This window comes from Vigna unguiculata, chromosome 3 (assembly GCF_004118075.2).
Source record: "Vigna unguiculata cultivar IT97K-499-35 chromosome 3, ASM411807v1, whole genome shotgun sequence".
NCBI classification, from domain to species: Eukaryota; Viridiplantae; Streptophyta; class Magnoliopsida; order Fabales; family Fabaceae; genus Vigna; species Vigna unguiculata.
Window position 1 is genome coordinate 28,777,698 of NC_040281.1, and position 72,089 is coordinate 28,849,786.

Below are 72,089 nucleotides of genomic sequence, written 5' to 3' on the forward strand. Positions count from 1 at the left end.
CCTCACTTTTAATCAAAGTACAGTCTCAATTAAAAGTGAGAATTGTTAGATTGTCCATAGTAATTTTAATCAAAGTACAGTCTCAATTAATTTTACTATGCCTAATCATGTTTATTCCTTTGTTTCTTTACCAAATAGAAAACTTAATTAATCAAAGTAAAGTCTTGACTAGTTTTAGTTAAAGTAATTACCTCTAATCAAATTAAAGTCTCAATTATTGGCAAAAACTTATTTAATCAAATGAAAGTTTCTAAACAAAATCAAAGTAAAGTCTCAATTTAATTTAAAAACCTTTTAACTCATATGATTAGCATGCATGTAGATTTAAAATCATTATTTTCTATTCAATTAAGAAGCAAAGAACATAGATAAACAAAAACCACAACAATTAAGAAATTACAGTGGAATCAACCCTAAAAGCTTAGCCCTCCATGGCTTTGATGGAATACATGATGAAATGAAGGAGAGAAAATAAAAGAAAGAATGAGAGATGTGGTGGAGACGGTATATGCCAAAACCAGAGAGTTCTCAGCTGTCTCAGTTGTAAATTGTAAAAAAATTGTGTTCCCCGCTTCTGCTCCCTTAAGTCTCTTTATATAGGCTTCAACTACTTTGGGTTTTATCTGTCAGTTGCTAAAATCTTTTATTTTTATTTAATTAATTAGCAACTTAATTTCTGTCCAATTTTCAATTCTGCCCCTCTTATTTAAGCATTTTTACAAAATTGACCAGAATTTGACCAGAGTTTGACCAGTTGACCAGAGTTTGACCAGTTGACTGCCTATCAGATGCTGACACATGGCGCAGAGTGCACTTTCTCTCTCCAGAATAGGGTTTCCTGCGTTTAGGGTTTCATGGAGGCTTGTGGGTGACGACGCGACTGACGGCAATGGCGGCTGCTCCGACGGGCGTGGTGGTGGTGCTGCGTCATGGTCCGTGAAGAAAAGATGGTGGCTGAACTGTGGTGGTGCGGTGCACTGGCTTGGTTCAGGTGGTGTGCGGACGCGTTTCTGGCGTGGTGTGGAGACGCAAGGTCTGCGGTGGTGGCGAGAAGATGGTGTTGCACGAATCTGGTCTGTGTTCGGACGTTGTTGCTGGTCTGCGAACAAGGAAGAAGAAGACCGATCTGTGGTGGCGCGGAACAAGCTTCGCGGAGGAGATCTGCAATGGAGGTGGCATGACGGAACTACGAAGTTGTGGCAGGTCTGCGGTGGTGGCTTGAAGGTGGCGCGGTGGCTACGCAGAACTGCTGGAACGGAGGCTCGAAAACGCGGAGAAGATGGTCGCGATTTGATGGAGGAAGACGGTGGCGCCGTTGTGCGAACGAAGATGGTGCATCGTGGTTGCGCTACTGCAGCGAGAACGGTGATGACGGACGTCTCCGCTGCTGCCATGAGATGGTGCGAGCGTGGCGGAGTTGCGGTGCTCATGGTGGTTGACGGAGATGGTGCCGCTGGTGCGTTGCAGGTGAAGGTGGCGCGAAGGAGGAAGATGATGGTGGAGGAAGCGCGAGGTTGCTGCTGTTTCCGGCGAGGAGATGGCGGCGGCGGCTGCCATGGTGGGTGGAAGGGAAATTAGGGTTAGGGTTTCATGTGTGAGATGGAGGAGATGATGACGTGGCAAGATCTGAGTGGTCAATTTGGTGAGTGGAGGATTATGACACGTGGCAGCTTATGGTTGGTTAATTTTAAAAGGTGGGGATTGCCACATGGCATGATCTGGTTGAGTGGAGTTTAAGTGGTAGGAGGGGTGCAACTTAGTGAAAACTGGGGGTGCAGAACAGGTTTTTGTGGTCCACTTGCAGGAGGAGTGTGCAAATAAAATCTGGGGGTGCATTTAGCTCCTGATTTATTCTTTTCCAGAATTTCTTGATTTTGGACTTATTTTGTAACTTTGAATATTTCAAAATCACACTATTAATTGACCAAAAATAAATTCCAGCTGCATTAACAAACGTTAGAATATCCAATAATATTTTATGCAACTAAAATCAATTTTTACGCCACTTTTACCAAACTTACTCAATAAATCCAATAATCACAAATCCTAATTAAATCAATCTTTAAGCACAGAAAATTCAATTAAATCCCCAAATTTAAATATTAAATGAGGGCAAAAATTTGAACTCATCACTCCTCAATGAGCTTGTCAAGAAAGATGTGTCTTTTAATTGGGGTGAAAAACAAAAGTCTGCTTTTCAGCAACTCAGAAAAACTCACTAATTAAACTAAAATGTGATGCATCCGGTGTAGGAATATGTGTCGTGTTGTTGCAAGGAGGACACCCCATTACTTATTTCAGTGAAAAACTTAATGGTGCCTCCCTCAATTATCCTACCTATGACAAGGAATTGTATACCTTAGTTAGGGCCCTTCAAACTTGGGAGCACTACCTTGTGTCCAAAGAGTTTGTCATTCATAATGATTATGAGTCGCTAAAATACTTGAAGGGCCAACACAAGTTGAATAAAAGACATGCTAAGTGGATGAAATTCTTAGAACAATTTCCTTATGTGATAAAGTACAAGAAGGGCAAAAGAAATGTGGTGGTTGATGCCTTGTCTAGAAGGCACACACTGTTTTCAAAATTAGGAGCCCAAATTCTTGGATTTGATCACATTCAATAAATGTATGTTCAAGATTCTGAGTTTTCCTCTATTTATGTTGAGTATATGGAAAGACCTCAAGGAGGTTTCTATGTGAATGAAGGATATTTGTTTAAAGAAGGAAAAATTTGTATTCCCTTATGTTCACAAAGAAAACTCCTTATCCAAGAAACACATGAAAGGGGATTAATGGGTCACTTTGGGGTAGAAAAAACCCTAGGTCTTTTGAAAGAAAAATTCTTTTGGCTCCATATGAGGAAGGATGTCCAAAGGCATTGTAATAGATGTATTTCATGTTTGCAATCCAAGTCTAAGACAATGCCCCATGGATTATACACCCCTTGCCTGGTTCTTCAGCTCCTTGGAAAGATATAAGCATGAATTTTGTCTTAGGACTCCCAAGAACATAAAGGGGTTTTGATTCTATTTTTGTGGTGGTAGATCTATTTAGCAAAATGACATATTTTATACTCTACCACAAAGTGGATGATGCTTGCAACATTGCTAGGCTTTTCTTTAGAGATGTGGTCAAGCTTCATGGTATACCTCGCACCATAGTTTCTGATAGAGACACTAAGTTCCTTAGCCACTTTTGGAAAACACTTTGGTCAGGGCTAGGAACTAAGCTTTATTTCTCTACTTCATGTCACCCACAAACTGATGGACAAACTAAAGTTGTTAATAGGTCTATGTCTACAATGCTAAGGACAATTTTGAAAGGGAATCACAAATCTTGGGATGAATGCCTTCTCCATATTGAGTTTGCCTACAATAGAGTAGTTCATAGGACTACTAAAATCTCTCCATTTGTAGTTGTTTATGGCTTTAATCCTCTCACTCTCATGGACTTGCTACCACTTCCTACATCTTTTGATTTTATTCATAAAGAAGGGGTGGCAAAATATGATTTTGTTAAGAAAATGCATGAAAAGATTAAAAGCCAAATCCAACAACAAACAGAGAGGTATACTAAGTACAACAATAAGTGGAAGAGGGAAATGATTTTTTAAGAAGGGGATTGGGTGTGACTGCACCTTAAAAAGGATAAATTTCGTAAGTAAAGAAAGTCTAAACTTAGTCCTAGAGGCGATGGTCCCTTTAAAGTGTTGAAAAGAGTAAATGATAATGCGTATAGGCTAGAGTTGCCTGAAGGCTATGATATGCATGCCACCTTTAATGTTGTTGACTTAATACCTTTTGTAGGTGGTACAAATGATGAGGCAAAGACTACAAATTTGAGGACAAATCCTTCTCAAGAGGGAGGAGATGATGAGATGCCTTGAGCCAAGGGACCTACAACAAGAGCCATGGCTAGGAGAATACAAGACGAATGGGCCTTAAATGCGCATGCAAGGCCCAAGATGAACTTCACATAGGCTAAGGAATATGTGAAAACCTAGCTTAGTACTCTTTACTTGTAAATACTAGATTAGGATTTTATTTTGGGCTTTGTATTTTGGCCCTAGTAGAATAGGGTTTTCTTTGGGTCAAGTATTGGGCCTTAGAGGAAATTGGGCTTTAGAAGTAATTTTGGACCAAAAAGAGGAATTGGGCCAAATGGGCCGAGAGTAGTGTGTCTACTCTAGAAAAGCCTAGAAGCTTCTCAAACTTGCTCTCCAAGGATGAGAGTTAGATTCCCATGGCAAGACAAGTGTGACTTTCTTAGGTGACAAGTCACACCTCCCACATGCTCCTTTTTTGCTTCAAAATTCAACTTTCTGGACTCCTTTTTCCCTCCATTTTTTGGAGACTCCATGGTCTCATTTTAGTCTATAAATAGAAGGCTTAGGAGATGTATTTTTCAGCTTGAAATTGAGTAATGAATTATTGCCCAAATTTGTGCACAAATCTCTTTTGAGCTCTTACCTTATAGTAAACTCTTCTCTAGTTTACTCTAGTCTTCTTCCTTAGGAGTTGACCTCACCTCTCTTAAGAATCCTTTCACCTACACCAACTAAACACCTTAAGCTTCTTTCCTTCATGCTTCTGCATCCAACACCATCCATGGAGCCTCCATTCTTCATGCAAACTTCAATGGAGACAAGAAGAAGCCATCAATAAGTACTTCAATAGGTCCACAAATATCCAAATAAATGATCTCAGGTGAATCTACTGCTTTGTGAAATGCAGTAGATTTGAAAGACTTCCTTGCTTGTTTACTCATTACACACTCCTCACATATTGCTTTAGGTATTTGGATGTTGGGCAACTCAATCACCATTTTCTTGGAACTAAGCAGCCGCAAACTATTGAAATTCAAGTGCCCATATCTCTGGTGCCATAACCATTTATCATCATCCATTAAAACTACTAAACACCTAGAAGCTATTGATAGATGATAAGTGTTTAGTATTAGTTAAATTACATGTCATTTAGACACTTATCTTGCATTAATTCTATGTAAAAATCATTAGAAATGCCATAATTTTACATAATTACAGAATTAGGTAATGAGAAAATATAAAAAGTGGAATTTAATACCTTTTATGTTGTTTTGCAGGTAAAATGAAGGAAATTATGAAGTTGGTGCCAACCCGCCAAAAGTTACATCTCAAGTAAGAGAGATAAACTAAGAAAGTCAAATTATGAGCATGTGACTAAGTAGCCAAATTTAGCACTTAAACGTCATTTTAGAAAACCTTCACTTCAAGAAAACATCAAGCTCCAAATTTGAAGTTGAGCATCAAAGGGAAACCTTCATGGCAGGGAAACCTCCATTGCTAACCTGCAAAAGAGGGATGCCCAAGCTTGAGAAGAAACCCACTTAGGGAGGAAACCTCCATGGCTAAACTTCAAACTTAGAAGCTAGAGCAGTACTTGAATACCTATAAATACAGGGCATGACCCTTGGATTTTTCATGTTGATTTTGATGCTAGTTCTGTAACATATTCTAGAGAGATAAACACTTAGATCATTTTAGTTCTTAGTAAATATCTTGTAAAAGCTATGGAAGGAAGAAAGCTACTCCATGTTCATCTTGTATACATCATTATGCGTAGTTAATTTCTCTATAGTTGGGATTGAATGTAACTTATAAACTCTTTCTATATTGCACTTGATTATATATGCATTGTGTTCTTATTTTTACATGTTGGTTACTTGATTTGTATTTCATTCCGTGGTGATTTGGCCAATCATCATACCTCATTAGCACTAGATGTAAAGACATCTGGTCTGGTGTTTAGATCCAATTAAGTCTCCTAATCATTGGCATATACTAGACATGGATGTGCGGGTTTACTTGGTTTAAAGAGTATTGTTCTCAAAGTAAGGGTTCCTCCACTGGATTGAGAAATTTTGCATCTGACACCCTTAGGTTCTCTCTCACAGACATGTGGTTAGATCTACAAGTGAAACGTACTTCTAGGAACACTAGAAATAAAGAACATAATATATAGATAATTAAGGGCAATATAGTGAAGTTAAGAGGCCAAGTTCAATCCCAATGTCTTAATCAATATCATCTCTCTCAAATCTATTTTAATCTATCTTTAACAAAACTAAAACAAAATAATGTTATTGTTCCATTGCCAAACTGTAGTTAAATTATAAACCATTGATCTAGTTACCAAATTCTTATGGATACGACCTTGTTGCACTACAATTGACCAATATACTACTTGGAAAAATTACACCCTTAATTGGATGCAAACAATATACTTGTCCTGAAAGTTCTATTCTTAACAAGTGGAACCTTCAACACGAGTCTAGATTTTTAGTCATACAGTTTTAGCCTTGCATCATCTACTTTGAACGAATATCCTCTTTCAACTAGTTGTCCAACACTCAATAAATTATTTTTCATGGAAGGAATGTACAACACATCATGAATTAAAATTGTATTACCTTTGCTTCCTTGAATCACTACATTACCAAGTCTTCAGCCATAACAAAACTGTTATTTGCAAATCTGACATTGATTTCGATATTGGAATCAAGATCAACTATCCACTCCTTATGTCTAGTCATATGATTGGAACACCCCGTATCAACATACCAATTATTATCTTCTGAATCTGGTTCTATTGTTGCCATGAGCATAACATGTTCAGAACTAGAACTCCCTTCTTCCTCTACTATATGCACTTCCTCACTGACTTTCGATCCTTTTATAGACCAACACTCATAAGGAAAGTGACCACACTTTCCACAATTACAACATTGAACCTTTGATTTATCAAATTTTTTCTTTCCTTTGCCCTTCCACACACTCTTTCCTCCTTTCTTTTTATGAATTTCAACACCCTTATCACTATCAGAATTACAATTGTGAGAATCATTCTGCTTACCTCTACCCTTACAATGATTCTTGATTTTATCTTTGCCCTTCCAGTGTTTCTTGCCACCCTCTTTCTTGAAATTCACTTTGGCCTGCAACACACGATCATTCTCTTTTTGTTGATCGCGTTCAAGCAGCCACTGTTCGTGGGCTTTAAGAGTTTCCTGTAACTCTTCAACCTTCATTGTGGAGAGGTCTTTTGACGCTTCAATAGCCGCCACTACGTAATCGAACTTCTCACTCAAAGTCTGCATTACCTTGTCCAACACTATCTGGTTCGACATAGGATCACCCCATGCTTTCATCTAATTCACAATAATTTGCACCCTAGCAAAATAGTAATAGTCAGCTATCTTTTCACCATTCTCCATCTCAAGCAGCCACTGTTCGTGGGCTTTAAGAGTTTTCTGTAACTCTTCAACCTTCATCGTGGAGAGGTCTTTTGACGTTTCAATAGCCGCCACTACGTAATTGAACTTCTCACTCAAAGTCTGCATTACCTTGTCCAACACTATCTGGTTCGACATAGGATCACCCCATGCTTTCATCTGATTCACAATAATTTGCACCCTAGAAAAATAGTAATAGTCGGCTATCTTTTCACCATTCTCCATCTCAAGCAGTTCAAACTGTCATTTCATCGTTTGCAATTTCACCTTTTTAAGTTTGTCATCACCAGAACAAGCTTGAGCCAACACATCCCACACAACCTTTGATGTTTGAGCATAAATAATCTTCTTAAAATGGACATTATCAACACATGATGGAGAAAAAATAATGCTTTATAATCTTTCTATTTATTCTCTTTGAAAGCCCGTTTTTAGTCGCAAGTTTAGGAAGTTGATTGTAGCCCTTCTTGACTATATCAAGAACATCTTGAAAGCCAAATAATGCATGCATTTGAACACTCCATCTGTTCCAATTCTTCCCATCAAGAATCAACATATTTCCAGGAAGAAATCTTGACATGATTTCTTCCTCTGACTACACTTTTTTCCCAAAATCTTTTGGCTCTGAATACCAGTCTGTTGGCACTATGGTCTCAAAGAAGAATAGAGAAAGAAATAAGGTGCGGAGATAAAAATAAATGCACCGAAAATAACCAAATGGAATACTGTGAAATCATAATATCTATTTCCTGTTTACATATATCTTTCATAATATGTAACAAAGAGTTAGTTTCACTTTTACAAAATTACAAGAAAAAATTCGAAACTAAATTATTTATATGTATTTAACAACCACAACATTGTCGCTACCCTCTACTCCGGTAGACAAATTCAGATGCACGCCGACAACTGGCCTCTATTGCAAAGAAAACACAGCTCACACCCTGGAAGCAAATAACACCCTGAAATGACTCACACCGTAAAGGCTGGGAAGAAGATGCGACCACTAAAGCTGGAGAACCAGAGATGAAGATGATACCGTAAAATAAAGTAGAGTTAAAGTAAAAGAAGGTAAAAAGGTCAGTTGTGGTATTTCACGTTTAATGGATGCAGGAAAAAAATGATAGAGTGCGGCCATACCTATAATGCACCTTAAATACATTTTTCGTCCTCATTTTCGTAGTGTTTGTTGCGGATGGTCTTCATTTCTATCAAATGTTTAAAATGGTCCTCATTTTCGTAATTCGTGTTTAATTTAGTCATTTTATGTGACGCCGTTTAAATCAGTAACGAAGTAATGTACAAGTGACACTATTTGTATTACATTGTAATGTTGTAATGGAGTGTATGACGTGTACTATACAGGTGGATTATTAATGTTAACTTTTCAATTTAGGGCAAAAATTTTCCAATTAGGTCGTGCTGCAATTAGGGATTGACGAGTACAAGCGATTTCTTCATTTCTGATTTGCAAAGGAAGCAGCAATTGGACTTGGCGATTTGTTTGTTTGATTTCAATTTTCCAGTTGATCATCATCGACGAGGTAAGTGCTTTGCTCGTGGGTTTACGGTATTCAAGGTTGTGATAAATTTTGCACATTTGAATCAGTTGGGGTTAGGGTTTTCGTAATTCTTGTTTTTGGATTTGTTTGTGGTTGGAATGTTGTGATGTTCTCTCTACAGTTACAAATCCGGGTTAATCCCCATCTCTTGTTGAACCACCAACATTGTTGCCTCCAACGATTACAACCAAAGATAAAAGAAGAAGATTGAGATAGTGACATGGGATTGCAGGAAGAAGAAGATTGCAACAACACAAATTGGAAATGGAGGAAGAAGATTGCAACAACTGACCAACTGCCTAACAATTCATTTTCAAAAACTTAGCTCACTTATTTATCTCCAAATATCTAATTATTACACATGTACCGTACGCGTAATACACCCTAGTACAATGTAATACAAACAATGCCACATGTACAATATTTCGTTACTGATTTAAACGGCGTCACAGAAAAGAACTAAACTAAACACGAATTACAAAAGTGAAGATCATTTCAAATATTTGGTAAAAATGAGAACCATCCGCAACAAACACTACGAAAAATACGACGAAAAAAGGTACTTAAGCCTATTTTATATTAATTTATTTTTATTGATGTTTTATGGATGAAGAGTAGAAATGAGAGTCTTCGTCAATCATCCCTCTCAAACTGAAACCTGGTTCGTATGATAATGAGAAAGTGAATATGTGTGTTTAGGTTACCTAATTCCATTCCGTCCGATGGAGTTCGAGGTGAAGGTGGTGGGAGGCATAGACTCCTGTTTTGTATCCCTTCCCCTCTCACTCATCCAAACTCTTCAGTCAACGCGCTCGACACCGCTTCCTGAAATCCTCGCTCTCGAGCTTCGCTCTCCTCCTCACACCTGGTTCGTCTCTTGGTCCGGCGCCACTTCTGATTCTTCCGCCATAGAGGTACGGAACTTCAACTTCTCCCCTTGCACCTTCTCACTCACTCGCTTTCAGTTTCAATTCTATATAAAGCCTCCAAAATAACTTGTGCAGGTTTCTTCTCGATTTGCGGAGTGCATTTCCTTGCCGAATCACGCTACTGTTCAAGTGAGAGCTGCTCCCAATGTGCCGCACGCTTCTCTCGTCACCATAGAGCCGAACACGGAGGATGACTGGGAAATTTTGGAGCTCAACGCCGACCTAGCCGAGGGTATAATCCTCAACCAGGTACGCAATGGAATTGGACACTTACTTTACCCCGGCTTACTACTATTCGATCGAAAGTAATTTAAAGTAGATATTGAAATTCAGTTGCATGTACTTGTTTTAAGACTAAAAGGTTACAACACTAAAAGGTTATCCAAATAAATTTTTTGAAGCAGAACAAACTCACAAGTTAAAATTATTTTATGCATAACTTAAATAATTTTTTTGGAGAAGCTAATAGGAGAGAACTTTTACAAGTTAACTTATGCATAAACTAATTTTATCTTATGGAAAAGCTTCTTCATTTGTCTTTATTTTCTTGTGAGATTTTATGGATAAATTTATTCTATCAAATCCTAATTATGGATTGGAATGTAACTATTGAGAATTTTGTCAGGTATGTCTTCGTTTTAATTGTAATAATTGCGGCATATGTTTTCTCTTTGTCATTGTTTGTTGCTGCTCTAATGTGTCCATTGCCATTGCTATTTAGTGAAATTTTGTGTGAATGTCTTAGGCACTAGTTTGATTAATAAAGAAGAAAATAAATTTTACATAAAAAAAAGATAAATGGGAGTGACTGTACAGACATGGGAGTGGAAATAGACACTCCCTTTCTTCTTTGGAAGATTAGTGGAGACCAAATGCTACTTTAACATCTAGAAAGAGAGAGAGAGAGAGAAAGTAGACATGCTAGGTGATATCATGTGATAGAATGAGAGACAGAGAGAAGTAATTGGTGTTGAAGGCGAGTATGATATATAGAGGTCTTTGTGTACCACCACTTTTCTTTATTTTCTTTCAGAGAACTTTTCATTTTGGATCTAAATACTATATTTTCTATTATTTAAACTATATTCTTTTGCCCCTTGTCTTTTCTACTGGCTATATGAAAAGGAAATCAGTCAGTTTGAGAAGAAATGAGTCTATTTGATCTCTCTATGTTACATTTATATAATGATGTGGGTAGCTTGATGCAGGTCAGGATTGTCTATGAAGGGATGAGATTTCCTTTGTGGTTGCATGGTCATACTGTCATCACATTTCAAGTGGCTTCTGTTGATCCGAAGAATGTGGTGGGTAAGATGATACCTATTTCTGTCTCTATAGTTCTTTGGTTTTATCATGTGCTTGATCTAAGCTGCAAATATCATTAATGACAATGTAGTTTTTGCTTTCATTTCACGTGTATACCCTTTTCATGTGTAAGCTAGAAATACCCTTTTGAACTATTGTGACAAACATGATAGAGACGTAGTTATCATATAGATGCCAAAATAAAAGTGCAAATGATGTTCTTCATAATCAGGGGTTTTCTCTTTCATCTTAAATCTAGGATATTTATTTGAGTTTTCCAGATGTGTTAGACACTGTTTGATTTGCTTCTACTGCTGCTTGGTGAGATCTATCCCAAATATGTATAGGAATTGGGCAGCATTATTGCTTTAGTGTATGGTGGTAGTCATATAATTTATTTTTTATATATTCAAGTCTTCTGCTTGTGAATTTATAGGTTGAATGATTTTACAGTATCTATCAAACATTTGGATAATTTATTATCAATGTGTCATTTTGTGTGTGGTGGATGAATTACCTTGCTATGAAACTGTCATAAATGGTTTATAAACAGTACATTTGATGATTTAGGGAAATATGTACTTAATTTGGGACTTAAATTTTCTCCTATACACATTTCTTTTCATTATTACTGTACAATATGATTGCTAACTTCTAAAATCTTATTAAGTAGGAGGGTATCTCATATTGGGGGTAGGTGAGAAGGTTGGTGTTGAGAACGTGCCTTTAGATGCTTCATAATTTAGGAACTTTTCAGACTTGTTTCAGTTTTAAATAAGTCAAATTTATTCTGTTTCAATTTGTTGTTAGTGGATTAACTATTCCCTATTTTTTAGCTAAGCTATCAGTGCAGTGGCTAGAATCGTGAAACCTGATATCTTAGTTTGTTTTTTCCTGAATGTATTTAAATTACATTGCATTAAAATAATAAAAGTGCAGCAGTTAGCAATATCAGTATTTTATTAGATTTGCATCTCTCTGTTTTTATCTCTGTTAAGAACTGCCTTTGTTCCTAAAAAGTCAACAGGTGGTATTATACATAATTATTTATTATTCTCTTATTCAGTGGATTCTTACTGTTCTAATGTAAACAAGTTTCTTTTGATTATCAATCTAACACCTGAGACTTTGACAGTGCAACTAATGCGAAAAACTAAAGTTGCTGTTGCTCCAAAAAGCCGCAAAAGAAGTTTGGATTCACCAGGAGATTCACGTCAAGACTCCTCTAATAAAGAACACACTTCTAAGATGCTGCTTCGTTTACAAGATCCAAAAGGATTATGTAGTACCAGTACTCATGTCCAAGGAGTTGACCTTAATGTAGGGCTTACTACTGTTGCTTTTGTTCACCCTGAAACAGCCAAAAAATACTCATTCAGCATGCTTCAGTTGGTTTTGATAGTACCCAGAGTTTCCAAGGAAAACGTTAACATTTCAAGAACTAATATTATGAAAAACAGAGGTGGTTCAAGTACTAATGAAGCTGAAAATGTATATACTGACAATATAGAATATCGACAAGCAATTGTTCAGTTGATGATTTCAGAATCTGTGGGTGAAGGACATGTGATGGTAGCTAAGTCTCTTCGCCTTTATTTGAGAGCTAGCCTACGTTCATGTATGTCAATTTATCCTAATATCCATCTTACTGGATCCTTTCTATTTAACAATCAATTGCAGGTTATTTTCTCATGAATTTAATTGTGTGGAATATTGCACCCAGCAAATTATTATTAAACGTATTTTATGTTTGGTGTTTAGGTTATCTGTTTCTATAGTTAGGAAACAATCAGTCTCTAATTGCATTTTGACTGTGCATCAAGCTGTCAGGCATTGATTAGGGAATAAGCTGTTTTTTATTTTGAAAAACTGTAGGTTTGCCCAGGTAAACAAACTTGAAATATGGCATTTGAAGAAATTTATAGTGGAAGGGTCTATGGAAGTTTGCTCCTTTTTTTGTGGATTTGTTGGTTTTAGCAAGAGTATAATTATAGATTTTCCAATGATATTAAGCTTAGTATCTCTGAGAATTTTTCCTCTCTCAGTGTTCAATGTATATTGCAGTTGAAAATTTATCTTCCTTCATTTTTTATATCTGATTTTAACAAGAATATTGCCTTTGTGATTGAATAGGGGTTTATTTGAAGGCATGCAATACTATTCTGGAAAAAAATATTCCTTCAACCTCTCTTTTTCCGTGTCAATTCAAACTACTAAGTCAGGAGAATTCTGTTGAGAAAGATGGTCTAAAAGTTTCTCATGACCGGAATAATCACATTGATAAAAAAGTCCAAGCGAAAGCTGCATCAGGTTTATTTGTGGATACTATAGATTGGTCAATCCAAAATAAAGTTCTAGAAGCTGTCTCCTATGAATCCAATTACAAAGCAGAGGAAGAAACTACAAATCAATCGCAGAATCACAGGGGATTACAGAATCTTGTAAGACTATGGTATATCACACAACTTAAGGCAATTACTTCTATTTCAGGTATGGAGGTTAGTTCCTTGATTATGGGTGATAAAACCTTGCTTCATTTTGAAGTAAGCTGTTACAAGCTTGGGAGTGATGGGAAGGCTCAGTTCGCCTATAGTCCTTCAGAGAATAGTAGCAATGCAGCTGAATTGTTGTTTTTATTGACATTTGGTGAAGAATATCTGCATAATGGGAAACTTCGTGCATATGAAGTTGGTCTTGGTGGAGAACATGATAACATTAATGTTGTGGACCTGAAGGTTTTTGAAAGGATGAAATTGTGTGATCCTGTGTCTATTATTTCTATAGAAGAGAGAACGTCTGAAGACAACATTAATTCAAATCTATCTCCCCTTGGCTGGATGGAGAAAACTGCGGATGATGTTATCAACAGTAGGTCAATTTTGGGGATGGGAGGTGGAGGGGGTGAAGTGCCTGTTACTTTTTCAATTGATTGTTCTCATGGCATTTTTTCCCCAATAAAAATCTTAATTGATCCTTCATGATTATTGTTAATAGATGTACCAAGCCAAGTAGGAAAATGTCCAAATGATATGTACAAAGATATAACCCTTGGCAATAAAGGATACAAAAAATGTTTGTACATAAAATTTAAGCATGACCATAACCTTTTCATATGTTGTTATGATTGATTGGGAAGGATACTGAAGGGAATTATTTATAGAGATCTCATGTGAATAACATCCCTGAGAATTTGATTTTTAGTTGAGCTCAGTGGTTTTTAATCCTGTTCTACCTGTTTTATCTGTTGAACTTATTTGTTGTGTAAGATTCCCTATTTTTCCTAGTTACTTTGGACTGTTAATATGGATGATTTGTTAGAATTTGGATTGAGGTATGCTTGATTCATCTGTTTTCCTCCTTGATGCCTGCTGCTCATTAATTTGAATTTATTCACGTAAATATCACTTGCATTCTGTGGCACTGAGATGCCCTTTGGTGATACTTAATTTGCTGCTTTTGCTGGCTGCAGGAATGTTGATATTGTTATGTTCGGCATCTGGTTTGTGGTTTGGCTCACACAACTTGCCACTCCCTGGACATGTTCTCATATATGGACCACCTGTGAGTACAACATAAACCTTCGTAAGTTCAATATAAAACATATATGGCTTTTAGAAAGTATATTTTTAGTCAAACTCAATCTTATAAAACTAATTTGTAAAGTTAGATTTGCATCTACTTATATATTATAATTTGACCATATCCCGCGACTCCACTTTTCATTTCATTGCTTGCTATCAATTTTGGCTAAAGTGTATTTTCAGTTTAGGATATATTGATAACTTGACTGATTAAAGATGTGGTAGCCTGTAAAAGTGCCAAGGAATAATTACCTTATGACAATAAAAGCTAAATTGGAAAACATACTAAGATATCTTTCTTCTTTTGTAATTTATCTTTGATAAATTTAAAGGAAAGTTGTATGGAATAGTTTACACCCGTTATTACTTTAGTATCTATTAGTAACTAGCTAACTTATGCTGACTGTTAGGTAGGTAGATGAGCTATAGTCTAGTCAGCATAGCTTGCATAGCAAGCTACTGAGTTGTATAAATACTGTTCTTTTACTTCAACGAGTAAAATTCATTTTCAGTTTGTGTTAACCTTTCTTTTTTAGCTTGGTTTTAGTTTCTTCATGAAGTGAGGCCTACTGAACCACCTCAAATTGGCTGAAGTTTGTTTTAGAGTTGCTTCACATCACATCACATCACATCACATCACAAAACTACTGTCTGCTGTGCTTATCTTTGAGTTGAGAATTTAGCTCTTCATATTAAGATTTCACATTATGCTTAGTGATTCTTTCATATCTACTTCATATTGTTGATCTGGCCACAAAAAAAGGTTACCAATCTGACGTGTGAATACAATGCATTTGACATTTAAATATTTTTCCCAGGGCTCTGGGAAAACTATATTAGCAAGAACTGTGGCAAAATCCCTTGAGAACCACGAAGACATCTTTGCACACATGTATTGATATTAATTCTAATTTAGTTGTTCCTTTATGATTTTCCCAATTATTGTAATTTTCAATTGGCTCCTGTTTAGATTTAATAATTTTAGCTTTCAATGTTATGCAGAATTTTTATTTCCTGCTCAAAATTTGCCCTTGAGAAGGTCCCAGTTATTCGCCAAGAACTTGCAAACCATGTAACTGAAGCTTTAAACCATGCTCCTTCTGTGGTTATCTTTGATGATCTTGATAGCATAATTTCTTCCCCTGACTCTGAAGGATCTCAGCAGTCAATATCTGTTGCTGGACTCACAGATTTTCTGGTTGACATCATGGATGAATATGGGGTAAGAAATACGCCTCAATTGTTACTCAATGCGGTTTCTCTGAAATGTTTATGTATGTTATTGTTCCTTGTCACCAATGTTGTTACACTTGAGGGTTGTAAGGGGATTGGAGAGGGGATAAAAAATCGTAACTCGACCCGTAAGAGTTATGTGTTGATGAAAACTTATGTTCATAAAAGGTGCATCATTAAAAAAAATATAAAGGATAAAATTAATTCATAAAATCGTTCATAACACAACTAAAAATAGGTTCATAATTCATAAAATGGTCATGCATAAAACAAATCAATTCATAAATGTTTAATACAAACAAAGGATCCAAGGAAATCTTTCATATCAGATGCAGGATAATGATCATCCACCTCCACATGATCTTCACTTTCATTAATTTCCTCTCCTCCATGACCTTCATCATTATAGATAATTGGAGGAACCTCCAAATCATCCATAGGTGCAGCAGCACCACCTCTACTAGCATCTCCATCTTCTCCAACTTCAACTAAGATGTCTTCATCGGAAGCAAGATCTTTAATGTTATAGCCCTTTGTTTTCCTAACATCCTTCTTCTTCAATTTTGAATTAGCCATCACAAAGACCACATCATTCATGGTCTTTTAATGTAATTAATTTCTTTTCTTGGTGTGGACTTAAATAATTATAAAATTAATTAACACATCATACTTGTAACATCCCAAAAACTGGATAATCTCAAATTAATAAAACATCACATACATGATTATTCAGAGAGTACGGAATTTAGGGTATAAAGATATACAATACGTCAGATATACCCAAATTACATGAAAATGGCTCCACACAGCCCAAACAGAAATACACTGGAAAAACAAATAATTATACTAGGTCTTGTTCAGACAAGAAAATCATAACTAATAAAATCCTTCAGCGATGGGCCTCATAGTGGGCCCAATATCCGTCCAATCCATCAAGATGTAGCATTTCCATCACCATTACCACTGCCAGGAGCCCTCCCATCTGCTCACATCAATAGAATCGATGATCATCGCAATAGGAGAAGAACCACATACAAGACAACTAAACAAGCAAACAGGGGTAAGCTAGTGTACATAACTCTTATATTACAACAATCAACATGCAAATCTCAGAGTCAAACATGAACAACAGACATTCACACATGGATTACCAAAATCAATTAAGACTCCCAAGACTTGACTATCCGGATACGCATAATGAGGCACCACCACGTGGCAGTGGAATTATGTCCTAGCAATGAGGCGTCACCGCGAGGCCTTCGCGGAATTATACCGGCACCACCACGTGGCATTCGTGAAATTACGCCCTGGAAAAAAAAGGCACCACCATGACACGCGCGTGGAATTACGTCCTTATGTTGAGGCACCACCAGGGACTCCCCTTACGAGGGTCCATGGGATTACGTTCAACTGATGAGGCGCCACCAAGATCTCTCACTACGAGAGCCATGGAATTACGCCCTACCCACACTTTATACATGTTCCACCCAACAATCAAGAATTTCCCATAGCATTAATATCATGTATAAACAACAAACCATACAACTCATGCTTCCCGATTCATACCCAATAAAGTAACATACCATTTCCATCTCAAACTCATATATTATCATGGCATCATCACGTAACCCCTCAAGTACAACATTTAGATCAGACAAGCAAGCCACACATCAGTACACCATTCAACAATAGCACCAAAACCTGCCGCAGTTTCGCTCAAGCTAACTTGTCTTGCTCAGGCAAGAGCTTGACAGGGAAACAGTGGGTGCAGCGAGGTCTCGCTCAGGCGAGACCACTCCTTGCCTAAAAAGAACGCACGTCGCCTAGGCGACAATTCGAGTAGCAAAATCCTGGTTGAGCCTCTGATAATCTCGCTTAGGCGAGACTAGCTCGCTTGGGCGAGAAAACCAGCACTCGCCACTGTTTTCTCGTACAGCAGCCAAAACCACGAACCAAAACATGCTTTAACTTAATCCAAATCAGACACAACGACAACCAAGCCATACAAACACGAAATGACAGCAAAACAACGGAAAAACACAAGCAACCGAAGGTCCTAGCTTTCCTTACCTGGAAAGGGCTGATAAGGGACTTTGGCAAGCAAACGTAGAGCACAACAACTCCGAGAATAGGCTTGGAAAACTGGAAAACAGTGGAACAAATCTTAAGATTGAGCCCACTACGAACCCTAATTGGAAAAACACGAAATATACCAAGGGAAATGTGATATGAGTTGGAGACTAACTTACATGCGCGAGAAGAAGTTGAACTATGGTGAAGACAAGGATGTCTCAAACCCTAGTAGAGAAACAGCAGTAGCAGCTCAAGGAAGTGCGGAAATCTGTTTTACGCAAAAAGCACCAGGATTAGGGTTTGGGCAAATTTAGGTCAGTTTTTCCCCTTCTGGGCCAGCCCTAAGGCCCAATGGTTAGGGGCAGCCTTAAGGAAAAGGGCAGCACGAAAAGTGGGCCTTACAATACTAGCCTCTAAAAAATAATTATAAAATCAATTTCATAAATTTAAATTCCTACTCTCTCAAAAGCACTCCAATTATGCTCAAAACCACTCCAATCATGCTCAAAAAGTGGATGAACTACAAGTCAAACTCAATACTCAAATAGCGAATCTTTGTAATTTTTTATGTTCATCACCATATGATTCCCACCATTGTGATTGGTTGCTGGACCAGACGATCTGATTGGTGGGGTTACCAATCTGAACAATGGCTCTGACGGCGACAACTGCGGTTGTGAAAAAAGTGTATATGGGTTACCAGGATTATCCCTCTTCTTAAGTCTTCAATAGGTTTTTTATCTTTACAGAACTTATGAATAGGTTAGTTCAATTAGCTTTCAATTTTTAATTGAAAAAATCATTTATGGGGAGATGAAAATTGTTTTTACTTTGCTGGTGTCTGCAATAGTCTAGTATGATAATGGATATGAAATTGGAATACAGACAGAGAAGGAGGATAGGATACCAGAGATAAGTAGATATGTTAATAGGAAGGAATTGGGAGAACATGAGAGAAAAAGCAATAAATCAACACATCACAGAATCAGACACATCAGACAACGGTAGAGCAGCAACCAATGAGCACAACAGATGACATCCCCGAAGAGATTTGGAGTTATTACTGAAAAGAGAGGTGGAAACTCAGTAGAAAGGGAAGGAAAACGTTTCTGATGTTGAACCATTCTGCCACAGTACAAATAAGAAGAAAAGGTAGAAACTCATTTCAGAGGTTGCTGAACTATGCAATACCAAAATGAATGAGGAATACAGAAGGCCATTAAGCTTGCCAGAGGCTTTGCATCATCAAGGTCCACCCACCTCCAGTCTTTGGTACTAGTCACTCCAAAATGTGGTGTGTCTTGGTGTAACCTTCGAGAAAGCTGATCACAATTTCAAAAACAGAGTGCAAAAGCAAATTACATGTTAAAAAAACAGAGTGCTTCTACTGTCGTCACTATCCACCATTGGCTCCATATGACATTTTCTCATCTTTGGCTGAAATCAGTGACCTATCTGTGTTATCTGAACTGCTGAACTACAGCCAAGACAGTCCCTGAGCTTTTACATGACCTTAGGTCACTACATGCTGACTTTGACTTTAAAAGTGTAAGAAAGAAAGAGGAAAGATTGTAGGGATTTGGTAGAGGATGTGAGGAAGAGATAGCTAACAATAATATATGATTAATAGGATCTAATATTGTGGTATAACAATAATATATACTTGAAAGGAATAATCTGAAAGAAAGAATTTTATTGTTTTGTTAATTCCACTGAAACAATACATCAACTTCTCTGTATATAGAGATCTCAAACCTTAAGTAATAATTACAAGAGATCTCTAGAATCTTCTAAGAGCTTCTAATAACTTCTAGTAATACATTTAATATACTACCAACAACTTTTAATATTGTATTTAGTATTTAACTAACAACACCCCCCCTCAAGTTGGTGAATGGATATCTATCATTCCCAGCTTGCATGTGAAATTATGAAATTGCTTAGTGGGAAGACCTTTCATGAACAGATCTATGCTAACTGAAGTCCAGATGGGATGTAGGAAGTAGTGATAAGGCTACTATCTAGTTTCATTTTAATAAAGTGTCGATCTATCTCTATGTATTTAGTCCTATCATGCTGAACTGGGTTGTGAGCAATGCTAATGGCTGATTTATTATCACAATAAAGGATCATAGGTTCTTCACATGCCACTTTAAGATCATTTAGGATAGTTCTCATCCATAGCAATTCACACACCCCTTGTGCCATAGCTCGGTATTCCGCTTCAGCACTAGACCTTGCAATAATATGTTGTTTCTTACTTCTCCAAGTCACCAAATTTCCACCCAAGAACATGTAGTATCCTGAAGTGGATTTTTTTTATCTATGATAGGCCTTGCATAATTCGCATCAGTATACACTTCCATCATTAACTTTTCATTTCTCTTAAACAATAATCCCCTTCCTGGACTTTTCTTCAAATATTGAAGAATCTTGTTTACAACCTACAAATGTCTCTCCCTTAGATTTTGCATGAACTGATAGCATAAGCTATGTTTGGTCTGGTGTGTGCTAAGTAGATGAGCTTCCCTACAAGTCTTTGATATTGGCCTTTATTTATTGTAGAATTGCCTTCATCATTCCCAATTCTATGGTTTTGTTCTATAGGAACTCCAGTAGTCTTGCAATTAATCATACCCATTTCTTTGAGAAGATCAATAACATACTTTCGTTGGGAGTAAAGATGCCTTTCTTTGAGTAAGCTACTTCTATCCCAAGAAAGTACTTCAATTTTCCTAGATCCTTCATTTCAAATTGGGCAGCAAGCTTTTCTTTCAAGATTTGTTTCTCATGTTCATCATCTCCTGCAACAATCATATCATCAACATAGACCAAGAGTAGTGTAAGTTTACCTTCTTGGGAATGTTTGATGAACAGGGTATGGTCACTTTGACTCTGTCGATACCCCATAGAGATCATAGCTTGAGTGAGTCTACCAAACCAAGCACGAGGGGATTGCTTAAGCCCATACAAAGCTTTCTTCAACCTGCACACTTTATTCCCTCCTTTAGTAGATCTAAAACCTGGAGGAATTTCCATGTATATTTCTTCCTCTATATTTCCATGCATGAAAGCATTTTTCACGTCAAATTGTTGCAATTCCAAACCAAAATAAGTTGCCAATGAGAGAATGATTCTAACCGTATTCATCTTTATCACCGGAGCAAATGTTTCCTAATAATCAACACCATCAGTCTGAGTATATCCTTTGGCAACTAACCTTGCTTTGTAACGGTCTAATGTGCCATCAAATTTATACTTTAGACTAAAAACCCATTTGCATCCCACTGAATTTTTATCTAGTGTTCTATCAATTTCCCATGTTTGGTTCTTTTCTAAGGCACTCATCTCTTCATTCATGGCTTAAATCATTGGACAAACCATTGATGCACATATTCACAATTGTGGATATGGATAGTAAAGGCCATGTAACTCACATTCGAGGTCAATTGTCTGACTTGATATTTGATCTTGCAAGCTAACCTTATTTCAAGTGAAGGTGAGAACAATATCTCGAGATTGTGTCTATTGGGCTGCAAATAGTAAATTAAAAGGGCAATTAGTTGATGTTGAATTTCCATACACCCCTTAACATCGAGGATTGGACATCTCTAGTGTGAGACTAGATATTGGAGAGTGGTCCAATAGTAGGTGGCATGACAAAACCAATAGACTTCACTCCAATAGACTTTGATACTATCTTACACAGTAGACTTTGAGCCTAACTCGATTTCGCATAACTGATTTGTAAGGTGAAGTTTGTATTTATTTATATTGTATAATTTGGCCTTAACTATACTTGGTGTGGGATCTCCAACAATATGCTTATGTTACTAGTTTATACAAAAAATAGAAGAAAATAATTTCTTATTTAGTCTCATTACGAACATCTTTGACATATATACATATACACACACACACACACACACACACACACATATATATATATATATACACACACACACATTGATTGGATAGTTTAGGAAACAAATCCCTGATATTGTGGGATTGATATTCTAGTAATGAAGCCAAGATACAACCAATTAGAGCTGTCAAAATGGGTTACCCGACCCACTATGGGTTGGCCACTTAATGAGCTAACCCAACCTGGCTCATTTATTAGTGAGCCAAAAAAATTCGAACCCGGTCCGGCCCACCACGGGTTGGTGGGTTAAACGGGTTGGCTAACTGGCTCACTTAATTAAGAAAAATACAATTTTTTTTCTTTCGTCCCAAAAATACTAAATATAAACTAAAATAACAAAAAATATTATGTTTGCATTTGCCAACCCAACCCAAATACAAAAAAATTATGTGACCCTTTATCTGCAGGTAGGTTGGTGAGTCAACCCGGCTCACCATGGGTTCAACCCGAGTCGGATTCTTGGTGGGGCGGGTCAAAAATTAATCCCGTACTGAAATTTGTAAAAGAATTTCAACCCAACCCGGTCTGAACCCATGGTGGGCCGGGTTGGCCCACAGATTCTAACCCACTTTGACAATTCTACAACTAATATACATAATTAAAACCAATAGGGATAAAAATCTGAAACTTCCTAAAATTTCTTGATAGAATAAAATTTAAAACTTCCTAAAATATGTCAACAATTTATAATAGGATAATTGAATATTCTGTAATTACGCTCTCTTCTATGAATTTAGTAGTTACATTGTGGTCTAAACACAAAATTCATGGTATGCCTTCTCAGTTTCTCTTTTCTCAATATCTTTCAAACCAACGACCCTTTGATATTTAGACCATATTTTCCTGTTTTGTTGCACTCATGCAGCAAGTGACTATACAATTAGGGATGGCAACAGGTCGGGCTGGACACGGATAGTGCCTCCCGTACCTCGACCCACAAAGAAAAAAAATTCACCCGCTACCCGTCCGTTTATCGGCTTAAAAAAATACTCGCGTATGTTTTTGAAACCTGCGGATACCCGTGGATAACCCGCATACCCACAAATATTTAACAAAAATATATATTTTATAAATTTTTTAAATAAAATTATAAAATTATAAAATATAATATAAATTAAATTTTAATTTTAATTAAATTTAACTTAATAAAATATAAATTAAATTATAATTTTAGTTTTTTGTAGATAATGAGTACCTGCAGGTACGGGTAGTATGATACCCCTACTCGACTCGTTTATAAGCGGATATTAAAATACCTGTTATCCGTTACCTGCGGGTAATAAATACCCACGCGTACTAACCACCCGTCGCAGATTATATTCGTGGATACCCGCGGGCACGAGTATTTTTGCCATCCTTATATACCATCTACGAGGTAGGTGCATAATTATGTTTTTGGTATCCGTGTCAGGTTTAGCTATATTTGGAATGAGCAACAAGATTTCCTAGCTTTGCTTTGTGGATTCATTTTTGCTTTCTCTCTACCATTACTTGTTACCTTTGGGAGTAGAATTTGAAGCGGAATGGTGACTTTTTAATCTTTGCCACACAATTCACATGATTCTGTCTTCCTGTTATAGACTAACTGTTGGATTTTCAGGAAGAAAAGAAAAACTACAGAAAAAGGGTCACCCCTTAATGTATTACTGGACTAAATGAAGCAAAACAGATTACTCAAAGGAGTTGTCTGTCCCCTTTCCTACTGGATACCCCAGCCACCACGAACTATTAGACCATGATTATCCCACTAAAACAAACAGAAAGTCTATTTATAAACATTCTATTTTTGAACTTCCTTCTATAATAAATTTGCCAAACTTTCTCCTCAACTGGAATTTTCTTTTCTAACATGAACAATAGTCCCTAAAGGAAAAAAGGCAATCAATTTGGGATCTTCTAAATATTTATGAAGATATTTATTATTTACAACCGTATGTCATCGCATTTCTTTTTGTACTGCCCTCTTATTTTGTCCGTACTTCCTACAAAATTGTTTCTAAAAGTGTACATACTTTACTAAATACAAATATTTTCCTCATCAAGACACTCTAGATAAAAGTTAGAGTTGTTCTACACCTGGTAGAAATAAACAGTCTTTCTGAAGCACATACTAATCACAAAAGATTGAGTCTTCTCTTTGTTGCTAAATCAATTTAGCACACACTTTTCTTTCTTGAATGCCATTTTGAATCTATTGCCTGTTGCACACTGAACAGGAGAAGAGGCAAAAATCATGTGGATTCGGACCAATAGCCTTCATAGCTTCTGCACAATCACTAGAAAAGATACCACAATCTTTAAGCTCTTCAGGTTTGATATTTTTGAATGTAATATGTGTGTCAGATTATAGTAAATTTGAACAGAATATTGACCATTATCTTTCATTTTTTATATCCATTTTGTTTCTCATCTTCAGGCAGCTGATTTCTTGATTCACTTTTTATTAGGAAGGTTTGACTTTCACATAAAGCTTCCTGCTCCTGCAGCCTCTGAGCGCAGGGCTATGTTGAAGCATGAAATACAGAGGCGTCACTTGCAGTGCGATGATGAGATCCTGCTTGACGTGGCTGTAAAATGTGATGGTTATGATGGTTATGATTTGGTATTCTACTTCTTTTAGATTTATCATGTAGGAAGTTATTTATTTGGCTTCACTGGTGTAAAAATTACTAAATGTCAGTTTTGTGAATGTTTTAGAATGTGGTTCTGTTTTTTATGTGCTGCATGAGTAGAGAAATTTAGAGAGAAGGAAAATAGGAAGTCTATGCATTTATGGTATAGATATTCATTCAGCTGCAGATTTCATGCTTTATATCATTAACGAGTTTGTTTTTTTAAGACAAACAAGAATAGAAAAACGGCACAGTTTGTGGGATTTACGGAAGCCCTTTTTTGAGTTAGGGTGTTATATTTTCTTTTCATTAAATTGTCATGGTGTAAGCCCTTTTATCAGTGGTAGAGGAAGAAAGGCAGGTGTTCGTGCATTTGTTCATGAAACATTCATTGAAATATTCCTGCACAAATTTCATTAGCATATGATCTAGATTAGAGATAAGAAAATTTAAGATTACTTTATCATAGCTTGAAAAACATAAAAAGATGTTTGTGTTCCTACAATATTTAATGGTTATTATTATTATTAATATTATCTAAGGGGCATCATTTACATTTGATGAACAACACTTGCTTATGTAGAAGTTTGGTTTTCAATCTGAGTATTATTAATTCATGAACTGTTGATTACTATGTATGAGCTGCAAGTATGCAAATATTTAATATCTTCCTTGCTTCCAGGAAATATTAGTTGACAGAACTGTTCATTCTGCTGTTCGCCGTTTTCTGCCATCTAATGCTTCCATTGATGTGCATGAGAGTCCAGCTATACTAAGGGAGGATTTCTCTCAGGCAATGCTTGATTTTCTTCCAGTTGCAATGCGTGATATTACAAAATCAGCTTCTGATGATGGCCGTTCTGGATGGGATGATGTGGGTGGTCTTGTTGACATTCGAAATGCTATTAAGGAGGTCTGACTTAGTGAAATGTTAGAATCTTGTTCTGTCACTAGATTTTATGTATCATGTGTTTTTCACTTACTCCCTTTGGATTCAAATATAAACAAATATATGGTCATGTTTATGGGACTTAGATATAAGAAAATTCCAATGAATTCAACCTTATTTAATGTTATTATCTCAAAAATACCCTTATGTTTAAATCGGGGCATCATCTCAATAAATATGACTAAGGATAATGTTGAAAATGTACTTTATTTGTTGAAATTAAGAACAACATTTAATGAACATAGCTGGCATTCTTAATCAGTGTAAAATTAGCTAATTTGTTTATATTTAAGTCCAGAGGTAGTATTGTTATATTTGTAAAATACTTGCGTAAGTCAAGTGGAGGACATATTTAATCCCGCAAAACTAGTTATTAAGGTGAGGCCTTCCTAAGCTTAGAAAACTAATGTAAGTCGTATCTCTAGTTGATAGAGGACTAACAATAAGGCAGCCTAATAACAATTATTTTTCTCTTTTGTTGTATGTTTACTCTATACTCTGACATTTCAATGATTTTACGTTGTTGGTTAAATTATTTCAGATGATAGAGCTGCCATCAAAGTTTCCAAAAATTTTTGCACAAGCACCTTTGAGGTTACGGTCAAATGTCCTTTTATATGGTCCTCCTGGTTGTGGCAAAACTCACATAGTTGGTGCTGCTGCTGCTGCTTCTTCACTTCGATTCATATCAGTAAAAGGGCCAGAGCTGTTAAACAAGTACATTGGTGCTTCTGAACAAGCTGTAAGAGACCAATAAGAACTTCTCTGGGTTATTATTGGTGTATGGTACTTTTGAATTTATTTAATTCTTTTTTAATCCTTATATTTTCTCAATTTCTCTGCATAAAATGAAAGGTTTTTCTGAAGGTTAATACATCTCAATTGACTAACTAGCTTTTTATACTGTCACTGGGAGCCATTTGATGATGAATGTCTTTTGTTAGGTGACGTAGGACGTTTCTTTGGTTGTCTATAATATATTTTAATATTTCAAATTAAAATTATTGATTTTGCATACAAGGTCTGGGTGTTGAATGCTGGTTTCAGGTTAGGGATATTTTCTCTAAAGCAGCAGCTGCAGCACCATGTCTACTTTTTTTTGATGAATTTGATTCTATTGCCCCCAAGAGAGGGCATGACAATACTGGAGTAACTGATCGAGTTGTTAATCAAGTCAGTATATATTTGTTGCTTTTTGAACTTTTACTTTCGTGAATAAAATCTGACTTCAGATGTTTCAATTTTCAGTTTTTGACTGAGTTAGATGGTGTTGAGATTTTAACTGGTGTATTTGTGTTTGCTGCAACAAGGTTAGTTTCTCATACATGTTTTCATTTGTCCCAAATAAAACAAAATTTTGATAGTGTCCATGGATGAAAGACTAGCTGAAAGGATATAAAGTTTAATGAAGACTGTAGTTCAATTGGCTTATACTTAATTTATATTAGTTACGTAGACAATTTCTGGTACAGGCTTTAGGATTAGTTTGGATAAACTTTTCAGCAAGCATTTATAGAATAAAATAGGAGTCTGAATGAATTAAACTTTGCAGTCCTGCAACTGCAATATTTTATGAACCAAAGAAAGATTTTATTGATCGAAAAGAGAAACGGAGAAAGAATACTTCTCGAATGCTTTCCCTTTCACAAAGGATTCTTCCTTTTACAAAGAGCAAAGCTTAATTATCAAATATTACCGGACAAAATGAATCCTTCACCTTACATCCTCCTACTTTTTTAGCTCACTAATTATCTCAACTGTTGCATCTTATTATAACTCCTAATAAATTTTGATATATGAGATATTTTTCATTTATCAAGCTTCTCTTCTAAGCTGGAATAATGATTTGGCTACGATTAGTTTACAATTGACCCTTGTTTGTGGTGACTATTTCTTGTGATAGTAAGAACAAATGGAAAATGGATATTAATCATTGGTTATTATAATATCTGTTTTTCGTGAAAGCAGTAGACCAGATTTACTTGATGCTGCACTGTTGAGACCTGGTAGGTTAGATCGTCTTCTATTCTGTGACTTTCCATCATGGCACGAGAGATTGGAAATTATTGCTGTACTTTCTAGAAAGGTATGTGTTAGCATGACTTCTATGAGTATTGTCGATGTTTTGTTTCTTGTTTGCAAATTGCTCATGATATCTTGTTGGGGTTCTTAATATACAAGGTAAATAAATGTTTTGGATTGAATGTTTTACCTGTTCATACGTTATGCAATAGAATCAGGGTTATAATGTTAGCAAAAGCATGAGAAAATATCATATGTATCTGATGCCTACTAGTTCACTACATCCACCTAGAGTCAATAGTAATTGTTGTTCAGTTAAAGAGAGAAAGGGACTTGAACTATGTAAGGAAATAAAGAATTATTTTAGTTAAGGAAGTGGAGTTTAAACTTAACTCAATCTCATAAAACTGGCTAGATAAAGTGAGGTTTGCACCAGGGATGATAACATGCAGGTGTGGGTTTCATTATCTCATCCCATTCCCGTAATAAAAATTCATTCTCGTCTCCAAACCCAACGGGTACACAATTTTTGTTCCATCCCCATCCCTCGGGTAGATTCATACCCATGTTTGTATTGTTCTAAATATCAATTAAATCATTTCTATAAAGAATAAAAATCCCAGCAAAGAAATCAAGATATTATCGCAATATTCAATATAAAAGAACATATTCTCTTTTCTTCGAGATATCAAATATTAAGAAAAATATTATAATTGTATAAATCTCAAATTAGGGTATCAAGTAACTAGAGAAAATTCAAAGAATTACATAAATACTAAACAATTACACATAACTAAAATTCCATAATAACCAACACATCTATTAATTTTGCAAACAGTTTGAGTTTCACTTGCATTCGATCCACCCACATATAGAAAAAAAGAAGAAAAATTAGATATGATATGATAAATGAAATTGAAAAATTTAGTCACTAAAATATAATATACCTTCATTAGATATTTTAGTAAATTATGGATATTTTAGTAATTTAAATAAAGATGTAAATGCCGACGGGATGTGTATTGGGACAGGGACGGGACGAATATGTACATACCCATTCCATTCCTATACCCAATTTAAAAATCTGGTATTACCCATATCTATACTAAGTCAATGCGGAGATTTTCCCTAAAAAACGGGGACGAGTTCGAATAATATCTACAGGATGGGCTTTTTTGTCACAACCTCCTATTTCGAAGGTCTATTAAAGAAGAAACAAGGTAAAAGGAAAATACAGTTGTTTGTTTTACTTAAAACAACTGTAAAATCTGTTAGTAGTTATGTTATGGGGAAGCTTGTATATACAGATGTGTTTTGGGGGGAGGATAGTAAAATGAGTGAATAGTAGGAGGTTTCTGTACCCTCGAATTGCCAGAGGTGTTTCTGTAATAATTCTGAAACTTCTATATGAAATTCTCAGTTTTCTCTGTTTGAGTTTTCTTTCTTGTTTCTGAGTTTGTGATCCAGTTTCTCTAATATACTATTGTTTGGCCATATCTCTGGTCAATGTGGAATCTTCAATAAACAACAATCATACAATTACATTGTCATTATGATACAGATCCACACCACAAAAACAAGCAACAAAAGAGAATAGGTGAATGAAATATAAGTCAGGTCTGAGATTTATCTGCAAAAGAAGAAAATACAGCAAAGATAATCAATCCCACTGCCCAGAGCTAGGCTCCTCTAGACTTACCAACAAGGTTCTCTATTCAACAAACAGCAAAACAACCGCCCTCTCCTACTCTCCACACCTGATACTAATAATAGAAAAATATTCCTCCTCTCTCTCTCTCCTCTAACTAACCACTCTTCTAATCCGACAACGTCATTATCCTGGTTCTTCTTTCTCACATATGCCCTTCCCCATCTTGAATTGTGCTTCAGTTCATGGGCTACAGTCTCATTGGGCGCCCATTTACTTTTTGGCCCCATCACATTACCTCTATTTCTAACATTCAAACCCTTTAAAATAAAGTAATTACGCCAAAATGAATAGCAAGATTATAAAGATATTTTCTCCTAATTGCTGCATAGATATTGAGGATATTTTTATTCCATTAATAATCCACTATTTACAATACTCCTTCTCAAGTTGGAAAATGAATATAATCATTTCCAACTTGCCTACAAGATCCTAGAGTTTGCCCTAAGGAAGTCCTTTAGTGAAAATGTCCTCTATTCGAAATCCTGTTGGCACATGTGTTGTAACGACAAGACCTTTGTCAAGATTATCTTTGATAGAGTTTCCCAATTTCAATGTTTTGTCTTATCAAGTTGTACTGACTTATGGACAATATTTTAGACACATTATTTCATGAACAATTCTACAATGAGACAAAAATGTAGAAAGTTCATAATTCACATATTTAGTACCATTCCTACATTTGATTCTTTTGATGTTTTTTTCTAAATTGATTCAAACAATATGAGAAAAATTAACAAAGATTTCAAAGACCTCAGTTGGCAATGCCATTGCCACGTCACATTGACAGTACCATATGACATGATACTGACTTGACATGTGGACAATTTTTTTCTTAAAAAATTAAAAAAATAAATTAAAAAATTAAAAGAATAAAAGAATAAATAAAAAAAATTAAAAAATAAAGACAAAAAATAATGAACCGACACGTGACATATTTTTAACTTTGTTGGTACAACACTAACTGAAACGACCAAATTACATCAATTTTTCAAAAATTGGAGTCTATTTGAGACAATTGGGGGACCAATTTGAAATATCATAACGAAAATTAGGACCAAAAGCTTATTTAAACCTTACAACAATCAAGATAAAAATATTTTGAGCTATAGTAATTAGGAAAAATATCTTTAGAATTTTCTTATTCATTTCAACACATTCTTATTGCCTTATTTAAAAAAAAAAAATTATTATAAATATAGATGGTGAGAATCTAATTAGTATGATTGTTATCAATAAAATAAATCTTTATTTCCTTACATAGTTCAATTAATACACCGTAAGATCTTTAATCCTACAAGATCTCTTACACTACTTGTGAATCCTATTTTAAGATAACACCCTTAACAACCCTAGTAAAAAACTAAACACCTACAGGATTACAAAATTAAGGAACAAGGTCATTTGAACAAATTTCAACTCAAAATATTGTAAAGAAAAGCAATGGTGATCTTCTAAATCTATGATCTTGATGACATTGAATCAGATAAAAAAATTCCAAGAATTGTTTTTCAACTAGCAAGACTAATCTCTATGTTTTAGAAAGGTTTTTGAACTTTCATAATTTGATTGCATGAAGATAACTAGAGATTACTTGCTTAGGTAGCTAATAGTTTAAATGGGTCAAAAACTGTTTTAATCCATTAAAACAGAACTTCGATACTCGTTTGCTCATTTTAATTCATTAAAACATCTTTTTAATCCATTAAAATCATTTAAATACTTTAGTGATTTTAATCAATTGAAATGTCAATTTAATTGGTTAAAACAAGATTCACGACCTGAAATGCTTAAAACAAAGTTTTAATTGAGTAAAATGCTCTTCCCAAAAACCTAAAAAACTTAAAAACATTTTAACATATTAAAAAGAACTATAATCCATGAAAACAAATTTAAACATTCCAACCACTGTTCAAACACTTCCGAACTAAAATATCCACTTAGTCAAATCAAGATCAATAATAAGTAATTACTTAGAATGCATCTAAACGATATGTTACAACCCAAACCCGACATCAAACTCAATATCAACATCTCCAACACTTGCATCATGGTCAATGTACAGGTTGGTAGCGTCAAATCTCAAGCTCCATCCTTCCTTCAAGCCTCTATACCAAGAAAAAGTAAATATACAATCTCAAAAACTCTAAGGTTGTTGTCTAGTTCTCTGGGGCCTTTGTGGTTGAATCTTAACTTTTTCACTATTCATATTGCATATGTTGCTGAATCCAAACTTTATGTTCCTCGTACCAAATTTTCTTTATTCCCTCTTGTTTTGATCACTTCACTTGCAAAATACGTTGTGACCTCCATTTTTGTGGTTGTCACTGTCAACTTTGTTCTTCTTATGGTTGTCACCACCAACTTTGTTATTTCCAACGACCAACTGACTGATTTCTCCTCTAAAATTCTCAAGGGATCTCGTTTAGATTGTATTGATAATAAGTGTGGTGCATATAATACATAGGCTCCAATTTGAGGAGTGTCAAAGATATGAATATATGGAAATAGGGAAATAGTGTATAGCTTTAATTTAGGGATTATGTTATATGTTTCTTTCTTTCCCTAATTGTATCTTACTAATAATTATAAATTATCATGTCTGTCCAATATGCACAATTCTTTTAATCAATTCTATAGTCGCCATGGAGAGTCAAGCCCTATTGAGGTTCTAGTGTAGAAATTTCACTGGCTTTCACTTCTATAGATGAGATTGAATTCCACATAAGATATGTGCACACCGCAAAATGTCAAGTTGGTCATTAACCTACCCTAATTTTGAATTTTAATATTTTCATGTTTGACAAGGGAGGATTATTGTTAGTCTTACGCCTTCTATTAGTAGTGGGAAGTTCCACTTTCACCTCATATAATTAACATTAATAATTTATCAAACAAAATCCTTTTCTAATTTAATTAAACTGAGTCTTTTTAATTATTCAGTTGGCAATGGACAAAGATATTGATTTGACTACAATAGCTAATATGACTGAGGGATTCAGTGGAGCTGATCTCCAAGCTCTCCTCTCAGATGCGCAGCTTGCAGCAGTTCATGATGTTCTGGACAACGTGGATGCCTTAAGGACAGAAAAAACACCCGTTATTACTGATGCTCTTCTAAAGTTCACAGCATCCAAGGCTAGACCATCTGTTTCAGAAGAAGAGAAGAGAAGACTCTACAATATATATCACCAGTTCCTGGATTCAAAGAGATCTGTCGCTGCCCAGGTTTTTCCCTTCTCCCGTGAACTAGTATGAGTTTCGCTTTTATAATCTCTTCAGTTTAACAAAATTGTGTTCGCACTGTGTTTTGTGGATGAGTAGGAACTTGTTGGTTGTAGATTATTAGGTATATTGATACCCATGAGCTTTGATTGATGTTGAATAAAAAAAGTTAGCTCTCGGAATTGACAACTATATCATCTTCGGTGCAATTGCTTCCTGCACCTTCATGTTTTCTCCCTGGATCTCCATACATTGTGATAAATGTAAAAAGCATTCATTCATACAGTTTTATCGGGAAATTTCTGGTTTGAATGATCTAAAAATTTTCTGTATTGTATAATTTATAATGTAAAGGATTAGGTGTTGTATTTCGAGTTACACAATGCAGAAGTAAGAAAAGTTAATTTCGGATTGTAGAATTCAAAATACATTTTTTATTTGTGCCATTTGTTGGGTTTAAAATAAACATAAATGAACTAGTTGTTGGAGTCTTAATAATAGTTAAGGAGTTAGCCATTGTGGGTAGTTAATGAGTTAGCCGTTTTGGATAGTTAGTGTACTAGCAGTTTATAGTCCTTGTGAGCACAACAAACAGAAAATTGAGTCTATAAATTGTATCGTGAATTATATGAATGAACAACAACAACAAGAAGTGAATCAAGTTTTTTCACAAGAGTTGAGAGTTGTTGTCTAAAAAGTGGTATCAAGAGCTAGTTAACTTGAGTGTCTGAGTGGAAAAAAAGGAAGCTAGAGAGAGCTTGAGTGTTTGAAAAGAGAGTGAGATGGCTAGTCTTACAAAGAGTGTATTCCTGCCTAAGTTGACAAAGGGGGTCAACTATGACAATTGGAGTCTAAAGATAAAGGCTCTTCTTGGCTCCAAGAAAAGTGGAAGGTGGTTGAAGATGGTTTTGAAGAACCAGCCAACACTGTGAATTGGTCAAATAACCAATTGAAAGAAGCTCTTGTGAAGTACAAGGCAGCTTTGTACATCTTGTACCAAGCTGTGGACAAGTTTGGCTTTGAGAAGATTGCAAGTGTCAAATCTTCAAAAGAAGCGTGGGATATTTTGGAGAAGGTGTATAAGGGTGATGACCGAGTGAAGCAAGTGCGACTTCAGATGCTCAAGGGTGAGCTAGAGAGCATGAGAGAGAAGGAGACTGAAGGAGTAGCCGAGTACATAACTTGGTTGAAACCTTTGCAAACCAACTTGCTAGAAACGGAGAGACTATGCCCGCTAGCCAAGTTGTGGAGAAGATTCTTAGGTCATTGACCAACAATTTCAAGAATGTGGTGTGCGCGATTGAAGAATCCAAGGACTTGTCAACGCTCACGGTTGAAGAGCTTGTCGAGTCCCTTGAGGCGTATGAGCAACGGAAGAAGAAGAAGGTTGAGCCACTTGATCAACTACTCCAAATGAAGGGAAAGACTCAAAACACTCAAGGAAGAGGAAGATACCGAGGAGGTATAGGAAGTGATTCTAGTGGTAGAAGCCGAGGACAGGAAGAGAAAGAACAATCCGGTCAACAAAATTGGCATGGAAGTGGACGAGGTCCATGGAGAGGAGATTGATCAAGCAATTTAAACACTGAGTGCTTCAAGTGTTGGCAAGTATGGCCATTATGCAAAGGAGTGCTACTCGTACAAGTTTTTCAGTTAAGTCCGGACATATTTCCAAATATTTTCGGTCCGAGAGCGAAATGAAGAGACGATAAACCTCACAGAAGAAGTTAAAGAAGAAGTGGCGTTGTTGATGATGACGTGTAGCTCGAGGGTCGACCACAAGAAAGTGGAGAACTCGACAAGAAGTCATAATAAACTAATGTTGGAGTACCATGTGATAATTTTAATCCTATATTCATAATCTACATGTCAAATAGTTGGACCTCAAACTCATGTTAGACTTATAATAGTCACTTATTCAAACACTTTCCTTTTCAATTAGATTGTATCTAACTTTACAGTCCAACTACAGGAATCTAGGACATTATTTGCTTCTTTATGCTCTTGATATCCCAAATGGTTAGTGACTTGTTATCTATGTGACTCAATTTGGTCTTTATAGATACCTCATTGTCAGTAATGAAGTTTAGAGTTATTGTGTTCAGACTTTTAGAATCTGGATAATTTTCTACGTCAATTAGGACCAGATAGAAGGAATGAAGTTTATCTAAGGAAAGAAGAGGTAGGTGTATAGGTGGAGATGTTAAGTATATTAATATTTAAACATTTTTCCTTTAGTTCATATTATTTTATTTTTGTTTAGTCCATTTAAATTTATTATTTTGTTTTTAATCCATGTATATGTCAGTTTTCGTATAAGTCTCAATTATGTCAGCTTGATGTCATCTCCATTAATCACTTCAGTATTTTTGTAATGGATACTAATGACAAGAACAAAAACTCAGATTTTTTTAGGGACAAAAACATTTAATCTAATCCTGAATGCTCTAAATTTTATACTTGTCTAAATTATCATTAATTTTAAAATCACTAAATCTGTCACGAATTATCTTGAGTGACTGAAAATGATGATGTAACCTTTAAATGTGAAAGTATAGATGATAGGCGGTTGTGTGATATTGACTTGAATTATGTTAATGGAGTTGTTTTTGTTTGGTTTCTCAAATTACACTTCTATACGTGTAAGCTATCTAAACTCTTATTCACAAGTGGTTTAGATGGCTAGGCGTAATTCATTTCGTTCGAAATATGTTAGTGCAAATGCCATGCGATCTATGTTTTATTCGGTAAATAATCACATGCGATCTATGTTTTTCTCTTTATCCTTGTCACCAATGCAAAATCTCTAATTTGTTATAATTGGTTAACATAATTTCTGCAGTCAAGAGACTCGAAAGGAAAGAAGGCAACTTTAGCTTGACAGGTCAAAGATTCATGTGGTGGAAGATGTTCTTTGGTATTAATTTCTCTGAAATGTCTTCTCTTTTCATGTGCACATCTTTAATAGTAAACTTGTATAGTTCAACTCATCATTTGTTGTATTTGATAATGTAAAATCTCCTAGCAATATTACAAAAAATTTCTCAAATTTTATTTTTGGTTTGTGAAATTGCAGGCAGCAATTGAAGTAAGCCCTTAAATGACCTTCCGTCAGTGTATATATCAATAGAATTATGACAAATTACACAATAAAAATGTATTTTTGTTGTAGTCTCACAAAGATTGTCAAGATATGTAACGAAAATGATTTTTTGTATCATTTATTTACACTATTTATTGTTATGCACACCGAAATTTTTTTTCTAATCGATATTTTTATTGTAAATGAACTTGAATAGTAAATGCAGGGTGGCTGTAGCATAGCCAAGATATCTGGTTAATTCCGCAGCATGCCAAACACTTAAATTAGACCTGCAATTACTTCCTACACTTTAGGATGATAGAAATTTGATCAATTTAAGAGGTATATTATAGAAAAAGAAGCTTGTGGAAGTATGTCCTACTGTGATTCAAATTTGTAATTCATAGAAGACCTATGAAAAACAAAATCATTTTGCGAAAGAAATTAGAAAATGGGTTGAGAAATGAGAAAGAACATGTCACTTTTTTAAAGAATACTCAATGGATAAGTGCATGAATATTCATAAGAATCAAGGCAAGAATGGAAAACTTAAAACCTTTTTTCAAGAATTTAAAACAATCTTCTAAATTGAGAAAACAAGAGGGGTTGACCCTCTTTAATAAGTAGCATTTCACAGTTTTGAAGAGGAAGAGGTACTTTTCAAGTGTTCAAAAACATTAGGAAATTCAATTGCAAATATTAGACTACTAAGTTAAAGTTAATTCAACTAATTTATATATAACACTTATTTAGTCCTAATTAATACGGGTGGTTCTTTAAAATTAGACAAAGACAAATGGTAGCTCTTAAAATTAAGGGAAAATTCATCTTTACACTTTTAAGAAGTACATGTGAGACATGGGTTAGTTGAAAGTGATGTGAAGTAATTACACTCATAGTCACACTCTTGAAAGTCACATCCCTAGTAACTTTTCATATGACTTTCTAACAAATTCAATTTTTTCTAACATAACTCTTTGTAACTCTTGGATGTAGAATATTCCAAGAGAATTAAGAAATATTTTATGTTCTAAGTTTATAAAAGTTGAGAGTTTCTTCATACTTTTTACTTATTTTGGTCTCCTCTTATGAATTTTCTAGAAATCTTTTGTTTTTTTTTTTGTCATGCTTATTTTCTTTATTCTTGAAGTTTATTTTCTCCATCTTCATTATATTCTTTTTCAATCATTCATCACTATAACTTTATAATTTCTACTTATATCTTTCAAGAAGTGTGAAAGAAGTCCAAATTATCCACAAGGTTGGGATTTTCTATATTGATTTATTTGTAAAGTTCTCATATTGAACTATTAGATCGATTGTGTATCACTATGTCAAAAATTATAATTCAACGTTTCGACTATAATTTGGTTCATCAAATATTCTTCACATGATAAGTAATGTTATGTGCTCTCTTACTAAGTCAAAAATTATAACTAATATTTAAGGTACAATTTTTTTCTACAGAAGAATGTAATGATATAAACTGAACAATTAATATCACCTATAACATGAACAATCCAAAATAAATTAAAAATTTTAAAATTGTTCAATTTATGACACATTTTTGTCTTCTTGACCTTGTTCTAACTCTTTGAATAAGATCAACAAGGATGACTTCAAGAGGATGACCCTTTCTTAATTGGGAGGTTTTGTGTGTTGGTTCTTATATTTCCATTTGATTCCTTCAGGGTGCTTAAGGGAATCTTCCCTCTATACATTGTAAGGCCCGTTAATATTATTCATTATTCTTTTTGCCCTAAACTAAAGGGCTGCCCTTGTAAGTGGGCCTAAGGGGCTGGCTCAGTAGATAAAATCCTTTCCAGTTGCCCTAAGTCACATTTTCATTCCATTTCAGAGAACTTAAGCTGCAGCCGTCAACCCCCTCCGCTAGGGTTTTGTTCCACTGTCACGTTAAGCTAAAGGAACTTATACTCCATGTAAGTGTCTCTTCCAGCAGTGCTAGTTCCCTTTTTGCTATCTTGTTTTGTGTTTTCGATTAAAAGCCTCCGTTAACTCAGTTTCCCTAGTTCTGTTCCGCTGTCCTGCCAGTTCTGCGAACCCATCTTTGAGTTGTTGCACTCCGAGGTCCCATGTCGAAGCTCGGTTAGCCCTTTTCCAGGTACGGGAAGTTAGGGTTTCTAGTTTCGAGTCGTTTTGAACTGTGTATGAGTTGGTTGTTAATTTTATGGTTTGATCTTTCATTTTGATGCGTGAGAATATCTTGCATGAGTTGTTTGGTTGGAAAACATGGTTGCTGCAGGTGAAACAGTGGTGAGACCTGTTAATCTCGCTCAGGCGAGCCAGCCCGCCTCGGCGAGACAAACAAGGGCTCGCCCAGGCCAGTTTACGCGAGTGGTCGCCTAGGCGACCCGCTCCTCATTTTGAGCGAGCGAGCATCTCGCCCAAGCGAGAGGGGTCTCGCCTAAGCGAGATCCTGCGTTGCTTCCTGATGCCCTTTTCGAGCCCTCGCCTAGGCGAAGGGGACTCGCCTGAGCGAGAATGCCTCGCCTGAGCGAGACCCTTCAGCCTGAGCGAGGGATTGGGCGAGACTGTATTGTGTTTGGTTGTGTGTTTACTGTCTTATGATTGGAATTGTATGGATATGACTGCCATGATGAGATACATGTACATATGTATGGATATATGCCTAATGGATTGCTATATATGCGTGACATGATTCATAAATGATGAATGATGGGTGTTGTGGGAACTTGGCATGTGAGATGAATGAGTGTTTTGGAACTAAAGGAACATGGTATTGATATGAGATGAGGCCCTAGACTCATGGGGTAGTGACGATCAGATGTATGGATTCAAAATGTGATGCGTATGAGGAATTAATCTCAGGGATTGGTATGGAATTGTAAATATGATTTAATGTTCTCTTACTGTTGATTTATGAATGTTGGTCCGTGTCAGCGTGTAATTCCTTGGGGTCTCTAGGTGGGACCTCCGGGGTTGTGCTTCAGTGGTCGGGACGTAATCCCATGTCCCCTGGTAGTGGGAGTCCATGGTGGTGCCCCATTTGTATAACTAGGTAAGGATTCAAGGTAAGGTTGCATCCTGACACTCTAAGGGGTCAGTTAGTCTCACCTAGAGCGGACTGACTCCTGTGGTGAGAGTAGCAGGAGGCCCAAAATTCATTAAGGGCTAACCTTGTGGTGAGGAAAAATTGATCCATCGTAACACTTGTAACACATAGCTCAGGGGTGAGCAGCTTGGGGGTGAGCAGAGGTATCCACTGAATCCGACCAAGTTATACGTATCCGAATGAGTAGAGTCGAGTCGTAGTGTATTGATTGAAAAGTCATAACATGCTTGGTTGTTGTATGGATATTGGATGGTGAAAGTATATTTGACTGTATGATGAAAATATTATTGGCTCTAGCTTATCCTGTTTGTTGTATGGTTATCTTGTATGTGGTTCTTCTTTCTTGCGATGATCATCAATTTGATTGATGGGAGCAGATGGGCGAGGTTCTCGTGGTCAGCAAGGAAATGGTGATTCCGCTGCTTAGCCTTTTGGACTAGATTTATTTTATTCATGATTTCTTTAGGGCTATGGCCCATGTATCGCTTTATGCATTACTACTCTACTCTCTTTGATAGACTTGTATCTGGTTTTCCGTTGGCATCGTGGTGTGCCCAGGTTGTAGGGGTTGTGTTAAGGACCCCCGGACTACTTCATATTACTATTTTGTGTGACGTGTCTTTTAATTTCGCATAATAATTAAATAGGACGTTACATACAACTTGTGAAGGAGGTTTTCTATTTGAAAATTGTTCTCATATGTGAAGTTATTCTCTATAACAGGGAGCATTTATATTTGATATTCATCCACTTGAATATGAAACATTGTAAACAACAATTTATTATTGTACAATCTAGAATGCACTTTTCCTTAAAATGTCTTTTGTATTCGTGCTTAAATTCAAAGGAGGGGAGGGGTGTTGGTAGAATTAGATGTAACCTTTATGATTAAATTATTACAAAAATAAAAGTGTTTGTCATCTCTTTATTACTTGCAATTGTTTTTTTTAGTCGTCTACAAAACATTTTAGAAAATCTTTTGTGAACTTATGTGTAAATTTCTTGGAAGACCCATGATAGTTGTCATTGTAACTATCAAATAAATGCTAATATAGAAAGGGTTAAGGCTAACCCAAGTTGTATCCCAACAAATTTGGTGAAAGAACTTACTTAGAAAATTTTATTATGATGTTTGCATAAGGTGTTAGACAAAATAATAGTAGAAAAATGAGTTTTTGAAGAAATTAGTAAATTATGCAAACAAAAGTAAACTGACTTAAAATAGTATGTTGAAAATAGTTTTATTCTTCGGCTTTCTTACACTGGGATTCTTTATTGGTTTTCAAAAGATTATTATTCAAATAATTCAAAAATTAGATAATTCAAATTAGTCAAACAAATTTCATTTAATTTGTTAAGATTCTTATTCATTCTAAGCATATGTGACTAATACTCAAGTGTAATTTATTCATTCCAAATGTATATGACTAATTCTATTATTCTATCCTTTTATTAAACAAAACAATTTTGAAATTTTGGATTAACCAAGCTAGTATTCAATTAATTCATCTAGTTTCTGGCATGTTCCAAGCGTATAAAAATTAGAAACTATTAACACTTCTCTTTTTCCAAGTGTATACAAATTAAGTGTTCTATAACACAAAACATGTTTTAAGCGCATACATGTGCATGTTTGTTATTTTACTTACATCAAGGATTAGAAGAATAAAGCAAATTAATACAAGTTTTAATTAAAAATTATAATTGACTTATGATAGAGAGTTCTCAGAAAATTCTAATAACAAGAATTAAAATTCAAGAAAAATAGAAAAAAATCATCTTTAATTAATAAATTCAAATAACAACTCATGAATTACATGATACCTCATAATCCTTTATAAATTTGTTAAAGAAATCAAATTGAGAGACTTAACCCTCCGTATAAAAGACAATGCAAAACATAATGAAAAGGAAAAAAGTAAAATAGTGAAGAAGAGAGAGTAATTTTTTGATGAATGAATGACCCTCAAAAGCTTGTTGATGGTCTCTTTTTATAGAATTTTGGGTTGAAGATTCAAGAGTATTAGATAATGTGATATTGTAAATATGGATTTAGTATTGGGTACTTGATATGAATGTCTATTATTCTTCATTAGTGAAGAATTGTCAATTGCTTCAAACTTTTAAGAGACTTCTCTATTCTTGCTTAACAATGTCTAGCATGACATGTATCTAATTTTGCTAGATGTGTTTCTTCTTCAACAATGTCTAATGCATCCATTCTTTTAGAACTTCTTTAGAGACATATGCTAAGTCATTTATTCCTAACAATTTCTAATGCTTCATGCATTTGTTGCTCATTGGTCTATATTGGAGTTCATTATTCAAGATTTACTTGTGTTTTGTTAACAACTTGTGCTTGATATAATACCATCTTTTATTGATGTATAATTGTTTCACACTAGATAACTTATATTGGACAATCCCGTGTTGCTTGTTATGATCAAAATAATAACAAGACTTATCATATTAAGACTTGTGTATGATAAAGTCATGACTCCTCTTTTCCTTAACAATACATGGAGAAAATCTCTGATGCATACTGATATCTTTAGTGGATACTCGTAAGTAATAAATATATGTATTTTACTTGTCCACTAGTTAATACAATGAATATGAGTATCATAATATCAAACCTATAAATTCTTATTATCCATTATTAATAATTTTTATTTGGATTTTGTTTTAAATCAAGTGATAAAAGAAAGTTGGTGACAAAAGAGACATTAATAATTGAATAATTGTTAAATTTAATTTTATAGATTTATGCTTTTTTATATAAACATGTGAAGTTGAAGTTGGTTTTAAAAAGTTACTTTTTTAAAAAAAAATCACATTTTGTAATGAAATTTGTTTTGATTTATATTTTAAAATGGTTAAATTTATTTGTGATAAATTTTTGCTATAAAATTTGATTTGGAATATTCTTTAAGACTAAATTTTTATTTTTAAAATATATTCTTAAACAATCTTATTAAAATTTTAAGAAAATAATTATGATAAAATATCCCACAGATATTATTTATGCAACTAGTCATTGGACAAAAAAGTTAAATATGTTTATAGTACTTAAACTTGAACATAAAATTGAAATTAATTATTGTCTCCAACTTGATATATTTTGATCATAAACTTTAAAAATGAAAAAATATAGTTCTCCTAATTCAAAAATGTTAATGTTTTTTTTGTGTGAATGACGTTTTAAACTAACATTTAAACCAAAAATTAACACAATTAAATTAGAAGAATTATATTTATTATTTTTAAAGTTTGAGATCAAATTATATAAAAATTTAAAATAATAACAAATAAATTTATAGATTAAAAGTGTATTTAAGCTGATCACAAAACAAAACTATTAGATAGGACAAGAAATAGCTGGCTAGAGTCTGCACCTCTAAACAATTGTCATCATGTGCCTTTCACCTCCTTGAAATGATGCATTCATAGAAGGAATGTGGGAATAGGGATGGCAACGGGACGGGGCGGGGACGAGTTTCACTGTCTCATACCCATCCCTGTAAAAAAAATTCATACCCATCCTTGTAAAAAAATTCATTCCCATCCCCATACCCAAACCCAACGGGTATTAAAGTTTTATCTCATCCCCATCCCCAATGGGTAACGGGTATAATCTCGTACCCATACCCATACTCGTTTCCTTACTACATCAATATAAATTTTAATTAATTTTTATAAAATAATAAAAAATTACGGTAAAGAAAACATAATATTATCAAATATTCAATATTAGGAGGATGGTTGTTTCTTCGATATCAAATATTTTGAAATAAATTATAATTATTTACATTTTAGATTGGAATACCAAATAAAATTTCATAAGAAATAAAACATTTATTAAATTTGCAAACTGCAAATATTAATGAAACCTAGTTGATAAAATTTAAAAATATTTTTAAAAAATTTAAAGAAAAAAAATATTCAAATTAAAATATATTTTAAATGTTTGTTTACTTCAATTTTTTAAATTTTAATTAATCTCTTTTTGTATACACTAATAAAAATGATAATACATTACTTAATCAAAATGACGCAAATAACAAATAATAAACATAATAAAAAAATTTTAACATGGATATTGTATCTTTTGAACTCCAATATATGTTAGATGGTGATAAAAAATATTCATGACAATTACATTAAATTTTGATATTGTAGTAAATAAAAGTTATTTATAGTAAAAAATTACAGTATGATTGATATACTGAGTTAGAAAATAAAAAATAATTAGATAAAATATACTGAAATAGTATTCTACATGAAGAAAATAAACCACAAATAAAAATATTAAAAAATTAACAAATGTATGTCTTAGAAACGATTGAAAGAAATCGCACAAAGGAAAACGAATGTATAATTAAGGGTATGATAAGATGAAAAATATCTTAGACATCTAAAATCACTTTTCAAATATCAACATATATACTCAATGGTTGAGAAATAATTGTTTTAGCAAAACAAAAGAGTTCTTCAAATGAAACAAAAATTAATAAAAATAAGTAAAGAATTTTTTTTATATTACTTAGTAAATGAAATGTTCATGCTATTGAACACTTAAATTGAGAGTATTAAACATACTCATGTGAAAGGAAAATATACAATAAATAAAAATATTAAAAATAATAGAAATATTTAAATGAGACATTAAAATTTTTTAATTGACATACATCATTTTAACATAATTATATAAATGTTATGATAAGATGAAAAATATAGTGGAGATGCGAATGAGTTTCATGACAAACCAAATAATTATAAGAAATAAAAATTGAAATATATATATATATATATATATATATATATATATATATATGATTACTTAATTAATTGTGAATATTTTAATAATTTAAATGATGATAAAGATATAGCGGGAACGGGTATTATGACGGGGATATGTGCATCCCCATAATCATCTCCATACCCATACCCAGTCAATGCAGGGATTCCCCGTCAAAACAGGGACGGATTCGGACAATAACCACGAGGACAGGTTTATTTGCCATCTCTATGTGAGAATATGATATTTTGAGACCTTTCAAAATTTATATTACCAACCATTTTATTAAATTTTATTTAATGATTTAATTTGTAATTTAATTAAATATTTTATTATTATATAGAGTTATTGAATGAATAAGAGAAAATGCGGATTGTGAAATTAATATTTTCCTATGTAGACTTTAACCTTTTAAGAGTATTTCTACTAATAAAAAAAGCCATTACAAACAAAGTTAACTTTTGTACCGCATAAATATTTAAAATTTGACTAAACCTTTAATTAATATCGTAAAATTTAAATTTTTCTCATTTTACATGTAAGAATTACATTCACATGGTTATTCAGTTTTATGTAATATATTAATTCAAAATTAAATGGATAATTTTTTTTGAAAACAAGTCATTATTAGGATACGCTATAACTAAAAGGTCTCCCACTATTACTGCTCTGTAAATAGATATTTTTATGTACCTATACAACAATAATAAAATATAAATCTCCAAGTAGTATATTCAAAGCAACACAAGAAATAGGCAACTGAGGTTTTAGATTGGTTTGGGAAAAGTAAATATGCAGAAGGAGAACGGTGCTAGTGGTGGCTAAACCACATTACCAGAAGTGATTAAACATTTACTCCCCTTTTTGTAAGTTATGTTTGTGCTGCATCCACTTTAATATGTTTGAAGCAGAACACCAGAAACAAAGCAATAATAATATCCCTTCCTTTTATCATCTCTCGTTGATCTTATAGGTCACCATTTTATCTTTCCATTGCTTCGGGTCCTGGTTTAGGTCCAGATAGTTTTCATAGAAGGTGACTTCTCTGTTTGGTTTCACCAACAAGGCAGAAGAGTTTCTAGTTCCATAAGGCCCCTAACAATAAAACGAGTTTTTAGTTTAAGCATGTAAAAGCAGGGTTTAACAGATAAATAAACAAGTGGAATGAAAGTGTTGGTTACCGATGACAATACTGTTTCAACAAATATAGCACTCAAAGGATGTTCCCGTTCACGAGGCTGAACCCCAGGTAGCATCCACTCTTCATCTTTCACTCTGTTTGTCATTAGTTTCTCAACCATTTCTTTGATGGGAAGATCACTTTCACCATATTCCTTAATAAATTCTTCTAAACTTTGGCGCATCCGTTCAGCCTGAAAAGGTTGTGCCAAAATTGGTGTTATTGCTTGCATCTTTGTTGTCTCTTTCAGAAGAAATGTAAAATTTTAGGATTAAACTACAACAATCCCTTTTTAATTTTGTCAAATTAGCATAAGGAAAAATTCACAAACACGTATCAAATGAACCAACCCAAATAGAAACTAAAAATAATCTGGAAAGAATAACAGGGTTGTTCTGTTACCTTTGCCCATGGAGCATCCAGAGATGCATTAGCCAACACGTGAATTCCCGGGGTCACTAGAGAAAAAGAAGGGTTATCTCGGTCTGGTCTATTGAACACATAAACCATGGTGGAGGTGCAAATATCGGCCACCACAAGGTTAAACCCATTGTACTGATGCGCCTCTCTCGCAACTTGCTCTGCAAACTCCTGGGGACTCTTATTGCTCTGTTGCATTTTATTCACACGTTATGATTAAACCAGTGCAACATCACCCTGCATAGTAACAAAAGAGAAACGAAAAAGAAGCATGACAAATAACAATAGTAGATAAGCTAGTTTAATTTTCTGTTCAGTTAGTTACTCTACATTTCTATTCAACAAATCATTTTTTTCATCATGAACGGCTTGAAGACTAATTTGTTGGGCTTTTAGCTTGGGGAAATGACAGAGAGATTCAGCACTAACGAGCCATTGACATTCCATAGCACCACTTCCAATCTAAAATCTTAAAAAAAAAGGTGAGTCTCCTAATACATGCTCTTCAGGTTCATTTCTACTTTGCCAAGCCAGGAAGACTTTAGATACAAGAAATTCTAATAATACAGGATTCAACCACTCACGTCCTCGATCCATCAACTTAGTTGTGTTTCTCAACAGGGGAAAAACCAAAAAGATTCGGCACCAACAAGCTATGAACATTCTATATACAGAAAGTCTAGAGATTAAAACCTTAATGTGGTTTAATTCTAAAATAAGTGGGTGGAATTTCTATAGTACACTTCAAGCTCATTTATCCTCAATGTGGACCAAAAATGGAATCCTAAATAACTCATCCTCACATAACAGTATTGTAAAGTGACTGCTTAAGATTATATATATTTGTGGAAGGTCTCCATAGGGTCTGGTAACAAGAATTTAATCCTAACTCTTCCTAACATCCAACTTCTAAAGTGACAACTGCCCCACGATAAACTATTTGGCCTTATCTTTCAGAGCATCGTTTGCCTTATTCAATGGAGATATGATTTGAGTGAAAGATAATTAAAGGGAACAAACAGATGGTGTGCGATGCGAGCGTTTACCTGAAGGAAACGAAGGGGCAATTCCCCTCTAGTTTTGGGATGTGGAAGGGTCCCAACTTCCCTAAAATTAGTGAGAAACGCGATTCTGCCATTTCTCGTCGAACCCAACCACGTTCCACCGCCGAGCCCATCCTTACCACCCAAAATCGTTTCCTCTCCCCACCACCATGCCAAGGGGTATGTAGGGCTATCAGGTTTCAGCACTCAGGCCAATAAATAAACATTCCATTGCTGTCTGAAACTCAGAATCAATTCCGAAAGCGATAGCAAGAAGTAGGTTAAGTACTCACCGAGAATAATCCTGGTCCCTGTTGAATAAGATTAAGAAGGGGTACTTGGGATGAGCTTGCCACATGAACACACAGATGCACATGTTTGGTTCTATGTTCCCTTTCTGTTGGGTAACTAACCAATTTGCTTCTTCAAAGAATCAATGGGTATAAAGATATTTATTTTTAATTTGATTAAATTCCAAAATATATAAATATGCAATAATTACGTGGTGCTTGATGACAATTAGTCATATTAAAAATAAATTCAAATTGAAGAATTTAAGGATCGGCATGGATATTTTTCAAAATCCAATCTATAATCCAATAAAATAGATTAAAATAGATTAGATCTATAATTCAAACTTATGTTAATTGCATTAACTAAATTTAATATTTTTTTCAATCCAATTTATATTAGATTGAGTCAAGTTTTAAAATATTATATACTGAATTGTAAGAAACTATTACGCAAATGAAAAATAAAAAACACAATGGATCATGCACCGAAACATTTACGCATATTTATTTGAATATAAACTAATATTAAATGTTATAATAATTTAAATTTAATATATGAATTTTAAATGTGTAATAGTTTAAAAGATATATAAATTAAATATTATTCTTAAATTTCATTTAGAATAAAAATTATTAGTACCGATAATTATTTATATCAAAATATAATTTAATATAAAATAAATTTGAGTGGTGATAATTAATGTTAATCATTCATTTAAGATATTAAAGTGGATTGGATTTTATTATAAAAGTACTTGTATAAATTAGTGTGAGAACCCCTCTTTGTTATTTTTCTTTTCCATGAACCCTTTCTCTCTGCTACCAATTTCACAAAAGCAACACTTCGCTCTCACCTTGCATTATTTTTTCTCTCTATTTTCTCTGCCTTCTCTCTACCAGAAAAGAGTCTGAATTCTCATCCAAAAGTCTGAATCATTCTCTTCTGTTACAAAAATCAGACTTGAGGCTAGTTCAGGACCACTTCCTCAAGTTGAGCCTCCCCTCCCTATGCATAAGTCAATCTCAATTTCTCCCTTGCCCTTTGATTTTCGAATTTTGGGTATTTCCATATTTCTGGGTTGAGTTAGGGCCTGTTCTTACACTTGACATTTGTAATTCAGTACCTTAGGTTATGAGATTGAGGTGCCCCTTGTTGAAAGAGTTCTTGCTTGTGGTAATTGCAAAGGTATGGGAAGCTAACTGTCTTTTTTTTTTATTTCAGTCCGTGAACCATGTTTGATGAGTTTGATTGAAGCATTGTGTGCTAAATTGATGTTTGAAACTCATGTGTGATTGCTTGATTGATTTTTGCCATGGATTCTGGGCTCCTGCATGTGGGAACAGTAGAGTAATCTGGTATTTCCGCTTAGGCGAGTGGCTCTCGCCTAAGCGAAACCACCAGAAAACCCACCCATGTTTCTGCGCGAAGCCTCGCCTAGGCGGCTGAGGTCGCTTAAGCGAGAGACACTCTCGTCTAAGCGAACCAACTTAGCCTGAGCGAGAGTTCGCCCAAATTTTATTTTTGGCCAATGTTAGAGCCTCGTTCAGGCGAGATTGACTCGCCTAAGCGAGATAGCCTCTCGCCTGGGCTAGATTGTCTAGCTTGAGCGAGAGCTACTGCAGTGGGGTGCTTGATGTTCTGTTTTAAAAGGTGAAATTATATGTTTAAAAGTGATTTTGTGCAATTAGTCTCCTATATGTTTGGAATGTTGTTGCTAATATTGAGTATGGTGGAATTAGATGAATATGAATTATGAGAAGTTGTAGTTGAAATAGAATTTCAAGGGAAATTCAGAAGAGAATGTTAGTGTGTGTAAGGACGTGAGGAATCCGTATTGGTTGATATCCTGAAACCCCAATAATCATTCACGCTCAGATAGAGTAGAATGGATTATGTTGTGAGGAGTAGGAGGAGGTCCTAGTCTTTAGACTTGATCAAGTCTTAGACGCGAAGGGGACTTACCCTTGGAGTAGTTGGGTGATAACCCCTTGTGCCCAAACTCTGCAGAGTTTGGGAACCTTTACAGGTGCAAGCCACCAAGAGCTCCAATGTCGCTTACACAATTCGGATATCGAGTCTAGAATTATACAATTGAGCTATGCTTTATGAATGATATTTATACTGTGAACTGCATGATTTTCTCTTATTTCAGTTAGCTTATCCTTCTTGTTTATGTTTGTTTTCCTTGTGCGTTCTCCTTGCAATGATCACCTACGGTTGGTGTGAGCAGAGCCGAATCCAGATGAAGACACCCCTCTCCTGGACAGGAGTTGATCTTTTGCTTGGATATTCCGTGGTAGTTTTTGGGTTAGATGCTATAGAATTTTGAGATGTATAAATTATCCTTTCTTGTATACTTATACTTGCCATAGGGATTTATATGGTTATTTTTGGATGACTGTATCAGTGATATATATAACAGTTTATTTCTACTATCTGCTTTGTTTGATCATAATATAACGTTTTATTTGATATATGAAAAATATTAAATGGGATGTTACAATTATTATCAACAATATATTTTTAGTAATTTATTTTTCGTAGAATATACACTTATAAAGAAAAACTCAAGTAACTTTTTTATTTAATGAATATCCATGTAACACGAATATAAATGATATAAAATGGATGGGAAAGAAAATAAGTAAATATTATAAAATATGTGACGTCATATAGTGATGTTTTTCCTTTTCTTCGCATTGTTAACATAAGTTGTTCAAATTATGAATATGTCATCCTTTCAAGCAAACAATTTGACCGTTCTTTTACATCTTCTAGGGAATACAATTCCTTGATACTGTATGCAACCAATGAAAACATTTCCACATCAAAATATCAGTTTTTATGTGAAAATAATATTTTTTTAAAGAACTTGTCATAGGTGTTAAAAGAGAAGAAAATAATGTTGAATTTGAATGTTTGAGTGTGTGTACAAACTGCATTCTTAATTTATATATAAGCAAAGTGAGATCATTTAGACTATTGAAAACATTGAGTGGAAGCAATCTTGATGATTCATTTGTAGTGTGGTAAATTATGATACATCGATACTTCAACTTGAGTTATATATTTGTGTCCGACACATATCGTGTCTGATACTTTATGATACTTTAACAATACTTATTAATGAAGTATCTATTTTATAAAGTCGTAATACACTACAATAAAATCTTTGAATAGTAAACAATTTTAGTGACAAAAAATAATTAGTCACTATATAGTAACTGTAAGGCCCATTAAAATTGGCCTAATACTTTCTACCCTAAAGTAAAGGGGGGCTGCCCTTGTAAATGGGCCTAGGGTGGCCCAAGTGATAAAACCCAACCTCAGTCCGCCCTAACCCACTCACTTTCTTCATTCTCAGATTCGCAGCCGCCTTCCTCTCCATTATCTCTGCTAGGGTTTGTTTCCCGCCTCGAACCAGTCCGCCTAAAAGCTCAAGTAGTGATTTCTACTCCACGTAAGTGATTCTAAACCTACTGTATTTACTCCCTAAAGTTGTTCTTCGTATTTCATCGTTTAGAGTTCAAACTAATCCCGTTTTTCCACTGTTCTGCCAGTTCTACAAGTCCATCACTCGAGCTGCTGTGCTCCGAGGTCCCGTGTCGAAGTTCCGTTAACCCTCTTCTAGGTACGGGAAGTTAGAGTCCGAGTCTAAGTTGTGTTTTTATGCCTGTTCTTGAGCTTGTGAATGGTCTGCATGGATAAATCACTGGTTTGGTGTGTGTAGTGCTTGGTATGTTTGGTTGGATCGGGAAACGCCTTTGTTGCAGGTGAATCAGGGGCAAGAGCTGTTAATCTCGCCCAGGCGAGTTAGACTCGCCTAAGCGAGTCTGACGGAGGCTCGCCCAAACCCCCAATGCACGAAAGGTCGCCCAGGCGACCCGCTCGAATTTTTGAGCGAGCGAACACCTCGCCCAAGCGAGAGGGGTCTCGCCTAAGCGAGATCCCGTGATGTTCTCTGGGTACTTCCTCGAGCCCTCGCCTAGGCGAAGGAGGGGCTCGCCTGAGCGAGCACGTCTCGCCTGAGCGAGACCCTTCAGCTTGAGCGAGGGGTTGGGCGAGGCAGTACGCTGTTTGGGTGCTTGTTTATTCTTGGATGATTGATATTGGTTTGGGTGTGAATTGTATGATGAGAAACATGTATATAATGGAGTATTATGCATGCTTGGCATGAATCATGAATTGTAGATGATGGGTCTGGTATGAAAGTTGGCATGTGAACTAAGTGAGTTGGTTATTGTTAAAGTGGCATGAAAATGAGATGAGTTGAGACCCTATGAGCATGAATGGTTATGATGAATTGAAATGGGTTGGGCCTGGAACATGAAAGGTGTTGGCTTTAAAGGTTGGTACAATTAACGTATACGTGCATGGTGAATATTGTTTTGGCTGCGTGATTATGTTTTGTATGTGTCAGTGCATAATTCCTTAGGGGTCTCTAGGTGAGACTTTCAGGGTCGCGCTTCAGTGGTCGGGACGTGATTCCATGGCCCCTGTTAGTGGGTGTCCATGGTGGTGCCCCATCTGTATAACTAGGTAAGGATTCAAGGTAAGGTTGCATCCTGACACTCTGAGGAGTCAGTTAGTCTCACCTAGAGCGGACTGACTCCTGTGGTGAGAGTAGTAGGAGACCTGAAATTCATTAAGGGCTAACCTTGTGGTGAGGGAAAATTGATCCATCGTAACACTTGTAACACATATGTCGCAACTGAAATCGCGACGGGACGACGAACCGAAAAAAGAAAAAAACGAGTTTGAAAAAGGAGATTTGGAGTCGCCACCATAGTTATTCTGGAAAACTATGGAAAACCATAAAAATAAAACGAGTCTGCGAAAAACCAGATTTTGGATTCAGGAGTCGGTTATGCGTAGGGAAGGTGTTAGCACCCTACCGCGCCCGCCCGAGGGCGGTACCTTTAATTAAAAACGCAAAGTCGATGTGATTTTCAAAATATTAATTTTCCCCAAAAATAATAAGACAAAAAATGCTAAAAAAGGAAACGTAAATATTTTTTAATTTTTTTGGGCCCGACAAGGATTGACCTTGGTCTTACGTATTCTCATTCAAAATGAGAAATCAGGGTTACGTAGTTCTTTAAAAAGCTTGTTTGTTTGAAAATGTTGAGATTCTTTGTATTTTGAAAATTTTGTATTTTTGGTATTTTTGAGTTACTTGAAAATATGTGTGTCACATGACGCGAGCGGTCGAACAGACACTAAAAGGGAAACAAAATTATTTTTAGTATATTTTGAATTATTTGGAAGAAAGTGTCACGCGGCGCGAGCGGCCGGACAGACACAACAAAAAATTAAAAGAGATTTATTTTGATATTTTTGAAAACGAGTGTCACACGGTGCGAATGACCGGACAGACACAAGAAAAGTAAAAGAGAATATTTTCATTTTTTAGATTTTTTTATTATTATTATTTTTTTTGTAATTTTTAATAATTTTCAAATATTTGGTTTTCTAGGAATAAAAAAAAATAAAAAATAAATAAAAAATAAATAAATAAAAGAATAAAAAATAGAAAAATAAAAAAAGTAAACAATAATAATAAATAAATAAATAAGTAAACAAAAATAAATAAATAATAATAAAAACAAATTAAAAATAAATAAATAAAAAGAAATAATTTAATTAAGAAGGGTGAGAGTGGGAAACAAAATATGGGGATGTGTGAGTGATTAGTGGGAGGTATATGAAGAAAATAAAAGAGGAGGGTGTGGTTGAGGTACAAGAGGGGGTGCATGTGGTAAATAAAGGAATGTGCTAAGGAAAACACAAAACGGAGGTGCAAGAATTAAAAAAAGGGGGTGTACACCAAAAACAGGAAAGAGGAGGGTGTGGTTGAGGTAAAAGAGGGGGTGCGTGCGGTAAATAAAGGAATGTGCTAAGAAAAACACAAAACAGAGGTGCAAGAATTAAAAATGGGGGTGTACACGAAAAACAGGAAAGAGGAGGGTGTGGTTGAGGTAAAAGAGGGGGTGCGTGCGGCGACTCAAAGCCTGCAGCCCCCCTCCCTTTTTTTGTCAGAAAACCCTAACAAAAGGGTTCTTCCCCCTCACATGGCAGCCGCTTCTCCTTGACACCAAAACGCTGCCACCGGCCACCAACCACCAGCACGCCATTTCCGTCTCCGCCTCGCCGCACCAGGGATGCTGGTGACGACGCCGTCCACCACCAAAAACGCCGGTGACCACGCATCCCCTTCTTCTTTCTTCTCCAACGCGCGCGAGACAGGGGGCACTCACCCCCTTCATGGCTTCGAGTTCTCGCCTGCCGGAGACCGCCGACAGCGGTTCCAGCCGCCGCTGACGTCCGCGCCAGCGCCCCCTTCGCCTCCATCCTCTTCCGCAGTAGAGAGAGGCACGCGAGGACTCTGCAGCTCGTCACCGCCGTGCCGGCCGCCGCGATTGGGTCCGCAGCCATCACGCGACCACGCTCCTCCTCTTAGAGCTCTGAACCACCGGCGGCCAGGCCGCCGGCCAGGGTTTCTACTCCCTTATTCATCTATGTGTTTTCGGGCTATGAATCATATGGTAAGGAAGAAAGTGGAATGCGAAAATGGTGGTGGTTCCGGTTCAGTGTGAATGAAGATTGCAGGGATGGGATAGAAAGAGGAACAATGAGTGTTTTTTTTTTTATTGATGATGAAGAGCGTGCACGATTTTCTTGTGTGTTTTATTTGCAGGTTGGAATGATGCTGTGATGTTGAGGTGGTGGTTCTACGAATGAGGGCGGCGGGAAGGTGGTGATAATGGGAAGGATTGGTGTTTGTGTGTATTTGTGCAGGTGAGCGATGAAGATGAGAGTGTAGGTAGAAGGGTGGATTTGGAGTGTTGTACTGTTTTGTTTGCTGTGTACGCGGATTCGAATGAGCTGGAGGCCAGTGTGGGCGTGTGAATCCGATGATGATGGAAAGAATGAGGAAGAAAGGTTTGGCGTGGGACGAATGGAGGGAAACCGTGGGTTTCGGGTTCGGTTGGGGCTTGGGTGGTGGAATGAATGTAGTGCGAATATTAACGGTGGCTATGGATTACATTTTTTATCACTGAACCCATACTACAACTCACAACTTGCGCAATATCGTCATCAAGAACCAACAACAAACAAAACATAACAAATATCTTAAACACAACAATTCAAGGATTATCAGATAGTCTTGCATTGATCCAAGCATTCAAGAATATCGATGCTTACCTCGCAGCCTCCTCGTTGTTAGATGGTTCAATTCCTCTCCTGTTGTTACTTCCGTTCCCCTTCCTTTCTTTGTTGCTCTCCTTCTGAACTATGTGTTCCCAGAAAAAACCCCTTTTGTTTTGCCCCCCCCCCCCCCCCCCCCCCCCCTCTGCTTATGTGTGGGAAGTTGTATTTTAGCCATGGCAGCACTGCTATGCTCAGACTGCCTCCTCTGGTTGCTGCCACCATGACACACCAATCCCCAACCTTTCTTCCTCTTCTGTCCAAAAACCCCCCAACAACTCTGGTCATATTTTGCATGGCAGAGTCAAGTCAAAATGATTCTCATAATTACTTTTTTATTTCATATATATATTTTTTTATATTTTTTTTTAAGAGCAGAAAAACAAAATGGTGTGAAAATAAAAATAAAATGGAAATTGAAATTAAAAGAGATAAAATAAAATAAGATAAAGTGAAGTAAAAAAAATAAAATAAAATAAAATAAAACAAGATAAAATAAATAAAAATAGATAAATAAAAAGCAAGACAAAATTAAAATTAAAATTAAAACAAAAACAAATAATTAAATAAAAGAAAAGGAGTATATGTACATTCAAATTAATGTTGATTTTTGTGATGTGTTTTATCTTCTCTTTTTTTTTTTTAATAATTTTTAGTTAATTATTTTTATTAACCGGACAAAATTGAGTGTTGACAGCTGCCCCTCTTTACTTAAATTTTATTAAATAATATAAAAATTGGAATTTTCATATTATCATAATGAAAAATAAGTAAAGATATAATCACTAATTTTGTCCGAATTCCAAAGAGAAAAGGATAAATAAAACTAATTTAGAGGGATGAGATGACCAAATCCAAGAAGAGGGCCAGGATATGGAAAGTGAAAGAAAATGGATTCACCAGGTCTTATCCAGGGCGGGAGAAAGAAATCACTGACCATTCTATCAGATAGGGTCGTTATGCCAACAAACTTTGAAAAATTATTTTTTTGTTTTTCTCATTTTTTTTCAATTTACGTGTGGATTCAACCATTCCTAGGGAGAGGATTTCTTTGTAAAAAAAAAAACGCTAACCATTGCCTTGCAGAGGGTCTCGATGCAACCAAAAAACCAATGACCATTGCTTTGCAGAGGGTCATGATGTAACCATACGGAGATTAACGACCATTCCATTGAAGATGGTCTATATCTGAAAGGATTCAATGACCATTATTGAGTAGAGGGTCTCGATCCGTCAAAAGATTTGGCCGATCCTAAGGAGGGGGCCTACGAATCGACGACCATTCTCACGGAGAGGGTCTCGATACGACAAAGAGAATCAATGACCATTCCAAAGGAGAGGGTCTTGATGTAAAGAAATTGATGACCATTGCCTCGCAGAGGGCCTCGATGCAACCAAGAAATCAATGACCATTGCTTTGCAGAGGGCCTTGATGTAAAGGAATCAGTGACCAGCCTCATGGAGAGGGTCTCGATACGACAAATTGGATTTGACAATTCCCAAGGAGAGGGTCATAACCTGGACTTGACCATTCCCAAGGAGAGGGTCATTATCCGAAAGTAGAACACAAGGACCTGACCATTCCTAAGGAGAGGGTCGTGAGGATCTGAGGATCTGCAGTTGACCAATCCTAAGGAGAGGGTCGTGAGGAAAGGAAGATTTGGACTTGACCAATCCTAAGGAGAGGGTCGTTGTCTGAAAGGAGAACCTGAGGTTTGATTTTGATGTATCAGCAAACAACACATGAATGCTTAACATTGGTGAAGCTTGTGCAAAACATTTGTCCTGACTAAACGTTTGAATCCATTTTGAATGATGATGTAACATGATGAAATGCATGAACGCATGGATGCATGGATAAAATTCATGTGAAGTTTTTGTTTTAGTTTTTTTTTTTTTTTTTTTTGAATAAAGATGCTCTCGTTTTGGAATTAGTTGTCAGCGTTGTCGTCAAATCCAAGGCATGTTCAAGTCACGTTCGTGATATTATGTTCAAGCAAAAATAGTGGGGAGTGGTGAAAGATCCTGGTGCACATTGCAAAACTATGAGTTTAATATCTCCCTTTTTTTCTTTTTTTTTTTTGCCGATTTGTGTCGTCAACCGCTTACTTTTGTCCACGAATTAAGCTCATGAGAAGATCAAGACAAACATTCTTCAATCGATGTGGACTTTTCTTGGCTTGTAACGTGGCTAGGGGTTAAGAGGTTTATGAAAGAAATGGTTAATAAGGCCCAAGTATGAGTTTGCAGGTATTAATTTTGGAACAAGAATCATTTGCGTGACATCCCGTAAGCCTTTCACTTGAAATTTCGAAGTGTTCTATCATCTTTATTTTCATTTTTCTTTCCCTTTTCCACATCCTTCATGTCCTTCGCATTGTTATCACTTTGTGATTTTTTGACATGCATTTCTAGATTTCTTTTTCATTGATCTGTTTGAACACCTCTTATATGTTTCGGGTAACTTGACATGCTGATGATTCTTGTCCAGGGATACTGAAAGAAGTTTTTATTTTGGCTCAAAGGGGGTACAAACGGATATATATGACTTTTCCTTTAAATTTTGGTAGGGGAAGGAGGCCACACGTCATTTCAAAGTTTGTTCGCCTTATTTTCACATGAGCTTAGCTCTAAGCCAAAATTCGGCAGCATTTAACCCATTCCGCTCTCATTTCTTTTCCTTCATATATTCTTTCCTTTTCCCATATCGCCTTTGTAGGTTTTTCATTATAACGAACAATCCTCCTTTGTTCTTCCCAACTTGTGGCTTTGGCCTATTGTTAGACAAGGTCAACTAAACAAAAATCTGCCACAGTACACTCTTCTTTATTTCCTAGGGTAATCCCTTATTTCAGAGGGAAGTGAACGAATTGAGAGTTCAAGCAATATGAATGCAGATGCTTCAACAAGATATGAACACAAGTTATGCTTAAAGTGACAAACCATGGAAAAACCTTCCCTTCTCCCCACTTTTTGTATTTTCATTCCCTTTTTCTCATTATTCTTGGAAAATGCCATACACTTGACAACTCTATTGACAACAAATTCCAAAATAGATTTCTCCTTTTTTTTTTGAACCTCCTTTTTTATTATTTTACTTCCACGACACCCTTTAGAAGCGAGCCTGCTCTTAGAGATCATACTTGTGATGCCCCATTTATGGCTTTATTTGTCTTTTATCCTCTTTTTTGTCTTTTTAGATTATCTGTTACTTATTCTCTTTACGAGCTCAACGTGACATCAATTGTTTCAAATCTATGGAGAAAACCAAATTGTATTTATTGAACGAAAGACAAAGCAAAGTACAACAAAATTTGGATACAATGTCGGTATCCCCTAGTAGCGTATCCTATCAAGGAATCATCATGTATAAAATTTTTTGACCGCGTCAGAATTGACCGGTAACGGTAATTCCTCCCCATCCATCCTTGTGAGAATTAGTGCCCCACCAGAAAATGCTTTCTTCACCACATACGGGCCTTCATAATTTGGAGTCCACTTGCCCCTGTGATCCTTCTGTATAGGCAAGATCTTTGTCAAGACTAGCTCGCCTTCGTGGAACTCTCTAGGGCGCACCCTCTTGTCGAACGCTTTTTTCATCCTTCTTTGGTACAACTGTCCGTGACACACTGACGTTAGCCTCTTCTCCTCAATGAGGTTGAGCTGGTCAAACCGAGCTTGAATCCATTCGGCCTCTTCCAATTGGGTCTCCATTAACACTCGTAAGGATGGAATTTCTACTTCGAAAGGTAGCACTGCCTCCATCCCGTATACTAGAGAGAAAGGCGTTGCCCCAGTCGATGTACGTACTGAAGTACGATACCCATGCAAAGCGAAAGGAAGCATCTCGTGCCAATCTTTATACGTAACCACCATTTTCTGTACAATTTTCTTGATGTTCTTATTAGCAGCCTCGACTGCCCCATTCATCTTTGGACGATAGGGAGAAGAATTATGATGTTGGATTTTAAACCCTTCACACAACTCAGTCATCATTTGGTTGTTCAGGTTGGTGGCGTTATCGGTGATTATCTTGTTGGGCAATCCGTATCTGCAAATTAGCTCTCTTTTTATGAACTTAGTCACAATTTTTCTTGTCACATTGGCGTAAGAAGCAGCTTCTACCCATTTAGTGAAGTAATCAATTGCAACCAGTATGAAGCGATGTCCGTTCGAGGCTTTTGGCTCTATGGCTCCAATAACATCTATCCCCCACATTGAAAACGGCCATGGTGCAGACATTACATTTAAAGTAGTGGGCGCCATATTAATATTATCTGCATACTTCTGACATTTCTCACACTTCCTCACGTGCATGCAACAGTCACTCTCCATGGTCAACCAAAAGTAACCAACCCTCAAGATCTTCCTGGCCATTGAGTGCCCATTCATGTGTGTGCCGAAGGTACCTCCATGAACTTCCTCCAATATTGACTCGGCCTCTTTTGCATCCACACATCGAAGGAGAACCATGTCATGATTTCTCTTGTACAACACATCCCCACTTAAGATAAAACTTGCAGCCAACCTTCTTAGTGTCCTTTTATCATTCTCAGATGCTTCTTCAGGGTATTCCCTGGTTTTTAAGTAGCGTTTGATATCAAAATACCAAGGCTTACCGTCTGATTCTTCTTCAATGAAGTGACAATATGCTGGCTCTTCATTTGGATCATTGGCAATACCCCATCTTGGTTAACTTCGAACATTGACGACAAAGTAGCTAAGGCATCTGCCAACTGGTTATCTTCTCGCGGAATGTGTTGAAATTCAATGGAATCAAAATACTCCACCAACCTCATGATATAAGCTCTGTACGAAATCAACTTCGGATCCCTAGTCTCCCATTCCCCTTTTAATTGATGGATGACCAATGCCGAATCTCCATACACATTCAAAATTTTCGCCTTCGATTCAATCGCGGCTTGGATGCCCATAGCGCAAGCTTCATATTCAGCAATATTGTTCGTGCAATTAAAACACAACCTTGCGGTCATTGGAATGTACTGATTCCCTGGAGATATCAGTATTGCCCCTATACCATGTCCCATGACGTTAGAAGCTCCATCGAATAATAACGTCCATGTCTTTCCATTTTGCTCTTCTTGATCACCTTCGAACAAGGCCATGATGTCTTCATCGGGGAATTCAGGCTGCATTGACTGGTAATCGTTAATGGGTTGTTGAGCCAGATATTCAGCCAGAGCACTACCATTGATAGATTTCTGTGTGACATATATAATGTCGTATTCTGACAATAGCATCTGCCACCGGGCTATCCTTCCAGTCAAAGCGGGTTTTTCAAAAATATACTTAATGGGGTCCATCTTGGATATCAACCAGGTAGAGTGACTCAACATATATTGTCTTAGACGATGGGCAGCCCATGCCAATGCGCAACAAGTTCGCTCTAAAAACGAGTATCGTCGTTCGCATTCCGTGAACTTCTTGCTCAGGTAGTATATGGCATGCTCCCTTCTTCCAGTTTCATCATGCTGACCTAACACACAGCCCATTGATTCGTCCAAAACGGTCAAAATACAGAATCAGTGGCTTCCCAGGTTTAGGTGGGCATAAGACTGGAGGATCTTGAAGATATTGTTTAATTTTGTCGAAAGCAGCCTGACAGTCTTCATTCCACTTGACAGCCTGATTTTTACGTAATAGCTTGAATATTGGTTCACAGGTGGAAGTCAACTGGGAGATGAACCTAGCAATGTAGTTCAGTCTGCCCAAGAAACCTCGCACCTCCTTCTCCGTATTAGGAGTAGGCATTTCGACTATCGCGCGCCTCTTGTCAGGATCAACCTCAATCCCCTTTTGACTGACAATGAAACCTAGCAACTTTCCGGATTTCACACCGAATGTGCATTTAGCCGGGTTTAGTTTAAGCTTAAACTTCCTCAATCTCTCGAACAATTTCTTCAGGTTGAGGATGTGCTCTGCTTCTGACTCAGACTTGGCGATCATATCATCTACGTAGACCTCGATTTCTTTGTGCATCATATCATGAAAAAGCGCCACCATGGCCCTTTGATAGGTTGCTCCGGCATTCTTGAGTCCGAAAGACATCACCTTATAGCAAAATGTCCCCCACAATGTGATAAATGTTGTCTTTTCCATATCTTCAGGTGCCATTTTGATCTGATTATATCCCGAGAAGCCGTCCATAAATGAAAATAGTGAGAATCTGGCTGTATTGTCCACTAATGTGTCGATGTGAGGCAATGGGAAATTGTCCTTTGGACTCGCACGGTTCAAATCTCGATAGTCAACGCACATCCGAACTTTGCCATCCTTCTTAGGCACTGGTACAATATTTGCCACCCATTGAGGGTATTTTGCCACAGCTAGAAATCCAGCATCAAATTGCTTTTGCACTTCTTCTTTAATCTTTAATGACATTTCTGGTTTCATTCTCCTTAGCTTTTGTCTAACTGGAGGACATTCCGGCTTGAGTGGAAGCTTATGTTGCACTATATCAGTATCTAAGCCAGGCATGTCACTGTACGACAAGCAAACACATCCTTAAATTCCTTTAGTAAAGCACATAATTCTTGTTTCACTTCTCTCTTCATACTAGTGCCAATCTTCACTTCTTTCTTCTCATCCTCCTCTCCTAGGTTAAGTGTTTCAACATCCTCTTGATGGGGTTTTATTTCCTTAGATTCTTGTTCCACTAACCTCATTAGTTCAGGGGAGGGTTCCGGATCATCTTCATAATCATCTTCCATATTATCGACAGGGCGCTCAAAATTAGGGATATCGACATTGTTATTTTCAAAACATTCATTGTCATATCTGCATTATTCGAGTTTATAAAAACGATAAATAAAACAAACAACAGTGAAAAATGCAAAAACAAAAAACGAAGGTAGTAAACACAAATTGATTATCACGCTGAGCATAAAGAAAAAGGTGTCAACCCGTTAAGTCATGAATCCTAGAGCTCCGGGTAAAGCAGTAGGATTAATTAAAAATATTACATTTTAACCAAATTAAACATCACAGGTAGATCCAAAGTCTCCCAATTGTTGAGTGGTGCATCTGAAACGCACGGCCACACAAAATTCGAGCCTCCAAGTTCCTCTTCATTGTTGACGGCTGCTATCGGGCTAGTGTTGATCCACCCGGCACTGCGAAAGCTCTCTTTAATGTCACAAATGCAGATCTTTCCTAACCCCCGCTCCTTTCCTTGCATGCGGGCCAGACCACGTTCTCTCCTTTCTTCAACTAACCTTCTTTTGTCTTCTCGAGTAGGCTTGTATTCCTGGCCGTATCTGTTTCTTTTCTCAGTGAGCTCCAGAGGAAATATCAATCCTTGCTTATCCTTGCCTAGCCCTTTTCTGTACTCATATCCCTCTTTCAGCATGACCTTGGCAGTCATAAGGGAGGCACGAGACAAGCGTGGGTTCATTGGATATGGCTCCACATAAGCATTGCCCACAATTTCCAAAGACTGGAATGCTGTCTCGAGGGCTTCTTCTGCTGCTTTAATATAGCGAGAAGACGAAGGTCCACTTACCAAAATATCTTCCTCTCCTGAAACTATTACTAGTTTATCGCCCATGACATATTTCAACTTTTGGTGCAAGGTCGAAGGCACCACACCTGCTGAGTGAATCCAAGGGCGACCCAACAAGCAACTGTATGCTGGGAGGATATCCATCACTTGAAAGGTTACTTGAAAGACACATGGCCCGATTTGGATTGGCAGTTCTACCTCTCCCATCACTTCTCTCTTACTCCCATCAAAATCCCTCACGATCATCGCGCTTGGTTTCATGTGGATACCCTCACACGGAAGCTTTCCCAGTGTTTCTTTTGGCATTACGTTCAAGGAAGAACCATTGTCGATTAATACTCATGCTATGACATGACCCAAGCATTTCACAGAGACATGGAGGGCCTTGTTGTGTCCTCTCCCTTCAACAGGTATCTCCTCGTCAGTGAAAGTGAGGTAATTGTTAGCGGTGATGTTGCTAACAATTCCCTCAAAACTGTCCAGAGAGATATTCTTCTCCACATGTGCCCTACTGAGTATCTTCATGAGTAGCTCTCTATGTGAGGTCGAATGCATGAGTAAATCCAAAAGAGAGATCCGGGCAGGCATGCGATTCAGTTGTTCAACCACTTTATACTCGCACTGTTGTATGAACTTCAAAAACTCACTAGCCTCTTCATTAGATATTTCTTTCTTGTCATCTTTTCTCAGTCCTTCATCAGTTTGTATCATCTTCCCCTTCAAGGATTCTTTAGCATTTTTGGTCATCATCGATTCACTACTCCCCGCTCCATTTTTCATCAAGATCGGAGGCGTGAATATTCGACCACTCCTAGTCATTCCACCGATGCCCGATATGTTTTCAACCACCGACTCACCACTGGTAGGTTGACCTCCCGTTCGTTGTTCCCCACCCGACACACGTGCGCCATATTTCCACGGGACAGCTTTCTCACTCTTGTAAGGAAAAGAGGAGGGTGCCTGGATAGTAATAGGTTGCCTTTCTTGAATTGTTGGTGTGAAGGGGGATCTGGTAAAATGAATCACCAATGGCTCTGGCAAAGTCACATCTGGTTTCCCGCCATCCTGTGCAAATACTTCCTCCTCCATACCCTCGTGATATACTTGCACAAAGTTTCTGTCAAGCAGATCTTGTAAAACAATCTCGAACTTGGTGCACTTATCGGCAAAATGTTTAGCATCTGGATGAAATTCACATTTCTCACCCAAGTTATATTCCCCTTTTAACAGGCCCAATTTCAGCAATGTCTCAAAAATAAATCGCTTGGAGCTCCGAATTTCACTCACATTCTTTACTAGCTTGTGTTCCCTACCCTCAATGGCATTTGTCGAAGGATTCCCATGCCTAGAAAGAGGATTCGCTTCGACATTAGGTTTGTCTTCGTGAAACTTTACCCACCCTGAGTTGATTAAAGCTTCCACCTTGTGTTTAAGGGCTACACACTTCTCTGTAGAGTGTCCAACTCCTCCTCCATGATAATCACATTTAGCATTTGGATCATAATTCTTTGGGAACGGAGGTTGCATAGGTTTCATCGGACAAATTGCCACCAAGCGTTTTTGGAGAAGATAAGGTAACAATTCCGTATACGTCATCGGAATGGGGGTGAACTGAACAAAGTTCCGCTCTTGATTTCTCCTCAGATTGGCGTTTTGACCCGCATTTCGGCTGAAATTTGAGTTAGGTTCAGTTTTCCAAGCATTATTTGGGGGATGCTGCGGTTGATAAAGATTCGACCCTTGATAAAACCCTTGTTGCTGAGGTTGTGTTTGATGAACAGACACTGCGTTAGCCACATAAGGAGGTTGATTCATGTGAGGTCGATAATTATGAGTAGGAGCCCGACTTTCCCACATTGGCATCACTGAGGCTGTGTGTGCTTCCACTTCTTTCTTCTTTCCTGGATGGAAACCGGGTTTCTTAGAAGTTGCAGCCGCGAACGGGCCATATGCAATTTTTCCACTTTTTAACCCGACTTCTATCCTTTCACCAATAATAATGATATCAGCGAAATTGGAAGACACATTCCCCAACACGTGCTCATAAAATGGTGATTGTAGTGTGTTTACAAACGTCGCCACCATCTCCTTATCAAGTAGTGGTGGCTCAACCTGAGCAGCCAACTCTCTCCACCGTTGTGCATATTCCTTGAAGGACTCAGTATCCTTCTTGGCCATATTTTGCAATTGTAATCTATCTAGCGCGCTATCCGTGTTGTACTTATACTGCTTCACAAAGGCGTCTGCTAAATCCATCCAGGAATGAATTCGAGATGGCTCCAAGTGTGTATACCAATTCAGCGTAACACCAGCCAAACTATCTTGGAAACAATGTATCAACAACTTGTCATCATAGGCATAAGCAGCCATCTTTCTACCATACATTGTGAGATGGCTCTTGGGGCACGTGGTACCCTGATACTTTTCAAATTCTGGGACCTTGAACTTATGTGGTATCATCACACTGGGAACCAAGCTTAATCTCGCGACATCACCGAATCCATAGCTTCCACCACCTTCAATGGCTCGAACCCTCTCTTCAAGAATCTCAAGCTTACTTTTAGCCCCATCAATACCGATGGACACTACCTGGGCTGTAGCGTGCAGTATAACCTTAGCCAAAGCATCTTCGTCAGTAGTTATGTTTGGAGACTTTGGTGCCACAGTCACCCTTGGTTCTGCGAATGTGACTGTCTCCTTCATTCCTGCCCCTGTCAGGGGCGTCGAGGCTAATATCGACCCTTGAGTATTGATCGGTAGTGTGTTGTTAGTCCCAGGAAAAGAAAAGGAAGTTTGCTCCGCCTCAGAATACTCCCCAACGGGTGGGGTGTATCCCGGAGGCAGACCGTACATTGGGAATGGGATTGACGTGCCCTGAGTGTTCTGGACTTCATATCGTGGAACCTGAGGGTGAATGTTTTCCTCAATCCTTGCAGAGGAGGCTTCTCCCGAAGCCTTCAGCGACTTTAAGGCCTCTAGGATCTGGCTCACTTGATCTTTCAACTGATTAATGTCGGCCTTCACAGCTTCATGAGCTTCCTCCCAATCTTCCATGATTCTCTGGTTAGCTCGTGTGCGGTAAGGGTGTCGTGGAAATTTTGCCGTTGTATTTGTTTTTACTCTATTATTTTTATTAAATGAAATGAATTATGAAAAATGAAAAAAGAAATGAAAATGAATGCAAACATTTATCTTAGCCAGAAATTTTAAAGCCGTGAGAACCTTGAGGTAAACATATCATAGAAATTAACATGAAACTTAGTCAATCACATATTGTCAAAACAAACCGATCATCCATACGTCTTTTACATTCATTACACGAGAAAAGAAAGGAAAACTACTCTCTAGCCCTGGCTATCATGTTCTTCATCTCCTTTATCAATTCCTTACAATGACTAAAGAACGCCTCAATTTCCCTAGGCGGATTGAATATCGGTAGTGCAGCCTCTGCTTCCACCAATAATCGTGGAATACCTTCGATTGCTCCATTTGCAAGGGAAGCCAACTGTGAGAAACATCTCCTCCAATGTTCCATGGCCATTTCCTGCTCCATTGAGTATTCATTCATTCGACTTATCACCTCTTGGTGTACCTTTTCCAATTCAGCTCTGTGCCAGCGTTCTTCATCCATCTTCCCCTCATAAGTTGACACCATCTCCCTCATCTGTCGTTCGACTTCACTAATCCTAACTTGAGTGTTGTGCAACCGCTTTAGTGCTTCAGTCTTCTCCCTCTTAAATTCTTCGCACATTTGATCTCTTTGGCGCTTAGATGTTGCTGCTGCATATCCCTCTCGGTCCCTTGATTTTAATGCGGTGTTGGCTGTAGCCAAATCCTGTTTAACTCTGAAAGCATAATCTCGTTCTTCTCGTTGTTTCCTAAGAACTCCTTCATACGCTTTTGTCATTTCCTCCTTATCACGCCTCATATCCACATACTCGTGTCGGAGACTTTGAAGCTCATTAATTAGTTTAGCATTTTTGAGTTTCATCTTCTCCATTTCCTCTTTCAACCTCTTCATTTCCTCAGACTCGGCAGGTTCCGACCGCTCAGGAGCAGGAGAGTCTGATTTGAAAGGTAACTTGACCGTGTTAACCCTTTCCAGAATCCATCGTCGATAGGACATCTTCTCGTCAATCACCCATGGCCTTGGGTCTTTTTCTACACGCAGGACCTCACCCCAAGCACTCCTGATTCGGCGAATTAGATCAAGGGAAATTCCTTCTTCATAATAATTCCAAACGGCAACCAAAGATTCCGGAGTTGGGGAGCTCTTGATCGGACACCCGAATTGTCGCTGAGCCAAGACAGGGTTATAATTCACGCAACTTCTAGTGCCTATTAGGGGGACGTTAAGGAAAGCCCCACAAGAAATGACACGTGACTTCGACAATCCCGGGACACACCATCTTATTCTTCCCCCATTCAAACTCGCACAAAACTGGGCCCATTCCTTCGCCCCCCGAATTTCAATGCCGCTAGGTGGTAACTCTCCAATAAGACATTCGGCATTCAATGTACTTAGACGGATTCGAGATATAAACCACACATACAACATAGGTACACAACATAGCATCTTCTTCCTCTTGAGTGTGTGGCATAGGTTCAAACTCCCATACACATCAGCTAGAACCGCGGTGACTGGACTTTCTGAATGAATCTTGTAGGCAACAAACATATCGAGGGCGGCTTGATTAACAAAATTTTCCATGTTAGGGAAGAGTATGACTCCATAAAGTGTGAGAGCCAACACATCCATGAACGTCTCCCACATTTCTTTTTCTGCCAAAAGACGCAGATGCCCTTTCAAATATCCTTGAGGGATCCCCTTCGAGTTGCCCTTGGAGGCCATCTTACCCTCTAGCTCGGCAGGGTGTACCTTCAAGATTCCAGCCAACGTAGAGACAGATGCATGTTGCTCTGAATGTTTGTAAGGGACTTTATCTTCCATTGACAAGCCCAAAATTTGCTCGAACTCTTCTATTGTTGGTACCAGTTGAAAATCCTGGAAGGTGAAACATCTGAGTGGCGGATCGTAATATTGAGCCAGAGCAGTGACTGCCGATGCTTGGACTTCCACATTCAGCAACCTCAATAAGTTCCCATGCCGCTTCTTGAAAGCATTCTTCTGTATAGTCTTCATTTGTTGCACTATTTCCCTCAGACCACTCAAATTACTGTCTATAACTCTGATAGGTAGCTTCTTCAACGCATCTGACCCTAAATTTCCCCGACTCGAAATTCCATGTTAATTTCTCTTGTTTCTCACAAATTCAATCACGACCTTAAAGTTTCTGACCTAGAATCACAAAAATGTCATGACATGTTATGACAGGGTACATGTTATGCATGAACAAATAATCAAAATGCATGTGCAATGATGCCATAAAAGAATGTACAAATGCATGACTTTATCGCGAATCAGAATAAAATGAGAAAGGCGAGATGAGAATTAAGGTAATGCACATGCCTCCCTTTGTGCCTTAACAGAGGTTCGGCGCCTAATGGTTCTAAGCTAAAATACATGCGCTCACCAGGATCGTTTCTTAATACTTAAGGATCAAGGTCACTAGAGCTATGGCCCACTTCCCGGTATTTCCCACAATAGTTGGTAGACAACAAGATGTGGGAGTACCAACAAAGCAAACAAACTCTAGCTGGGGTTCTCACAATGACCACTTGGGAAGTTCATCCACTGTGGCACTGCTACACAATCCCCTCTAATTCTAAGTTAAACAGACCCGGGTATAGGGCCCCACTCATGTAATGCGCAATGTGTGTGTGTGTGTGAAGGGAGAATGATGCATACCCAAACCCCCACCTACAAAACAACCAGAAAATTTCCCAAGCAGATATAGAACAATTCCAAAATATATATCAAAATAGGCAAAGTAATTCACACACAATTAATCCAAGAAGCAAATATATACATGCACATATAAAGACAATAATACACAAATAAAAGAAAAAGGGAAAGAAAACATTAGGAAAAATCACATCAAGTTTGCATTTCTAATTAAATGGCTTGACTCTCTAGCGTCCCCAGTGGAGTCGCCAGCTGTCGCAACTGAAATCGCGACGGAACGACGAACCGAAAAAAGAAAAAAACGAGTTTGAAAAAGGAGATTTGGAGTTGCCACCATAGTTATTCTGGAAAACTATGGAAAACCATAAAAATAAAACGAGTCTGCGAAAAACCAGATTTTGGATTCAGGAGTCGGTTACGCGTAGGGAAGGTGTTAGCACCCTACCGCGCCCGCCCGAGGGCGGTACCTTTAATTAAAAACGCAAAGTCGATGTGATTTTCAAAATATTAATTTTCCCCAAAAATAATAAGACAAAAAATGCTAAAAAAGGAAACGTAAATATTTTTTAATTTTTTTGGGCCCGACAAGGATTGACCTTGGTCCTACGTATTCTCATTCAAAATGAGAAATCAGAGTTATGTAGTTCTTTAAAAAGCTTGTTTGTTTAAAAATGTTGAGATTCTTTGTATTTTGAAAATTTTGTATTTTTGGTATTTTTGAATTACTTGAAAATATGTGTGTCACATGACGCGAGCGGTCGAACAGACACTAAAAGGGAAACAAAATTATTTTTAGTATTTTTTGAATTATTTGGAAGAAAGTGTCACGCGGCGCGAGCGGCCGGACAGACACAACAAAAAATTAAAAGAGATTTATTTTGATATTTTTGAAAACGAGTGTCACACGGTACGAATGACCGGACAGACACAAGAAAAGTAAAAGAGAATATTTTCATTTTTTAGATTTTTTTATTATTATTATTTTTTTTGTAATTTTTAATAATTTTCAAATATTTGGTTTTCTAGGAATAAAAAAAAATAAAAATAAAAAATAAATAAATAAATAAATAAAAGAATAAAAGAATAAAAAAATAGAAAAATAAAAAAGTAAACAATAATAATAAATAAATAAATAAGTAAACGAAAATAAATAAATAATAATAAAAACAAATTAAAAATAAATAAATAAAAAGAAATAATTTAATTAAGAAGGGTGAGAGTGGGAAACAAAATATGGGGATGTGTGAGTGATTAGTGGGAGGTATATGAAGAAAATAAAAGAGGAGGGTGTGGTTGAGGTACAAGAGGGGGTGCGTGTGGTAAATAAAGGAATGTGCTAAGGAAAACACAAAACGGAGATGCAAGAATTAAAAAAAGGGGTGTACACGAAAAACAGGAAAGAGGAGGGTGTGGTTGAGGTAAAAGAGGGGGTGCGTGTAGTAAATAAAGGAATGTGCTAAGGAAAACACAAAACAGAGGTGCAAGAATTAAAAATGGGGGTGTACACGAAAAACAGGAAAGAGGAGGGTGTGGTTGAGGTAAAAGAGGGGGTGCGTGCGGCGACTCAAAGCCTGCAGCCCCCCTTTTTTTTTTTTCAGAAAACCCTAACAAAAGGGTTCTTCCCCCTCACATGGCAGCCGCTTCTCCTTGACACCAAAACGCTGCCACCGGCCACCAACCACCAGCACGCCATTTCCGTCTCCGCCTCGCCGCACCAGGGACGCTGGTGACGACGCCGTCCACCACCAAAAACGTCGGTGACCACGCATCCCCTTCTTCTTTCTTCTCCAACGCGCGCGAGACAGGGGGCACTCACCCCCTTCATGGCTTCGAGTTCTCGCCTGCCGGAGACCGCCGACAGCGGTTCCAGCCGCCGCTGACGTCCGCGCCAGCGCCCCCTTCGCCTCCATCCTCTTCCGCAGTAGAGAGAGGCACGCGAGGACTCTGCAGCTCGTCACCGCCGTGCCGGCCGCCGCGATTGGGTCCGCAGCCATCACGCGACCACGCTCCTCCGCTTAGAGCTCTGAACCACCGGCGGCCAGGCCGCCGCCCAGGGTTTCTACTCCCTTATTCATCTATGTGTTTTCGGGCTATGAATCATATGGTAAGGAAGAAAGTGGAATGCGAAAATGGTGGTGGTTCCGGTTCAGTGTGAATGAAGATTGCAGGGATGGGATAGAAAGAGGAACAATGAGTGTTTTTTTTTTTATTGATGATGAAGAGCGTGCACGATTTTCTTGTGTGTTTTATTTGCAGGTTGGAATGATGCTGTGATGTTGAGGTGGTGGTTCTACGAATGAGGGCGGCGGGAAGGTGGTGATAATGGGAAGGATTGGTGTTTGTGTGTATTTGTGCAGGTGAGCGATGAAGATGAGAGTGTAGGTAGAAGGGTGGATTTGGAGTGTTGTACTGTTTTGTTTGCTGTGTACGCGGATTCGAATGAGCTGGAGGCCAGTGTGGGCGTGTGAATCCGATGATGATGGAAAGAATGAGGAAGAAAGGTTTGGCGTGGGACGAATGGAGGGAAACCGTGGGTTTCGGGTTCGGTTGGGGCTTGGGTGGTGGAATGAATGTAGTGCGAATATTAACGGTGGCTATGGATTACATTTTTTATCACTGAACCCATACTACAACTCACAACTTGCGCAATATCGTCATCAAGAACCAACAACAAACAAAACATAACAAATATCTTAAACACAACAATTCAAGGATTATCAGATAGTCTTGCATTGATCCAAGCATTCAAGAATATCGATGCTTACCTCGCAGCCTCCTCGTTGTTAGATGGTTCAATTCCTCTCCTGTTGTTACTTCCGTTCCCCTTCCTTTCTTTGTTGCTCTCCTTCTGAACTATGTGTTCCCAGAAAAAACCCCTTTTGTTTTGCCCCCCCTTTGCTTATGTGTGGGAAGTTGTATTTTAGCCATGGCAGCACTGCTATGCTCAGACTGCCTCCTCTGGTTGCTGCCACCATGACACACCAATCCCCAACCTTTCTTCCTCTTCTGTCCAAAAACCCCCCCAACAACTCTGGTCATATTTTGCATGGCAGAGTCAAGTCAAAATGGTTCTCATAATTACTTTTTTATTTCATATATTTTTTTTTATATATATATTTTTTTTAAGAGCAGAAAAACAAAATGGTGTGAAAATAAAAATAAAATGGAAATTAAAATTAAAAGAGATAAATAAAATAAGATAAAGTGAAGTAAAAAAAATAAAATAAAACAAGATAAAATAAATAAAAATAGATAAATAAAAAGCAAGACAAAATTAAAATTAAAATTAAAAACAAAAACAAATAATTAAATAAAAGAAAAGGAGTATATGTACATTCAAATTAATGTTGATTTTTGTGATGTGTTTTATCTTCTCTTTTTTTTTTAATAATTTTTAGTTAATTGTTTTTATTAATCGGACAAAATTGAGTGTTGACAACATAACTCGGGGGTGAGCAGCTCGGGGGTGAGCAGAGGTATCCACCACAAGTGCAGGCATTCGCTGAATCCGACCAAGTTATACGTATCCGGATGAGTCGAGTCGAGTTGTAGTGTATTGATTGAAAAGCCATAACATGCTTGGTTGTCGTATGAATATTGGATGGTAAAAAGTATATTTGACTGTATGATGAGAATATTGTTGGCTCTAGCTTATCCTGTTTGTTGTATGGTTGTCTTGTATGTGGTTCTTCTTTCTTGCGATGATCATCAATTTGATTGATAGGAGCAGATGGACGAGGTTCTCGTGACCAACAAGGGAATGGTGATTCCGCTGCTTAGCCATCTGGGCTGGAGTTATTTTCTTCTAGGGTTATGGCCCATGTATCGCTTTATGCATTTCTACTCTACACTCTTTGTTAGATTTGTATTCAGTTTTCCTTTGGCATCGTGGTGTGCCCGATTTTTTGTAGGGGTTGTGTTTAGAACCCCAGGACTTAGCTACATTGTTATCTCTGTGTGACGTTTCCTTTAATCTTACGCATTAAATTAAATGGGGCGTTACAGTAACCAAATTGACAACTAAAATAGTTCCAAAAAATTATAATTAGTCTCTAAATTGATAATTAAAATAATTTTAATTATGAATTAATTTTTAAATTGATCACTAACATTAGCTACCAAGTTTTTACTACCAAAAGAATTGGTCTCTAATTAGGAATTTTGGATTCACACATTAATAATCATATATTTAATATATTTGTAAGAATTATTGTACATTTTTCAATATTCATATATCGCGTATCTATCAAGTATCGTATCCTATTATTTTAAAAATAAACGTATTAACGTATCGAATACATATCGTATCCGATACACATATTAAATACATATTGTATCCAATACGATACACGTATGTATTTGTGCATCTTAGGTGTAAATGACGATTTGGAGTAAGTTAACATAACGGGAACTAGTTCATAATTATCTCATTAATAAAATTTGAATTTATGTCTTTCATGCCATTATTTTTCAAATGAAGTTTGTACACTGTAATAACATTTTAACTTCATATTAACACCTTTAGTAATACTTCAAAATATATTTAACATTACTTTTATATTTCAAAATCATATCTTTAAAAATAAATTTTATAGTAGTACTATTTAATGATTAATAATTGCACAATCATCTAAACAATTTGTTTTTGATGAAATAATGATCACTAACCTATGCCATAAGTTAGAAATCTTACTACCACCTCTGTTTTATGGATAATGTTTTATTTTATATGGGTTGAGTCTAGTGCATCCATTACACCACCTCTAACTCCTTTTAAGAATACTCACAAATTATGTTTATATGTCACTAAAATATTTTCCTATTACAAACTCAACTCCTTAGGGTCGATGAAGAACCTATTATAATACATTCAATAGTTTTACGCTTAAAAGTCAAGTCTAAGATTAGTTTAAACACGTTTTTCTTCTTTAAATTAATTATACATTTTCTAAAGATAAAATCGCGATAGAATTTTAGATTTCAAAACGACAATAATTTGAATATAATGATTAATTGTATTAATATACTTATCAAACTAGAAACTAGAATATGAAAAATTAAAATTATGTAAACTTTATCTCATTATCCCCAAATGGTGAAATTCACTCTTTTGTTCACAATATTCATGGAGCAACATTGCATCACACATTATAATCTTGAAATAATGATCTCCGACACAAATGATCTTTTGCTTATTAGAGAAGATCATCAAAGGGTTACACTACAAATATCATAATCAAGTC

The 72,089-nt window shown here is 36.6% G+C and overlaps 4 protein-coding genes across 7 annotated transcripts; 1 reads left to right on the forward strand and 3 right to left on the reverse strand.

Moving 5' to 3' along the window:
• Window positions 1–6,470: 6,470 nt before the first annotated feature.
• On the reverse strand, window positions 6,471–7,190 carry LOC114175269. Its single transcript, XM_028060051.1, has one exon. The coding sequence runs from the start codon at window positions 7,188–7,190 to the stop codon at window positions 6,471–6,473; it is 720 nt and encodes a 239-aa protein (XP_027915852.1).
• A 2,261-nt stretch (window positions 7,191–9,451) lies between these two features.
• Window positions 9,452–35,665, forward strand: LOC114177495 (peroxisome biogenesis protein 1). Of its 4 annotated transcripts, XM_028062868.1 has the most exons (18): window positions 9,454–9,750; window positions 9,841–10,014; window positions 10,974–11,073; window positions 12,206–12,688; window positions 13,204–13,938; window positions 14,540–14,631; window positions 15,470–15,543; window positions 15,654–15,873; window positions 24,099–24,192; window positions 24,330–24,484; window positions 25,177–25,407; window positions 25,985–26,185; window positions 26,491–26,616; window positions 26,692–26,753; window positions 27,412–27,529; window positions 32,117–32,401; window positions 35,241–35,315; window positions 35,475–35,665. In XM_028062868.1, the coding sequence occupies exons 1-17, from the start codon at window positions 9,559–9,561 to the stop codon at window positions 35,277–35,279; spliced, it is 3,381 nt and encodes a 1,126-aa protein (XP_027918669.1). In that variant the 5' UTR covers window positions 9,454–9,558; the 3' UTR covers window positions 35,280–35,315; window positions 35,475–35,665. The 4 variants fall into 4 exon arrangements, 3 of the variants coding, with proteins under 3 accessions (XP_027918669.1, XP_027918671.1, XP_027918670.1); XR_003603135.1 differs by having other exon boundaries at window positions 9,452–9,750; window positions 32,205–32,401; window positions 35,241–35,665; XM_028062870.1 differs by lacking the exon at window positions 9,454–9,750 and having other exon boundaries at window positions 10,974–11,069.
• An 8,340-nt stretch (window positions 35,666–44,005) lies between these two features.
• On the reverse strand, window positions 44,006–53,580 carry LOC114178628 (transport and Golgi organization 2 homolog). Its single transcript, XM_028064638.1, has 6 exons — window positions 53,516–53,580; window positions 46,309–46,438; window positions 46,019–46,205; window positions 44,955–45,161; window positions 44,554–44,745; window positions 44,006–44,467 (listed from the first exon to the last, which is right to left on the reverse strand). Exons 2-6 carry the CDS (start codon window positions 46,389–46,391, stop codon window positions 44,324–44,326), a joined length of 813 nt encoding a protein of 270 aa, XP_027920439.1. The 5' UTR covers window positions 46,392–46,438; window positions 53,516–53,580; the 3' UTR covers window positions 44,006–44,323.
• A 3,246-nt stretch (window positions 53,581–56,826) lies between these two features.
• Window positions 56,827–64,094, reverse strand: LOC114175270. The gene is given in 5 exon segments (XM_028060052.1): window positions 56,827–58,182; window positions 58,185–59,052; window positions 59,054–60,030; window positions 60,033–60,316; window positions 60,502–64,094. Coding segments are annotated over 5 exon segments (7,023 nt in total). The 3' UTR covers window positions 56,827–56,881.
• Window positions 64,095–72,089: the final 7,995 nt, after the last annotated feature.

Bases quoted from the DNA above. Each gene is read 5' to 3' on its own strand.
- LOC114175269 (XM_028060051.1), bottom strand. From the start codon at position 7,190: ATGAAAGCATGGGGTGATCCTATGTCGAACCAGATAGTGTTGGACAAG.
- LOC114177495 (XM_028062868.1), top strand. From the start codon at position 9,559: ATGGAGTTCGAGGTGAAGGTGGTGGGAGGCATAGACTCCTGTTTTGTA. The intron at 15,874-24,098 runs GTAAGAAATACG...CACACTGAACAG, and splicing joins ACATCATGGATGAATATGGG to GAGAAGAGGCAAAAATCATG. The intron at 27,530-32,116 runs GTATGTGTTAGC...TTAATTATTCAG, and splicing joins TTGCTGTACTTTCTAGAAAG to TTGGCAATGGACAAAGATAT.
- LOC114178628 (XM_028064638.1), bottom strand. From the start codon at position 46,391: ATGTGCATCTGTGTGTTCATGTGGCAAGCTCATCCCAAGTACCCCTTC. The intron at 44,746-44,954 runs GTAACAGAACAA...CAACCTTTTCAG, and splicing joins TGGATGCTCCATGGGCAAAG to GCTGAACGGATGCGCCAAAG. The intron at 44,468-44,553 runs GTAACCAACACT...TTTTATTGTTAG, and splicing joins TTGAAACAGTATTGTCATCG to GGGCCTTATGGAACTAGAAA.